This window comes from Phoxinus phoxinus, assembly GCF_949152265.1.
Source record: "Phoxinus phoxinus genome assembly, chromosome: 3".
Taxonomy (NCBI): Eukaryota; Metazoa; Chordata; class Actinopteri; order Cypriniformes; family Leuciscidae; genus Phoxinus; species Phoxinus phoxinus.
The window spans coordinates 3,975,406-4,036,353 of NC_136878.1; the positions used below are offsets into that span (position 1 = coordinate 3,975,406).

Sequence of the window (60,948 nt, forward strand, 5' to 3'; positions counted from 1 at the left end):
TGTCGGTCACCTACTCACCGACCAGGGTGTCAAACCTGATCCTGCCAAGACAGCTGTTGTCCGCTTGATTCCCCCCCCCAAAGGAAAAGCACAGCCTCCAGAGGTTCCTAGGTATGACCAACTACCTGGCCAAGTTCATACCGGGTTACAGTGAGCTCACTGCACCCCTGCGTGAGCTCTTGTGTCAGGATGCGGACTGGTGCTGGCTGGAGCCCCACACGGCGGCATTCACCAAACTAAAAGAGGTCATCGCCAGCCCCCCGGTGCTGAAATAATTTGATGTTCATCAACCCGTGGTACTGTCAGCTGATGCCTCGCAGCATGGACTGGGTGCGGTGTGCCTCCAAAACAACAGGCCAGTGGCTTTTGCCTCAAGGGCCCTCAGAGAGACTGAATCACACTACGCCCAAATTGAAAAGGAGCTCCTGGCCCTTGTCTATGCCTGCACCAAATTCCATCATTACATATACGGACGGGCTGTGACGGTTGAAACTGACCATCAGCCCCTCATCACCATACTGAAAAAGCCACTACACACCGCCTCCGCACGCATCCAAAGGATGATGCTGCGCCTACAGCGCTAAAACCTCAATGTCACCTACAAGAGGGGCAGGGAGCTCTACGTCGCTGACGCTCTTTCCCGTGCATATCTGCCCTCCACTGACCAGGCTGAGGAAATGGAGGACTACGAGGTCATGGTGGTGGACGTCCTCTCCTCGCTCAGGGTCGAGGAACTGAAGCGTGAGACGCTGGTTGATCCTGTTTGCCGGTGTCTCTCAGAAGTAGTCACCACTGGCTGGCCCACTACATTTAAGGAGGTGACACGTGACCTGAGGCCATTCTACGCTATGAGAGAGGAGCTCACAATTGTCGATGGCTTGCTCCTCCGTGGTCAGCGATTCATCATTCCACACTCGCTGCAGCGCTACTATGTGCAGCAGCTGCACCAAGGCCACCCAGGTCTCGAGGCCACCAGGCGCAGGGCCAGGGAGACCATGTTCTGGCCCACCATCTACAATGACATTGAAAACGAGGTGTGCAATGCTCTCAAGCCACACCAACCCAAAGAGCCCCTCCAATCACACGTCGTCCCTGACCTACCGTGGTCCCTCACAGCAGCGGACGTTTTTGAGTGGGAGGGAAAAGAGCATCTGGTGCTTGTTGACTCCTACTCGGGGTGGTTCGAGATAGACCGGCTCCCTGGAACTACAAGTGCCACACTGATAACCAAGTTTAAACGCCACTTTGCCATTTACGGAGTGCCACAGCAGCTCATGACAGACAATGCCGCCTACTTCACAAGTAGAGAGTTCCAGGAGTTTGCTTGCAAGTGGGATTTCTGCCATGTCACCAGCAGTCCCCAGTACCCTCAGTCAAATGGACTTGCTGAGAGGGCTGTGCGCTCTGCAAAGCACCTGCTGGAGAAATGTGCACGAAACGGAACAGACATAGATGCAGCCCTCCTCAGCCTGCGTAACATACCTAGAGATGGACTGCCGTCACCAGCTCAGCGCCCGCTTTCCCGGCGCACCAGGGCCTTCATTCCCACGACCAAGGCCATGTATTCACCTAAAGTGGAGGTACATGTTCAGACGGCCCTGACACAGGCGAGACAGAAAAGAAAAGCCGACTATGACAAATCTGCTAGGCCGCTGGCTCCTCTGCGACCTGGGCAGACAGTGAGAATGCAGACACAGAGAGGATACGACAGACTGGCGACAGTGATAGGAACGGCACCGCAACCCAACAGTTACCAGGTCAAGGCTGGAGATGCCACATATGTCAGGAACAGACGCCACCTACTTCAAACGCCTGAAACCTACGCCTCTGCCCCCTCAGCAGAGGACCCGCCTGCTGCCACTGAATTCGCACCTCCGCCAAGTCCACGACATGTTGCTGTGGAACCAGACACGTCACAGGGTCAACGACCTCTGACTGTTACTCGCTCAGGGAGAGTATCAAAACCCAGCTCTCTCTACGATGACTTTATCACAGACCAGCTCTGTGACATGCAGGCGCATTAACGTTTCACCCGTATTACAGCCTCTTCAGGTGGCTATGTGGACTGTGGACACTTTTTGTCTTGTTTAAAAAAAAAAAAAATGTATACAGTATAGGAAACGAAGTGTGAAGTGAATAGTGTGCTGCATGTTCTGCGCATACGTTTCATATGCGTTACCTGACGCATATGAACTGTTCATTCCACAGTTTATTGAAGTTTTCTCTCTGTGCAAGTTTGTGCCCTTGTTCACTATGTGTCACTACGTACATTCCTTGAGGGAGACACTTAACTTACGAAGGGGGATGTAGACTGTGTTGACAGTTGCCATGGTTATGGCTATGACGTGATCACGTCAGGGGCGCGGGAATTGTGGGATTACGTTAGGAGAGTCTGTATTGTGTTCTAGGCTGTCTGTGCGAAGCCACAATAAAGGCTAGTGTTTCCAACACGGAGATTGTTATTTCACACACGCACATCTACAACTTATAAGATCGATAATATCAGGGACAAAACTATGCAACCGTCTACTACAGTATCACATCAGGAAGTGCATTGTAGTCTCCCTGAGGGAAAATTAGATTCATTTGTTGCTATAGGAGAGGAAGAATTTTGCAAACTCGTCAAATCATCTAAATCGACAACTTGTATGTTAGACCCTATACCGACTAAGCTACTGAAAGAGATGCTTCCAGATGTCATAGATCCTCTTCTTAATATCATTAATTCATCTTTGTCTCTAGGATACGTACCAAAAACCTTTAATCTAGCTATGATTCACAAAATTAACGGAATGCATAGCTGATAAAAAAAATTGGATGACTAGAAATTTCCTACTACTAAATTCTGAAAAAACAGAGATTCTAATTATTGTACAAAAAACTTCCACACTTAATAACCTAGAATACTGTCTAACACTTCATGGCTGCTCTGTTAAGTCTTCGTCGTCGGTTAGGAACCTGGGTGTGCTCTTTGATACCAATCTTTCATTTGAAAGTCACGTGTCTAGTATCTGTAAAACCGCATTTTTCCATCTTAAAAATATATCTAAATTACGCCATATGCTCTCATTGACAAATGCAGAACAATTAGTTCATGCGTTTATGACCTCAAGGCTAGATTATTGTAATGCTCTACTGGGTGGTTGCCCTGCACGCTTAATAAACAAACTACAGCTAGTTCAAAATGCAGCAGCTCGAGTTCTTACCAGAACCAGGAAGTATGACCATATTAGCCCCGTTCTGTCAACACTGCATTGGCTGCCTATTAAACATCGTATACATTTTTAAATATTGCTGATTACTTACAAAGCACTAAATGGTTTAGCTCCGCAGTACTTGAGCGAGCTCTTAACGCATTATAGTCCTTCACGTCTACTGCGATCTCAAAATTCCGGCCAGTTAATAATACCTAGAATATCAAAATCGACTGCTGGCGGTAGATCCTTTTCCAATTTAGCACCAAAACTTTGGAACAGTCTTCCTACCATTGTCCGGGAAGCAGACACACTCAGTCAGTTCAAAGCTAGATAAAGACACATCTCTTTGACCTAGCATTCACATAATGTATTATAGACTTCTATAACGCAATGTTAGGCTGCATATATTAGGTCAGCCGGAACCGGGAACACTTCCCTTAAATCCTGATGTACTCGTTACATCATAAGAAGAATGGCATCTACGCTAATTTTAGTGTCTTTGTTTATCCCAAGGTTTTCCCGCAGCCTGCCGGATCCAGGCCGTATCCAGATCTGAAGAAGGACCTTCGCCTGGACCCGATGACAACGCAGCGCTGAAGTGCCAACTAGCCTCTCCCTATGGATGATCCCTTTACCACTCTACAGATAAAGCGTTGTGGAAAATTTGCGTATCTACCCCGTAGTGATAAAATAAAGATAAATTCTGTATGAAATTTATAGGCAGGACAAGTAGTTTGTTTAGGCTTGGTTTGTAGGGAATTACAAACATGCGCACATGTATTCAAACACACATAACAATAGAATTATTTCTTGATGCGCACGTGAGCGCCATCAGCGTTTCTCACATGTTCGCGTTTAAAGTCTGTGTAGAGAGAACGTATCGTCTTAGCGGCCCCTAATTTAATAACTAATTATCCTTTTGACGGAAGTGAATCAATCAAAACTAACTTTAGCTGGATAATAACATTATTCAAGAACCGCTATAAAGCCAAAACAATCTGTTACCTTAAATTATACGTTTATCTCTGTAAAGCAGCTTTGAAACAATCTACATTGTTAAAAGAGCTATATAAATGAAGATGACTTGACTTGACTTGATCCTTCCTTAACTTTTTTTTTTTTTGTGTGAGCTTGAGCTAGTTGTTCTTTCAATTGGAAGAGCTTTTTCCTCAATCTAAAATGTAGCTTTTTCAGTCATTTGCACCTGTTAGACAGCTTTTCTTTATTCTCTTTTGGGGTGGAAAATGCCAATGGTGGTTCTGGCAGAGACTGATGCTGTTGAGTGGGTTCTGCAGGACAGGATCTTTCAATATTTTCCTCAGGACGCTCTTCAAAGGAATCTTGTGTAAGATCCAGTACTGCACTTATACGTTTTGCTTCTGCCCTGTTTTTTCTTTGATTTTCCTGCCATTGCTTTCGCCTCTTCTCAGCTGCAGCATCTGATAAATTGTGGCATCTGATAAAGTGAAGCACGTGTATAATCAGTCCAATGGAAAGACGAGACGTCATAGGCGGGTGACGTCATCGACCAGGAAGCTATAAAGCAACCCTAAAAAACAGACCGCGACAGCTTCTGCGCCTTCAGCAAGCGATCTGTGTATTCTGTCCTTGTCATATTTATTGTTGTCTGTCAAGTTGCAATATCTGACAGCAGGGATTGAGACGGGTCCCGCCCAATCTCAGCTTTCACCTGCCAGATCCAGTGCCTTATCTCAGGGAGAAGCACTCTCTGTGGTTTCTCCTCCCCGGGATGAGGCACTCATGCTGCGATTTTCCAGTTCCGAGGAATTGGTATCGTTAGTGTTTTGTTAAGAAAGGGAGAACAAAACAATTAAAAATGTAATGAATAAGGCAGATGTTTATGAGTTTTCAATAAATAAATAAATAAGTCAGCTCATAACTCTGTTGAATAAAGAGGAGCTTATAAAGGAGGTTTTATCTAGTGCTGTTGCTAAGTTAAATATTTACTGGCCAGCCGAACATTATGAGAGTGAGAATATAAGGAAAACTCTATATCTCAGCCTCCTCGTCGGGGAATGCCGTTTTTTCTCTATCTCCACACTGAGGTGTCGAGATGGTGGAATAAACCGGTTTCTATTTTATGTGTTTAATCCCCAAACTTCCACTATAGTAATGTTATGGGTATTAAAGGGATAGTTCACTTTAAAATGTAAATTCTGTCATCATTTACTCACCCTCAAGTTGTTTCAAAGCTGTATTAATTTATTTCTTCTGCTGAACACAAAGAAAGATATTTTGAAGAACGTCAGTAACCAAACAGTAGTCTGTACCCATTGACTTCCATAGTAGGAAAAAAAAATACTATGGAAGTCAATGGGTACAGACTACTGTTTGGTTACTGACATTCTTCAAAATATCTTTCTTTGTGTTCAACAGAAGAAATAAATTAATACAGGTTTGAAACAACTTGAGGGTGAGTAAATGATGACAGAATTTTAATTTTAAAGTGAACTATCCCTTTAAGAATCATGGTATGACAGTGCCTCGGGTTAAAGAGACGCTTGCTAGCTATCTCTCTCCCGAGTCGGCGTCATCATAACCCCGACGTTACCCACCAGCCATCATAAATAATAGATAAATATTATAAGGCAGCATTGGTGGGTAAAGTATATAAGGACATGGATGAATGTGAGGATGTCAGCACTGACGCTATACGAGAATTGCGTCGAGCAACAGATAAACTGTACCGGGGAGGGACGGTTTAGAGAAATCGTTTCTCCTCGGCGTCCTCTGGGGGAGACTCTCTGAGGAGGGTCGCAGTGCTGCCAGTTCGGTTGTTTTCCTGCTGGTGGCCACGGAGTGATATATATATAGCAGTTTTTCTGATGTAAGAAAAATAAGGATAACTTATGTCTGTTCTTCTGGACACTCCGCTTTAAAATAACCTTGAAGAAATAAACTATTCAGCGGCGTTCCAGAGGTTTCTTCCTCACCGATCTAATGTTCCAGTCAGTTCGGGTTCCCTGCTGGCTCGCCGTTTCAGGGCACCGAGGTGTTCAGTTCGGTTCTCGTCTGCCCAGATTTCTTGGGGTCCTCCCCAGAGTGTTGGACCCCGAGCAGGCTCTGGTTATGGAGCAGGAAGTACTGACACTTCTGCAAAAGGAGCTATAGAAGGGGTTGCTGCTCCCAGCAGACAGTCAGGGTTTTACAGCTGTTACTTACGTAAGAGGATGAGGGGTTGCGTCCTATTCTAGACCTGCGTCAATTAAACAGCAGGTTTCAGAATCTCATGTTCATAGTATGCTTACGCTAATTCAGTCCGAGGACTGGTTTGTCACAATAGACTTGAAGGACGCTTACTTATCTATCCATCCTCATCACAGGAGGTTCCTGAGGTTTGCTTTCGGGGGCGAAGCATACCAGTATCGGGTTCTTCCATTTGGCCTTACATGGGGTAAAACTAGGCCAGTCACTCACTGTGGAACAGTTTCAAACTGTTGGGTCCCATGGCAGCTGCGTCCAACATAATTACTTTTGGCCTACTGTACATGAGACCCCTGCAGTGGTGGCACAGGACCAAGGGGTTTTCTCCGAGGGGAAATCCGTTTTCGCTTTATCAAGGTCTGCGTACCTCGGTCATGTGGAAGAACCTTGGTTCCTCGCCCAGGCCCAGTGTTGGGGGCTTCTTGTCGACGTATAATGCTATCGACAGATGCTTCCCTCACAAGTGGGGGGTGATCATGAGTGGTCTCTTGGCGAAGGGTCTTTGGCAGGACCATCTTCCTTTTTGCACATAATTGGCTAGAAGTGATGGTGGTATTCTGAGAATCTCAATACTTCCTGTCAGACCCGAGAGGTCACCATGTGCCTGTCCTTTCGGACAACACACTGATGGTCTCGTATATCAGAGCAGATATCCTGTTGAGGCAGGGGCTGAGGCCCGGGGAATGGAGACTTCACTCCAAGTTGGTGGAGCTACTTTGGGAGAACTTCGGTCAAAACTCAAGTCTAACTTTCGTATCGTTTTATACAACGTATTGTACTATGTGGTTCTCCCTGACGCATCCCGCTTGGACTGGATGCGATGTACTAGGTGTGGTTAAAAAATACATATGACATTATTATATTTTCATTTTATTTCTATGAATGATAATACTGTGTCGGTTTGTTTGATTTTTACATTGATGTGGTTACATGTGGTTCTCCCTGACGCATCCAGCTCCGCTTGGACTGGATGCGATGTATTAGGTGTGCAATGTATAACCCTGGTTCCCTGAGAGGGAACGAGACGCTGCGTCACCTTGCCATACTCCCTGCATGCCTGTGATCGACTTGCTTCGGCTTTTCAGAAGCTGTCGCGGTCTGTTTTCAGGGGTGATTTATAGCTTCCTGGTCGATGACGTCACCCGCCTATGACGTCTCATCTTTCCATTGGACTGATTATAAACGTGCTTCACGATGCAATCACGTAGGGCGTTCCCACCGTCATCTGAGGATTTTTTTACAGACAAAAAATACATAAATCTCTTGTCTCAGGGGGATATGAGGGAGGGAAGCACGGAATTTGAAAATACTACAGATTTTCTACTGATACAAAGCTTAATGCTAACTCCTGAAGGATCCATTTAAGATATGGCTTCTTGCATGCAACATTACCAGGTGGTGGTGCTGAATTTGTTGATATCGATGGCTAGAGAATAAATTATTCACTTGTGCAGGGGTTGCTTCACTGCGTTATGTGAGAAAGCGGCGTTCTTTAAAAAAAGGCATTAAGTTTGAACAAAGATGCACAAGCTGAGGTTTAATAAACATTGAAAAATGACAAAAAAAAAACATCCAAAAGGAATGCAATTAAACACAGATAATTGTGTTCATTGCACGGATGTTTGCAAAACAAAACACAAAAAAAGACAAAACAAAACTAAATTAAACCAAAACAACAAAATAAAACAAAACCATCAATAGATGATAAAACATAAAAAACGTGACATTTTGTGTTAGGTGTGTTAGGTTTTAAAATCTGAAATAATATATCTAGTGTTGAAAAATAAAAGTCATAAAGGATTTTGGACACTTTCTTGTTTTAGCAATAAAAGTTCAAGAAGATCACATCGCTATTTCTAATAAAGAAAAATCTATAGATCTGAAAACAATCTGAAAAGAATTTTACCTCTTTTATACCAATTTCCATATTAAATTCTAAAACAAAACAATTCATAAGATATATACACCATAAACCAAAGACATTTTATAATAATAATAGATGCGTATGAAAAGTATGACTTTAAATGCATATTTACCTCTTTCTCCTTTCTGTCACCAGTTCTCAGCGCGAGTGTGTGTGGGAGTGAGGGTGTGTGGGGGCGAGTGGAGGGGACTTTGGGGGTATTTATGGTTTAATTCCGTCCAGAGCAGCAGAAATGGGTTAGGCTTCGATTGTTGATGCAGCAAGTCTGTGTCCGTCGCATTTTTGTCCATCAGACTGCCTCTCAATAGGCCGTTAATTGTCAAGAATTGCAGGGAGCGAGTCAAGAGGATTAATACAGGATCAGCTGCTGTCATCAGTGCCGGGAAACAGTGGCGTGCACAGGGGTGGGGTGGATGGATTCTCAAAATGTATTGTGCCCCTCTCTAAATGAAAATGAAGTACAGGATTCAGCTCATTGCCAGATCTCCTCAGCATAACAGTGTCATTCAAATACATAGATGCTAATCCAATCAGCCTAACTATTCAACGGCTGGGCCAGGGGCCCAAATTTGTAATTTTTTTTACAAACTTTTGTAAAAACTTTTGCTTTATTGTTTGCGATGTTTTTTCCAGCGACCTCCATAAGATCAGTGATCATCTCAGCGCTGTAAGCACCTTGAAACGTGCAATATTTGTTCCTCCAGTCCTCAATTTTATCTGAAGAAACAATAACACACAAATCAGAACACAGTTGATATGTCAGATATTATTCAGGATATTGTAAGATCATAACTTGCCTCCACAGTTGACCACATTAAAGAGAGGGATGTGAATCACGGTTGGAACGTTTTGGCCTTTAAACATAGAAGTCCTTCGGTTTCTTTGAGTCCTCACTGGGAATGTTGACCTCAGGGAAAGGGATGTTTTGTTCTCTGCACATCTTGGCAGCGTCCTTCACTGTCTGCAGTGGAAAAGCATTGCAAATCACTTTATTAAAAGTGGAAGTACTTCGAGGGGTTCATGTGTCAGCCGAGAAACTGACACTCAGATGAATGGGAATGTTGACAGATAGCTCTCCATTAGATTTTCTTCATATATACCATGTATAGATGGTTAAATTAAAACATGTTTCAATTTTGTTGTTTTTTATTATTAAAATGATACACAGCATTTCAGTATTTGTCAGTGTTTTTTAAATTAATTTTTATTCTGTACATTTTAGGTTAGTGTGACATTGGTGGTCACTGTGTGTCATGAAGAAAAAAGCAAAATTCTTATTTTTTTTTACATTTTACATTTCTAGGGAAACTAATCCATTAACTTAGGTTATATGAGAGTATGTGTGCATTATTATATTAGAGAGAATTATATATAATACCGTGAAAGGATCACCATCACTGAAATCCAGGGAAATGATGAGGTCAATGTTTCTCTCTTTTCTCAGCACTGAGAAGTAGGGTGAGTTGAGCAACAGTCCAGCGTCTTCATAGTCTCTCGTCTCACTTTCCAGTAGAGCGACGGGCACTGGTTTAGCTGACAGTATTTGAGTGAGAGATCACGGCGAGACATTCGTTTTTTATTATTCACATTGAATTGCCAGTTATCAGCAAGTCTCTTCTCACCTGTCATGTTGTGGAGAAAGTCATATTTCCTGCCGCTATGGGGTTATTATTGTTGCATTATTCCAAATAAATAGATTATGATCCACAAATAAATGTAACGAGATTCACAAAAAAATATAAAATTCACAAATAAATAAAATGAGATTTGCAAATAAATAAAATATTTACAAATGTTTTATAATTTTACAAACACAACTCTGCCTGGCATTTATTTGTGAACCGATTTCTGTGCATTTGTAAATCGCTACACACATTTGTGAATCGGTTCCTGTGGATTTGTGAATCCCCTCACGCATTTGTGGATTTTGAAACACTTCTAGCGTTGATGTGCAGATAAATCCACAAATAAGTGGACTCCACCCACCGCCTACTCAAGCCAATCAGATAACGGCCACATCGAGCTGGCCAATCGTAGCACGTTCTCGCTTCAACCAATCACGTTTGGCTTTACACTCGGGGCGTTCTTGCTCTGAAATAACTGCTCATTTATCATTCATCTGCATGCATTCGCTCAAATAGGAAGTGTACGCATAAAGGTCCATAAAATTGCTACAGCAAAATATCTTTAAAGTTTGAATTTTGTTAGAATTACACCATTAGACTGATGGTCAAGCCAAGCCACAATTTTTATGAGCCTTGAAAAAAGCCAGAGAAACAGCACTGTACATCTCTGTTGGGAACAATGCGTTATGGACGCGTCACGTTGTTCAAGATAGAACAGAAAAGCATCAAGTAGCTGACTAATTAATAACTGGGTTCAACCCATGAATAGCTACACTATTTAGACTCTGACTGCTACACAGAGTTTTTAATTTGCTTTGCAAGATTTTATTTGCAGCATCGACCCTAGTAGCCTACTAGTTACACGCTGATGCTGAGGCTCGTACTGTTACATATTGGGTGGTCATTTGGGCTCATATTTGGTGTTCTACATGACATTTATTTATGTCCTATTGCTATTTGTCACCGCGATTGTGCTTTAAAAGGCAAAATGTTCTGTAATTTAATGATTGTGTCCTTAAATTACACGATGTCCTAATAATTGCATTAAGTAGCCGCTACATCTGAAGTGCGGGCATCCGTTTACTATCAATGAATGCCCCGCGTCCAGTAACGTTACACTATCACGAAGTATGATTTTTCAAATAACCAGCACTAGTCAATAAGTAGACGATCAGAGCCGTTAAGAGTACGATTATGCAGACATGTCTGCAGCTAAGCAGATAGGGAATATGTGTTAACATTTCAAACATGCTAGTTTTACATGATTTAAACTGCAGCGGCAGCAGTGAATAGACAGTGGCTATTTGCTTTTGACGCGCTGTGTTGCGCCGCTCGCCGGTGTAGAGACTGTTCATGATGCTCGGGATCTCTGATTATCATCATTCCCTGAGTGTATCCTGATGGAAATATAAAGAGGCCTTAAACTCCAACAATCTTTTGAAAACAGTGTTTTTACCACAAAAACAGTTCAGCGCTACTAACATTACTGCTCCAGTGCTCCTTTCAATGATGCAAGAATCAGTTCCCGCCCCGAGTGTAAAGCCAAACGTGATTGGTTGAAGCAATAACGTTCTACGATTGGCCAGCTTGATGTGGCCGTTATCTGATTGGCTTGAGTAGGCGGTGGGTGGAGTCCACTTATTTGTGGATTTATCTGCACATCAACGCTAGAAGTGTTTCAAAATCCACAAATGCGTGAGGGGATTCACAAATGCACAGGAACCGATTCACAAATGTGTGCCGCGATTTACAAATGCACAGAAATCGGTTCACAAATAAATGCCAGGCAGAGTTGTGTTTGTAAAATTATAAAACATTTGTAAATATTTTATTTATTTGTAAATCTCATTTTATTTATTTGTGAATCTTATAATTTTTTGTGAAACTCTTTACATTTATTTGTGGATCTTAATCTATTTATTTGTGAATTCGATACATTTTTGTGAATCTCTTTACATTTATTTGTGAATATGAATCTATTTATTTGGAATATTGCAACAATAATAACATCACTGATTCTTGAGAGTCGGGACAAAACATGTCCCACATAGAAAAGTCTAATTTATAGCAAAAATTAAGAAATTCATCATGATTGTCATACTTACAAAGTTAAATCTAAAGGATTTGTATATACCTATCTGATTTTTAGAATAAACTTTTTATCTTTTTGGGGAAAATTTGAAGGTTTTCTACAGGTCCATAGAAGGTCCATGTTATTGCACTTGTCCTCAGCAAGAGGTCACAACATTAACCATCACAAAAAACTTTAAAAAAGCTCTACAATTGTGAAAACATATATATCAAATACAAAATAAGGGGTATACATATAAAAAACAATGCATGAAGTGAACATCAAACAATATTTTCCATAGAAATCTGCCTATTAAAGTTGTGTCCTCAGTTTCTGTCAACTCCGTCAGATATTTTCATAAAGCTCTTTAAATCAGGAAATAGCATGGTCAGCTATATCCCTGAGGACCCCTTTTCATCTCTCTGCCTGTGGTGAATGCAGCAATACCACACATGCTCTAGTACGTTTTATATTTTTTTATATTTTAGACAAACAATGTCAATATTCCTATGGTCACAGCTGCACCATGTCAATACCATCTTTCTGTTAAGATACTTTTTTTAAACCATAGTGGATTGAATTTAAGCATTTTAGTGAGGTTATTGGGACAGCTAGCAACTGAGGAAAAACTACCTAGCTGCAGTGTACAATACATGTTTTTGTGGAAAATACATGCCCTTACGTCAACTCCGTCAGACGTCAACTCCGTCAGGTTCTATGTCTGACGGAGTTGACCTGTACGATGACGGAGTTGAAAAATCCACCAATAACCTCTTAATGTGCGAATATAATATTATTTGTGAATATAGTGAAGGGTTAAACTGTTATTTCAGGGTTTTATTTACACATAAATGCACATACATAGCATGCATTCCATTATTTAACCATACGCATCTGACTTGTAGAGAATGGGCAGGCAGTGGTCTGCTTATTATTGTGTAACGTGTAACTTTGCCAGCACTTTAATATATATATATTTATATATATATAGAGACAGATAGACAAATGAGAAGCCAGTGTAGGGCTGGGCGATATGGCCAAAAAAAATTATCACGGCAGAGGGTAGCCCCTGGTTTCCCTTATTGTTTTTTTTTCTTTTTTATAGTTGGAAACGATTTAATTTAAAATAGTTGGAAACGGTGTATGTGCAATATGTTTATTATAGTTTGCTTTACAGTAAGTTCAATACTCTAATAACAAGGAGTAGTTTTAGTAGTAGTGTTTAAAGAGCACATCTGTTCAATAATCAGCAATGCACACATTTTGTGTCAACACCGTCAGTTTTTCGTCAACACCGTAAGATCTTCGACGTTTGGATGTATGTTTTTGTTATTTTTTTTGGGAAAAAAAATATTCTTCCTTCAGTTGGTGTTGTTTTTGTAATAAAGGACCATCTGATCTACATCCTCTTAGGTTTTATTTATTTAAGGAATTTGTTTTTACAATATTGAAATTAAAATCAAAGTTTGAAAATGCAAATATTTAGAAATCTGAGTTTTCAGAATAGTGTGAAATCACAACTTAAGTTTATATATTGTATTTTGTTTACATATCAGAGTAACTAAACACTATTACAATATACTTCATAACTTTAGATTCTTGTTGGATTGGAAGAATTAAAATTGTTTACTTTTTAGTGTCTCTGACGGAGTTGACACAAATCCAGTTCTGAAGGGAAACATGTAAATTTGTTTAAAATGTGTTTTTATTTAGAACCTGTTCCTTTACATGGTTAAATAGCTAAGACTTTTCTCTGCAGAAACGTATAACTCTAATTGATATAGTGTGTATTTAAAAAAAAAGTTTTTTAAAACGCGTTTTGTCCCGACTCTCAAGAATCAGTGACCCCATACTGATCCACTGAACGATGCATCTACAGAAGCTGAAGAAAAAAATCTGTACAACAAATACACTCATATTGACAAATATGACGACATACACTCATATTGACAAATACACTCAATACATTTTCACATCTAGCTCCTAAACTCTGGAATAGCCTTCCTGATATTGTCCGAGGCTCAGACTCGCTCTCCCAGTTTAAAACTAGATTAAAGACGCATCTCTTTAGCCAAGCATTCACATGATGCATCTCATACCTTCTATACTACAGTTAAATCAGATCAAATGCATTCATATTATGAACAGCAGCTACGCTAATTATTTCCCATCTGCCTTTTTTGTTGTTATCTCGGGACGCCTGTCCCGAGATAACTCAAATAGAGTTCGTCAGCTCCAGTTATGTATCCAGCCTCTCATGGAGACTTCAGATGCCCCAACGCCTGTGATGAGACGACTCGACGCCTGTGAAGAGACGACCCAACGCCGGCGATATGTTATGCCCTAAATTTTATGATTAACTAACTGTATTTTTGTATGTATATTTTGAAATGCATTTTCTGTAAAGCTGCTTTGAAATAATATGTATTGTGAAAAGCGCTATACAAATAAACTTGAATTGAATTGAATACACTGAAAGTTTCTTCAGTGGTTTGACTGTTCTAAAGGGTTCTTAGGACCGTCTTTGACAGTCTTTGCCAGTAGGTATTGGGTTCTTGACTTGACTATAAGGCTCTTTGGAGATTCAAAAAAGTTCTTGATGTTTCATTATAAGTTCTTCGAATCAGTGTTTTCTAGGGCTGTAACGATTAATCGCGATTAATCAAAATTCAAAATAAAAGTTTGTGTTTACATAATATATGTTTGTGTATTGTGTATAATTATTTTGTATATATAAATACATACACATGCATGTATATATTTGAGAAATATTTGCATTTATATACTGCATATATATTTTTATATGATTTATATTATATATAAATAGAACTATTTTATATATAAATAACACATTTTTATTAAATATATACATGCATGTGTGTGTATTTATATATACAAAATAATTATACACAATACACACACATTTATTATGTAAACACAAACTTTTATTTTGAATTTTGATTAATCGCGATTAATCGTTACAGCCCTAGTGTTTTGTATTTGCTTTAGCTTTAAAGAACTAGTACATAGCTGGAGAACTTTTCTGAAGAACTACAAAAAAAGTTCTTGGAAATTCAAAATGTTTGTCTATAAATCCAACTCCTCATGGACTGCAAACACAACACAAATGCACAGCGTGACCTGAAGGCCTATAGTCCGATTCATGAACAAAAGACTCAAATTAACCATCAGCTGGTTCTTTTATTGTATTCAGACTCATGGTTTGAATCAGTCTGATGAGTCCTTTACTGATAAACATAGCAAAACACCAAGAAAGAAAATATGCTTTAAAATGAGTGTTTATGTAAGCGTTCTGTTAAGAGTGTTAACCCTTTAAGTGACCCACCAAGAAAATGGCATTTGAAAATGTTTTTGTTTGCATTTCATATCTCCTTATGTCGCTAATAACTACAATCAATGTATTTTTTTTCCCAAGACATCCCACAATTTAAAAAATATCGACCGCTACCAAATGGTTGATATGGCACTTAAAGGTAAAAAAACAAATAATACACATTTTCATATGAACTATGAAATATGAACTATAATACTAATTTATTTAAAAAGATAATTAAAAATTAAATAAAATATTTTTGTATATTGAATCTTCTTTATTTATTGAAGTATGCCATTAAATATGTCAGGTTTTCATTTTAACACAGGAAATATGTTTTCTTGTTTTTTTTAACAATAAACAAAAATAAATAACACAAATAACTAAAAGTAACAAAACCAAAGACATTACATCGTTCTGCATTCAAAAACTAAAAAAATAAATAGAAGATAATAATATAATGGCATTTTAGGCTTTTATGTTTCAAGAAGCACGCCATCAAGTATGCCCCATCATAATTTATGATCAAAACCTTTTTTAATCTTGACAAAACGTCTCAGGTTACGTATGTAACCATAGTTCCCTGAGAAAGGGAACGAGACGATGCGTCAATGACGCTTTGGGAACGCGCACAGCGTGAACGTGTCTGAAGCAGCTGTGTCAACTTAGTCCAAAGGAATGAATGAATGAGCGCCACGTGCGGGTGACGTCATGACCTGAGGCCTGTTGCACAAAACTAGGATAAGGGATTAAGCCAGGATATCTTGGTGATCCTGGCTCAATTGATCCGTAATCCGGTTGCACTAAAGCTGGATAGGGGGCAGGAGGATATGTTATGGTATAAATTACCATGGAGATTTATTCTGTGGAGCTAGCCTGCTCCAGACCAGGCTAAATTCCAGGATCTATTTAATCTCATCCCTAATATCAGTCAGCAGTCCCCACAAATGGAAACCAATAGTTATTTCACTGCTCACTATACATTGTTATCACATATAACTAGACCCACTGTCATTATTTAAATGTTTGTGATAATTAATTTCAATGATTTTGGCTAAATAATGATTTTTAGATGATGTTGCTATCATAAGATAATTTACAGTTTCCCATCAACTATAAGGCTATTTATAAAATGATAGAATATTAGGGCCACAGAGGGAAAAAAAGACAAGTCATAATATTGTAACCAGTTGTTTTAAAGGAGGGCAGTTGTTAAAATGACAGATGTGGGGCATTTCGTGAAATTGTACTTCAGTATGGTTTCATAAACAAAGACATGCGGATGTGCCAGAATATTAAGTATCACATTGTCATAAGTATCAAAACTGTAAAAAGAATATGTAGCTTTTCTGCAGAAAGAACCAGCCTCATAAATGTATGACTTTATCCTTTTTCTTCAATGTGGCCCTAGTACTCATATAAACAAATACACATTCCATATGAATATAAAAACACAATGTGTAACATTATGTTCCTTTATTGAATAAGGACAAAACAAAGCAGGTAAACCATCAGCTCCTTTCGAAACTGAAGTCACAGTGACTCTACAAGATGGAAAGCACAGAATCAAAGCATATTATACAAAATGATACATACACATTCAAAGGTCTGTATATAACACACCCTGCATGTCTGCACACTAAAATAAATGCAGGACAAATCCATACACATCAACTGAACAGACAAATGATAATGAAAAGACAAAAATACTAAGTAAGAAAGACATTTTTGCAGTGCAGTGAGCAACCGACCTTGGGTCCTTTGAAAGGCGCTATATAAATTAAAGTGATTATTATTATAGCTCATCTATTTATTAAATTAAATTTTATTTATATAGCACTTTTCACAATTGTTTCATTCTGTCAAAGCAGCTTTACATTAATAAAAGCAGGAGAAACACAAAAAAAACGGTGGACAACATAAGCAGAGTACAACGGCTAAGATTAAACCGTACTGAGCGTAGTAACGTTAAATAATAATGTAAGGCTTTAATAATAATTTATCATAGCTTTATACAGTGTGATTGAGTTACTTTACACAATTTCACTCATATCTGCAGTGCATTTCAATAAAAAAATTGAACCGTTTCATAATTACAGTACAAATGCGTTTTTGGAGATGTGAATTAAATATTTGAATTGTAATTGTGATGTTTCAGCGGAGCGGTGAGTGTGTAATTGTGCACTACTTGCCACGCTTTTTCTCTTTGCTTTATCACTGTGGCGGTGTTGCCTTTCTTCTTAATTATATCCTTTACCTCATCGTATGCCTCCATGAGGATTTGTGCTTCCGACGGGGAAAAGTACGCGGCTCTAGTTGCCATGATAAATCAGTTAATCTGTGATCTGTGGCGGGGTCTATTTGAGTGAGCCGTGAGCGCGCACCTATCCAGGATTGGTTTCACCTGGCTTAATGAATCCGTGTCTGCTCATCCTGGCTTGGTCTATGTGCAACCAATTAAGCCTGGACGCACATGTTTTGGCTTCATTGAGCTCAGCTGAGTCATTTATCCCGGATGTCTTAATTCTACTTTTGTGCAACAGGCCCCAGGATACAAAAGCGCACCCGGTGAAACCGGCACTTCAGCATAAAATTGCCGAAGCAAGACAATCCCAGGAATGCAGGAAGTATGGCAGGGCGACGCATCGTCTCGTTCCCTTTCTCAGGGAACTATGGTTACATACGTAACCTGAGACGTTCCCTTTCGAGGGAACTCGCGATGCGTCGATGACGCTTTGGGAACGAGAATACCCAAACCGCCATAGTTCCAAATGCCTGAGTGTAATACTGTCATCCAGAAAACACTAAGCACTAAGAACATGGGACCCTGGGGCAGCATCCAGGTCCAGGCTATAAAATCTGACGAATGTAAGCGGGGAGGAAAGCCCCCCGCATCACAAACGTCTTGGAGAGAAACTCCAGAAATTAAGGCTTTAGAGGCCGCCATACTTCTAGTAGAATGAGCCCTGACCAACAAGGGGCACTAAAGAGCTCCGACTCTCTTAAGGGACGAAATGGCTAGGAGGAAAATAGTCTTAAAGTAAGAAATCTTTCTGAGACCGAATCTAGGGGCTCAACGGAGCCCCAGATAGGCCTTCTAACCAAAGCCAAATCCCAAGCCGGCATCCTAGTGCAAGTTGCAGGCCTAGCCTTAGGGTGCCACGAAGGAAATGAATAATCAGGGGGTCTCGACCCAAAGATGTACCACCCACCAGGGTGTGGAAAGCCGCAATAGCCGCCACAAAACCTACAAGGTGGACGGACATAAACCTGACGCAAAGCGCTCCTGCAGGAACTACAGTACTGTGTTTACTGAACAGGAAACCGGATCCCACTGACGCTGGTGACACCAAGAAGTGAAAAATCTCCACTTAAAAGTGTACATAATTCCTTGTAGCGGGAGCTCTGGAGCTTAAAATGGTCTCAACAACCTCGGTTGAGAGACCACTCTCTACGAATTGGGCCCCCTCAGAGGCCAAACCCATAGTTTCCAAATCTCTGGTCGGGGGTGAAATATTGTGCCCCCGGCCTGAGACAGAAGGTCTCTCCTGATCGGGATCTCCAAGGGAGAACCATCTAGGAGATGAATCAGGTCCGCAAACCAGATTCCTCCAGAACTCCTGGGAGCAGAGCAACAGGGGGAAAGGCGTACAGCCGTAGCCTCAGTCACGTCTGTACCATAGCATCCAGCCACAGGGGGGCTGGGTGAGTAAGGGAGAACCAAAGTGGACAGTGCGTCGTGTGATGAGACGCAAACAGGTCCACTTGAGCCTGGCCATAAAACTCTCATATCTTCTCCACCGCCTAGGGTGGAGACCCCTGGCCTCAGCTCCTGCCTCGACAGGACGTCTGCTCCGATATTATGTACCCCCGGAATATACACTGCCCTCAGAGAGCGTAATTCCGGCAAGCACAAGGTCCTCAGGTCTGGGAGGAAGTGCCTCAACGCATTGAAAACGGCCATCATCCCCAGGCAATTTATGTGCCAAGAGAGATGATGACTCCTCCACAGACCCTGAGCTAAGCGGCCTTCCATTACCGCTCCCCAGCCAGTGAGGGAAGCATCTGTCGAGATACAACTCGATGACAAAGAGCTCCCAACACCGACCCCGGGACAGGAACCAATGTTTCCTCCACATAACCAAGGCGCGGAGAACCGCCGCGTGATCTTGATTACCCGAAGTGGGTTTCCCCTCGGGGAGAACCCTCTGGTCCTGGGCCACCACTGCAAAAGGTCTCATGTACAGCAGGCCAAAGGGTATCACATTGGACGCCGCTGCCATGAGGCCCAACAGTCTCTCGAACTGTTTTACAGTGCGTGACTGGCCTAGCTTTAGCTCTTTCGTGGCTGTAAGGATAGCAGCTACACAAGCGGGCGATAGAACGGCCCGCATCGTGACTGAATCCCATACCACACCAAGAAAAGTGGTCCTCTGAAATGGAGACAGCACACTCTTCTTGGCGTTTGAGCCCCAACCCCACCACATATAAGCGAGAACAACACCTCGGTGCCGAACTGCTAACTGCTCTGATTCCGCTAGAATCAGCCAGTCGTCTATGTAGTTCAGAATACGTACCCTGCAGCCCGGCGAGGCCAGAGCTGCATCTACGCATTTCGTGAACTTGCGGGATGATAGTGCTAGACCGAACGGAAGTACCCGATACTGGTATACTTTGCCCCCGAAAGAAAACCTCAGGAACTTCCTGTGCTGAGGGAGGATGGAGATATGGAAGTAAGCGTCTTTCAGATCTATTGTAACAAACCAGTCCTCGGATCTGATTTGAGTCACAAATCTAAAAATGGGACGCAACCCCCAATCCTTTTCGGAACAATGAAATAGCGGCTGTAAAAACCCGATTCCCTGTCGGGTGGATACACCTGCTCTATAGCCTCCCTGGCTAACAGAGCTTTCACCTCTTGCTCTATCACCAGAGCCTGCTCGGGACGCACTAACGTGAGCAACACCCCGTTGTAGCGAGAAGGACGAGAACCGATTTCACTGAATTCTATATCCTTTCTCTACTATATGCAGGACCCATTGAGAAATATTTGGCAGGATCTTTCACTCTGACAGAAATTCTACTAAGGGAACCAGCCCCTCGGGTCTGGTCTCTGGTGTAACGGAGACACTCAACTCGGGGACCTGAAACATACCGGCAGGAACTACCCGAACTGACTTTTTTTTTTTTTTTTTTTTTACCCCCCTCAGAAGGTTCATGTCCGACCCAATGTCGGGTCGACATTGCGCCAGACATTCGCTGGGAACCACTGCGCCCCGAAGCACCAAGGGTGGCGGGGTTGGCAGACTGGTCCCCTGAGGACACCGAGGTGGAACGGACACCGTATACCGAGGTGTGACCCGCTGCACCCCCGGGTGGGGCTGCCCTCACTGGTCTGACGCCATTGGCATCAAGACCGTTTCTTTTGAGCCTTCTTAGCCTGAAGAACGGTCCTCAGATCCGGTTTCGGCTTCGAAGACTTCGACTGAGAGTGTTGCGTCTGCTTCCAGTATTTTTGCGGAGGTGCACGAGACGCAACACTCTCCTTTTGCTGACCTCTATATGAGGAGCCTGACGGCTGGGACTGCTCACGCACAGCAGCCCCAGGGGGTTGGACTCGGCGAGGGAGAAATTTTTTAAACGCCTCTGACTGCTTCTTAGCCTCCTGGAATCTATCGACGACCGAATTGACGGAGTCGCCGAAGAGACCAGAAGGCTCGACAGGAGCATCAAGCAGAAAAGCACGGTATTTGTCTTCTAAATCTGCCAGATTCAGCCAGAGGTGCCTCTCAGTGGCTACAAGGGCTGCCATAGACCGCCCAATTGCTCTGGCGGTCTCCTTAGTAGCCCTGAGAGATAAATCTGTGGCCCGACGAAGTTCTCGAACCTCCTCGGGACCAACTCCCTCACTTTTATCCAAATCCCCCAGCAGATCAGCCTGATATGCCTGGAGCAGTGCCATAGTGTGCAGACACGCTCCAGCCTGACCTGCTGCCGTATATGCTTTGCCCACTAATGTAGATGTCGTTTTTAATGGCTTAGTGGGCAAAGCCGAGGTCTCCAGAGACGATGCTGAACCGGGTGACAGATAACTCGCGAGCGTCTGTTCAGCCCGAGGCATCGACTCGTAACCATGCTCTCTCAGCCCTCTAATCCCCGAATAAATATGAACTTGAGGACTAAAGAGCCGAGAAGAATACGGTTTATCCCAAGATCTAGACAGCTCACTGTGAAGATCAGGAAAAAATGGAAGACCTCGTGGTGGAAGCGAAATATTAGAAGATAAGAAACGCTCGTCTAATTTGCTTTTCGGACGAGCGCCCCTTTTCTCGGCTGGCCATTCAATATGTAATATATCCACAGCACGAGTTATCACTTCCACCAGCTCCTCATATGCTGGAGAAGAGGATGGCGAGTCCCCTTCTCCAGTGATTGTGTCACTGCCAATGCTTAGTACATCTACCTCCTCGGAGCTAGAGCACTGAAGCATGGGGCTCTCTACCCGGGCAGAAGAAGCCGCAGAGCGGGCTTCCGACACCGGAGAGAGAGCGCTGGATCTCCCAGGACAGGAAGGAGATAAGGTCCTCGGACCCGTCTCCAACCCTTCTGAGAGATCCTTTTGCGATCCCCAGGAATGCATTCTCCGTGCTGCCTCGGCAACAGCGGGTCCTGCACCCTGAGGATCGCGAGCCTGACCACTCTCCTCGAAGAGTGACAGACGGGAGCGGAGCATGCGAAGCGGAAGCATCTCACAATGCTGGCAATCAGCCCCCTCGAAGGCTGACACCGCATGCTCCACTCCCAAACACATTACACACAGCTCGTGTGTGTCCCCACCCGTTAAATAACGCGGGCAGGGAGAAGCACACAGCCTGTATAATTGTTTCGCCATATTCCTAAGATATATATATATATATATATATATATATATATATATATATAAATAAATCACAGACAACAGTAAATAGACAGACAGTCAGTACACAGATTTGTTTGCTGAGGCAAAAAAGCTGAAGTGCCGGTTTCACCGGGTGCGCTTTTGTATCCTGGTCATGACGTCACCCGCACGTGGCGCTCATTCATTCATTCCTTTGGACTAAGTTGACACAGCTGCTTCAGACACGTTCACGCTGTACGCGTTCCCAAAGCGTCATCGACGCATCGCGAGTTCCCTCGAAAGGGAACACATTGTCAGAAAGGTCTGAGTCTCAAGGTTCCAAAATTTGTGACAGAATTGATATTTGGCAGAATGTATACAAATAAATTCAATGGAATTCAATATCACCAATATCAGTATATATGAAATGTGTAAAACAATGTTCATTACTGCATCCTGCTATCGGAATTCGACTCCGTTAGATTTAGAGAATTACAACGATATCAAACACTTCAGATTAAAGATTATAGGGATACAGAGTTACATAAGATATACACATTAGGAGCATTTAGAGTTTGGTTAATCCATACTGATATTGTAAATTAAATCCCAAACCTGTCATGACATATAAATGGCAACACAGAATACATTTGGTAATGTTTTAAATATGATTTGTTTAAGGAAACGTTGGTGTGTCTCTTTGTGTTTGTGCGTTTCTTTATGGAGGACGTTGGGTGTCATATTACGTGTGTGCATAACTGCGGAATGTCTTTAAGGCATGTCGTTTTTACAGAGAGGGGGTTTTCTAACAACAGGGGTCCCAGGGGTCATGTGTGAGATCCACAGAGACCGTTTCCACAGACTTAGACACGCCAGTGGGGGGGTGTTTAACCAAAGTCTCTTTGGAGGAGTTACAAAGATGTCTTGTCTTTTCAGACAAAGAAGTATGTGTTCTTAATTCACTAATTTGCTAAACAGCTGGCCGGATGTCATTGTCGCTACAATGGCCAGAAGCAGAAGATCAGAGAGTCGTTCTTGTCCACACACATTACGAAGTTTAGTTTTCAGCAGCTTCAACTTCGAGAATGAGCGTTCAACAGTGGCTGCTGTTGAGACAGGTAGTGTTGCTAAGATTTTCAGCAGCTTAAAAAGTGTTGGAAACACAACATGAGGATCAAACTCCTTATTGCTTAGGATCCTTAGGATCAAATTGCATGGGCACTTTTTTGTAAACATGTGAATAATTAGGAGTGGAAAATTCTAAGCTCAATTTGTCTATGACAACAACAGAAAATTTTGTTATTTGTATTAGATCTGATCGAGAGTACAATAATTTGATTAGACAAGCAGCTACGTAATTTAACGTGCACGTTAAATTACGTAGCTGCTTGTCTAATCAAATTGTTGGAAACACAACATATCCATGGATATGTTGTAAAAGTTGTTAGCACTAGTAGCCTAGAAGACCAAGAGCAAAACATTACCAACATAAATACAAAAAAAAGAAAGAATAGACTCGCGCTTTCGTGAACTGACGTGTTCTTTCAAAAGAGCACCGCAGACACATACTGTGAGTGATGCTGCTGAGTGAGCGGGAAAACCTGGAGCGGATTTGCAGAATCAGCAAAATGCTTTGAGTGGAGCGGTGGGGGTGGGAAGAGGGGCACCTCAATCGATGAGCCAGTGGCTCTAGCCACCGGACCACCCCCCTGTGCGCGGCCCTGTCTGTGTGTGTGTGTGTGTGTATACACACAAATGTATGGCCACCATCTCCACCCCTAATGATGCAGTTTAGTTTCAGAGACTTATAAAAGGCCCATCTTCTGCCTTGTCAGAGAGAAAACGGCTGTTGTGTTGCTGGTGAATTCTCAGGATTTGTAAGACTATGCAAGAATAGTGAGTATTGGAAAGTTGGGGCTCAGTGCATCTAAGTCTATTACTGATTGTACCCGTTTTGATCAGCAGACAATCCTTGTTAATCATAGTATTCATTTTCGAGGCAGTTTGGTGTTTGTCCGCTGTGGGTAGTCAGAATGAACAGTGTGAGGAGAATGTGTTTACGCTGTGTTTACAAAATAATATCGCGGTTGAGGATATCTTCAGCATGTTCCGTACCGGTTTATTCATGTTACTATAATATTATACTTAATTCTTTGTCAGGTTCATTTGGGGAGTTCTGTATAGTGTGCCGTGTGTGATACACATTGTCAATATGGACACTTTCGGTTTCAACGTGCCGATTATTACTTAAACAATGACAGCATCAAATTGCATTGTATTGGTCCACGGAAAGTTGAGTTATGTATATTATAACATTGTATAGTGCAATGCTATGTGATGTATAATGTGCTTTATTTTGATATAACAGTCAAATCATGTTATGTTGATTATTTCTTTATTTATGTTTTATTGTAGAACCACACACATATACCTCACACAGACCACAATAAACCCCTTTGATCGCATCAAACTGTCCTGATCCATTCCTGTGTTCTGATCGACACACCAAGAGGAAGGCTATTAGAACCACCTCAGAACACAATCCTATTTAACTATTCAACAGTGAGTATATCATTATATATATATCACTATATCAAGCTTTATTTAGCTGATGTCTTTTCAGCAATAGTGGGGCAATTAAAAGGCTTAATGTCATTATAATTGGAATGTGACAGCAATAGATTAAATTAATCCAGCCTTTTTAAATTAAATAACATAATGATCTGGGCCCGGTTCCCCAAAACGTTCTTATCGCTAAGTAGTTCTCAACCTATTCCTTAACCTCTCTCTTAACGCACGATTCCTGACACGTTCGTACGCTATATCTTCTGTAAGTCACACTTTCGTAAGGTTGGTCGGTCTGGGCCATTCGTAAGCTCTCTGTTAGCGTTGTTTGAGCTCAAGACGCTAGTTGCCGCCGCTGTGCGGCAGTCTTTAGAAATCAGCGCAGCACAGTACAAGTCAAAATATGATATGTTGACAATGTTGTGGCTCAACAATGATTTTATGTTATGGACATTTTAAGACTAATAATAAAATATGTTCGCAATGGATACAGGCCTATTTATGAAGTTAACTTTATTTGGTATCAGAACCAATATGGTGGTAATTAGCCTAGGCTATTTCGTAATGTCATTAAAGCGTTTAAATGGGCAATCACTTTTGATAATTAAAATCTGGCAAACAATTTGGCTCGAAATGGCTAAAACCTATAAATGGGTAAGCATGGTGGTGTCCAGTGAGCGACCAACTATGGCAGCGATCCAACGTGTCCTTGTATTGAATCAAAGACGGCGCCGCCCACGGAGTCGTTTAGCCTGGATGTCAATTTTTGTATTCTGCAAAACTTTTTTGACATTTTGCCTGACCTGGCTATATTAAAAAAAAATTGCCTCCCAAGACAACTCATTATGGAGCTGCTGGACCTTCTTAGACCTTCTCTTACCATTGATATAAAAGTGTATTACATAATTTTTAGAAGTCGTTAAACCCATGTCAAGAAGCGGCACAACAGGATAAGGAGGGTGGATGATTAGCGAGGGATACCCGGTTCGTCACCCGTCACAACATCGTGTGAACATATTACTGACAATTTGATAATTTAATTAATAGTCTATAATTTACTTATAACTTAAACTATGTTAAAATAAATGTTACTGGAATAATTTGAGGAATGTTTCATTTGCATAGAATGTGTTGTCTTTCTTAACGCCTGAATGCACCTTCGCGTGAAATGGAAAATCGATTCCTGAGCAATCGATGCCAACTAATTCAGCGCCTTTACTTGGGACATCGCCTTTGTAACGTTGAACGTAAGAGGCTTTCTTTAGGGACTCTTTGGGGAACACACTTAGGAACATAAACCACTCTGGTAAGATATATCTTTCGAGTCTTCTTAGTGCGCTAAGAGTGAGCGCTATCGGGGAACCGGGCCCTGATCTTTCCATACATCAACATCTGTACCATTCAAATAATTTTTCAAATGGAGGAGTTTAACTGGCAATAGCTGTATTGTGGCCATTAAATATTATTTAAAATAATATTATTATTTAAAAGTCACCTTAATTATTATTAAAAGAAACTAAACTATTTCATATGTTTATATTTCAATAACAGCAATTAAAAGATTCAATTGTTTAATAGCTTTTAACTTTTGAGGTGAAACACTTATATTTAGCTTAACGTCGCTTTTTAAAAAACTTTTGCCCATTAGTCCAGGTTTAGTCTAGGTTTCTATTCACTTGTCCTTGACGTTTATAATGGTGGCGTTTTTTCACATTTACTCAGTTTTTCACCTGTGAAATTTTTTGTTTTGCTATTTTGATTAACTGATTAACTCTACTGTTTTATAGATGAGTTCATCCAAACTCAAGGAAAGGTATGTAATCCTGCTCAGATTCCAATGATTGAAGCAGTGCACTTCATTACATATACTGCTGCATTACTTATAAAATAAAGTATATGACAATATGGATAAATCTGAGAATAACAGTTCAAAATGAACATTAGACTAAATTGTATGCAAATCAAGAATATATGAAATCCAAATATATTGAATAGCAGTGTGCGATGTTCATGGTCTGTCTGTCTGTCGCTGCAACAGTGAGGTGAGAATCGAACACTCTCTGAATAAAAACGAGGAGAAGTTTAGAGTCGACAGGAAAAAAACTATTCAACAAAGCCTGAAGAAACTTGAGATACACTGCAGTGTGGTAAAAACCATCTTATACTTCATATCTGCCTGGCTATACCTTCTTGAAATAACCTACTAAATGCTTTTTGTAGCTGCTTATCATCAAATGTTTGCAAAATTTAACGATGTGTGTTTCAGGATGAAGTGCCAAACATTGCATTACTGGGTTCTGGAGGAGGAGAAAGAGCCATGGTGGGTTTGTTGGCATCCCTGGTCCAGCTCCAGAAAACCCCCAGTCTTCTGGAATGTTTCCTTTATCTAAGTGGCATCTCTGGATCTACCTGGTACAAACCCTGAGAAAGAACAAAGACACACGCACACACACACACACAGTGAATGTCAAAAATGAGAGCATATGCATATGTTGTTCCTCTGAAGGTGCATGGCCTCCTTATACAAGGAACCAGACTGGTCCACCAAACTAGACGATGTGAAAGTCCAGATCATCCGGAGACTCGGCGGTCCTGCAGTCAGCTGGGGAGATGCATTTGCCAAACTGAAGAAATATTACTATGAGAAAGACATCTTCAGCTTGACTGACTTCTGGGCAGCGATGGTCGTCACAACATATGTGAAAGAGGTCTGTAACTATTCATAACACAGCCTTCATGACTTACATGACTTATTTATTAGGTGGTCACATTCAGGTAAACAAGTTATGTGTTAAATATATTTAATAGATTGTAATATAAGTATTTAATAGCAACAATATTGTAACATTGTTTAGATTACAGTTCTACAAATCTACCTGCTCTGGTATAGGAAACTTACATGCAAAAAATCTAAATATGGGATCTATAATCTAATTTTATAATATAAGATTATACATTTTAGATTGTACACTTATAGATCGCTAAACAAATAAGTAAGTGAACTGTAAAAGAATACCTGAATGAAATTGTGGTGAAATTTACTCAAACATGTTCTCTCTTTGTAAAGTCCATACCATTTTTGGTTCTGGCAGAACCCATAATATCCCAGCCCGATCTCATCCCAAGGCGTCATATACTGACGCTTTTGACAAATCGTCTACATCCAACGCACATGGCACCCTTTAGCGTCAATATGAGACGCAGATAGATATGGGCCAGAAGGCGCCTCCTAGCGGTCTAACCCTAACCCTACCCCAGACCTAAACCCAACCATAACCGAACATTTACATTTACATTTAGTCATTTAGCAGACGCCTTTATCCAAAGCGACTTACAACTGAGGACTACAGCAAGCGAGTCATCGTGAAGAGGCAAAAAATAACGCAAGAAGTGCTCAAAATACAAAGTTCTGGTATTGCTCAGAGTAGCATAAGCCAAAACAAGGGAGGTTAAAGGAGAGGGTTTTTTTTTTTTTTTTTTTTATGTCAAGTGCTCACGGAAGAGATGCGTTTTCAGTTGTCCTTTGAATGTGGTCAGGGATTCTGCATTCCGGATGAGGGTAGGGAGATCATTCCACCAGCAAGGAACCGTGAATGAGAATGTTCTGGAGAGTGATTTTGTCGCTCTCTGTGATGGTACCACGAGCCGTCGCTCATTGACCGATCGCAGGCTTCTGGTAGGGATGTAGACTCGTAGGAGCGAGTGAAAGTAGGAGGGAGCTGAGCCTGTGGTCGATTAAAGCTCTGTGCGTCTCCATATTGACGCTAAAGGGTGCCATGTGCGTTGGATGTAGACGATTTGTCAAAAGCGTCAGTATATGACGCCCTAGGATGAGAATGAACTCAAGGAACCTCAGTATATTTCAAGTGTCTCAAAGCCTTTTCTTTATGATGAGGTCACTGGAGGAACTGTTGACAGTCTTTAGAGTTCTTGCAGGAACATATGGACATTTTATAAGTTCTTCAGAGACATTCCTCTTCAGAGGGTTCCACCAGTGTGGCGATCTAAAGAACCCAAAATGTTTTTTTGTTTTTTTTCTTTTTACAGTGAAAGCCTTTACTATACATACTTTTCTTAATAATATTCTAATTGTCTCGGTCTCCACTACAATAACGTTCTTTATAGATAGATGAACACACACTCACAGAAGATTTGGATCAGCACAGTAAAGACCCGTTTCCCATCTACTCAGTGATCGACAAGCAATGTAAACAGCAGAAGGAAGGAGGTCTGTGTGTTTGTGTGAAAGAAAGACAGAGTTATTGTGCTTGTGTCGGCTGTTATATGGTCGTGTTTCTGTCTGCAGACCCCTGGTTCGAGATCACTCCACATGAAGCCGGTTATTCTCTCATTGGAGCGTTTGTGGGAGTCTCCAACTTTGGGAGTACGTTTAAAGAAGGGTCCATGATCAAGAAGCAGCCTGAAATTGACATGCTCTACCTGCAAGGTAACAAACTAATAGATTCATCGTTTCTGTGACCAGCCGGTGATCAGGTCTCTAGTAGTTGCTCATTTCCAAGTCAAAATAATAACATTATGAGTATAAATTGTTTAGACATCAATTTCAGCTGCACATTGAGTATTTAGAGAGGAGTTTTCTCATGTCCAATATATTTTTGGGGGCGGGGGGGGGGGGGGGGGGGTGATGGGGGTGATGGGGGGGTGATGTGTGTGTGTGTGTGGGGGGGGGGGTGATGTGGAATGAAAACATTTGCTAATTTAGTAATTGCTCAAAATTGAACATCTCAAAACAGGACCATATTGCCTCACTAGTAGGGAAAACTTACATCCTACCTATAGGGCAAGAAGCCACCTGGGGTAAACTTGTCCCCATCATCTGATTTTTGTAGAAAATCTGAAATACATGTGATACTTTTAATTTTATTTCTTTAAATGTATGTCATTCATGTAAAATACTAAATCAAATATTCCATGTAAATGTATATATTTTGACAAAAAAGTGAAATAGTCAAATAATGTCAGACCAATTAAATAGCTAACGGAATAGCCTCTTACACCAAATAATATTTGTTACCTGTTGCGGGGTGGTGCCAGGTTTCAGAGAAGTGTTCATTTAAATTTCCAAAAAAATTCAGCACACATGAGGGAAATAAATAGGGCAACAAATTCAGAGGGCAATAAGAGATAACTGGTGAGGCAAGGAAACTAATGAAAAGGAAACGAGGGGGTGGGGTAAAGACATGACAAACTAAAGAGCACATATGGTGAACATAACAAACAGAAGCACACAACCACAAAACACAAACAGAAAAGACCGAACCGGGCTGATCAGTCCGGAGTCCTGAGTCTAGCATCTGGTTATGGTTGCTGTTGAAGTGTTGCTCACATTATTTAACTGCAATTATAGTCTAACTATCTATTATCTAAAGATAAATGTCACGGGGTGACAAAAACCTGAACAGGACTAAGTTCCTGGGGAAGGCACTGCAAATTGGTTGCCATGGCAGCGAGGCCAATTGCCTGAGTGACAGCAGGTGTGGGGCAATTACAGGGAACGCTGTGAGAGGGACACATATTCAGATGGGGCTTTAAAAGCAGAGAGAAAACAGACTGTGGGGTGGTTCTCCTCCCGTGTAGTACTGTGTTTGTCAGCGGGTCGTTCTTTTTATTATAGCTGGGCTGTGGAGTGCTGGAGATCGAAGCTAAGGAAGAGAAAGGAAGTAGTGAAGGATTTGTCCGCGAAAACCTAAGGAATATCGTCAGCAGTGGGAAAGACGCAAGTGATGAGTATTGGATCCGTTGTTTATGTGCACTAACACTGAAGTGGTGTTGCAAGTTTGGAAGTGTGTGGCACGAGTGAATTATTACACCGAGTGAATTGTTGATCTGTCTCCAACTTCAGTCTTCTCTTTGCCGAATGTAACGACAGCTGCAACATTCTTCTGCTTTTCCTGGAGCGAAGTCGAGCCCTGGCCAAGGACTAGATTCGATCTGGTGGGAGAAAGATCAGTGGGTGAGTGCTGGCCCTAATGCACCGTGTGTGAGGTGAATTACAGTGCCTGAAGTGACGATTCACCCGGTTTGTGCTGTGAAGTGAAATTGTTGTGTGGAGAAATATTAGAAGTCTGCCGTGCACTCTTCCCATTCAGTCTTCCACCCGCTGTCTCCAGGGGAAGGTGTCGACAAATCAAGAGCCCCACTTCCTCCGTGAGAAGATCCGGCCCTGTAAAGCTGAGTGTTTTATATATCGCTGGACTGTTAAAACCGTGTTGTGTTTGTTCCAGTGTCCAACGAAGTGGAGCGTGTCGCTCAAGTGTTCTCCCAGCCTGGTGGTCTCCACACGCCCCTATTGGAAGCCTTTGCCCTGTTCAGACGAAGAGAAAGGTATATCAGTTGAAGTTTCATGTACTATTGGAACCGTTAAGACCTTCCTGCACTGTTTCAGTGTTCAACGAAGCGGAGCGTTTCCGTCCAAGTGCCCTCCCAGCCTGGTGGTCTCCACACGCCCCTATTGGAAACCCTTGCCCTGTTCAGACGAAGAGAGAGGTATATCAGTTGAAGTTTCATGTACTATTGGAACCGTTAAGACCTTCCTGTACTGTTTCAGTGTTCAACGACGCGGAGTGTTTTTCGTCCAAAGTGTTCTCCCAGCCTGGTGGTCCCCACACGCCCCTATTGGAAGCCGGCTGCCCCGTTCAGAAGAAGAGAGAGGTATATCAGGAGAGAGCTTCATGTACTGTTGAACAGCGAACCTTACTGTCTCGTTCCAGTGCCCAACCAAGTGGAGCGTTTCATTTCAAGTGTCCCCCCCCGTCTGGTGGTCCCCACACGTCCTCCATTGGAAGCATCTGTCGAAACGGGAGAAGGTAACTCAGCTGAGTGTTCACATACCGACGAACGGTTAAACCCCGTCCTATCGTTCCAGTGACTCGCTCGCCCCCACACTTGTATACTTACCTGGTGACCTACCTGGACGGTGTGAGGATTTCTCCGGATCCCCATCCAACGAGCCCCGGCCCGCTACGATCGTTCCTCCCCTCCCATCCCAGGAGGTCCAGAGACGCGTGAACTGCCCTGGCGGCAAGAAGAAGTTTTAATTAGTGCTTATTCAATTGTCCAATTTTAATATAATAAAGTACTGTCATTATTTTTATCCCTTTGTCTGTCTGGTCCTTGACCCGTTCCTCGAGGTGGTTCCCGGTTTTCAGGGGTGGGTGCAGTCTGGCTTGGCCCGCCCCGACCTGTGACATAAACATTAACTATAAAGTGCTACATAAATACCACTACTGGCTAGATTACTGAGAGGTCAACTAATGTGTTAAAATGTCAAAAAATGCAGTAATTTCATCAATCAGAGCAGTGCTCAGATAAACAATCTATTGATATACAATTTAAACTCACTCATACTGCCAAAAACGGACAAATAATCAGTTTTATTGCCCCTAATAATGAACATTATGCAGAGAAAACTGTAAATATGAACTGCAGCAGTGTTGAACTGGTCATTGCATCATATAACTAACATGGGTAACACTTATGAGGAGGCCCACTAATAGGGGTAGGTGCACTAATATGCATGCATTGATGATTCATTGATACATATTAGTAATAGTGCACCCATTTTGTTTTTGTGCTTTGTGTTACCATGAATCGAACTCACTGAGACTGCTAACAGTTTCTGTTCCATGAATCATTTTATGATATTTATGCATATGTTTACAAACAGATCATATAGAACCATGAAATTGTTCCAGAAATGCCTGCTCTTGAGAAGTAATGTGAACGTAATATAAATGCGTTAAGTATACCCAATTAACAAACTAACATAAAAACCTTTAATTTTCAAGATTAAATCAATTCCCAGATCAATGATAGTGTCATGTTTCCCTGTTTTGTTCATGTCTGAGTTTCACCTGTTCCTTTGTTCAGTTTCCCGCCTTTGTTCATTTTCCATGGTTACCGTCATTATTAGTTTATTGGTTTGAGCTGTGTGTCATTTTATTAGCTCGTTTCAGTTTGTTATTTAAGCCTCACCCTTGCCTTCACTCTTTGTCCAGTCTCTGTTATGTTTAGATGTGTTTGCACTGCCTGTTTGCTTGCCTAGTAAGAATTAAACTTATTAGTGTTTTGTGAGAACCTGAGTCTTCTGTTTTCAGCTTCCCTGCATACATCGTTACAGATAGGCCTATCCAATGACAAAATAAATAATAATAATACAAAATTATCCTTTAACCTCAAAACTCTTCAGATGAAATAAATGTCACAAATGTTCAGATGAAAAGTCAAGCATAATTATTCAATAAATATTTAGAAATGAGATTTCTTACTCCACCTTACCTAATCTGATCACAGCAAACTGTTATATATACACTGTATATACATATTTTATCTAAAAAACAATTATAGTCTTTTGTTCTATTTATTTTAATCTTCCTGTTTGTTGCTGATATTGTGTGTTTTCTGCAGGTCTGTGCGGCAGCGCTTTAGCTGATGGAGACGAGAACTGGAAATTCATCTGGCAAAAGATAAAAGGTGCAGCTGCATTTGTTCTGAAGAATCAGTTCTGCCTAAAACTGACAGTCAAATCATTGTCATATGAACTCTGTTTTCTTTTTCTTCAGATTTCATTAATCATTTAAGATCCCTTGAGGAAACGGGGAAAGGTAAAACATTTCTTGTTGTATTTATTTATTGATAATTAAATGTGGTAAAATATTTGATAAAACATTTCTCAGTGTTTTCATGTTTGTTCACTGTGTGTTTTCTTCAGAAGATCCAGACTCCCACAAGTGTTTACAGGTGCTCTTGGACCTTGTGGACATGAATCTCTGTGTTTTGGAGGGCAAAGATCCTTCTGCTCTTGAGGACTCCATCAGAACAACAGTGGCCAGTAAACCTTTTTAAAGCTAGAATTTATATGTAAGGGTTACATTTTTTGAGGAGACACAAACAAACAAAAAAAGGTTATTGAACATTTCAACTGTTATTGCCCAACAAATATATTTAATATTGATGCCAATGAAATGAAAATGGGGGACAGACGTACAATCTGTTCAGTGGTTATACTGTCAGATCCAGTCTAATATCCACAGTGCATGTTTTCAAGAGTTTTTGTCCTCTTGTTTTATCGGCTGAATGACTGACACAGAGTGCACAACAATACAACCCATTGACTGGACAGTATGTCTCTCACAGCAAGTTCAAGTCAAATTAAATATGTAATCTACTGTAGGTAATTCACAACAGGAACCTGTTGTTTATTGACACTTATTTAAGAAGAATACATTTTTATTTTTGAAAGCTATATGTTTAAAATTAATTGTAGATATTATTATGAGACAGATATTTAATGGCTTTTCAGCTAAATTTAAAAAGTAAAAATGTTATGAAAAACAAACAATTTAACAGCGGAAATTGAAATGGCAACATGCAGAAATATATGAGGTTTTAATTTGTGCAATAAATTAAAATTCGGGTTGATTCGAACCCCTGCAGACAGTTGGTCAGAACTGTGTAAAGACATCAAGTTGAGAAAATACACTCTCCAGAATCCAGAATCTCTTTCAGTGAGCTTACTGATGATAATTCAAATGCAAATATGTGTGGTTTATATATGCACACACACTATATCAGTGAGCTCAGGATGCTGCCAACAAACATGATGAAGCTGATTAATCTGGAAAACGTACTCGGTTACTAACGTAACCTCGGTTCTCTCTAGGAGAGGGAACGAGTACTGCGTCGAATCGACGCTGCGGGAAAGATATTTCTTTGTCGAGATTGAAGCCTAAAAATTAATCCTTAATTTTGTAATATGTAAAACGCTTTTCTGTAGCATACAACCCTAGGCGGAGCAATACCGCTCGCCCATTGGCTGCTCCGCCAGAAAAGCACAGCCTATGCGAGGCCAGTGACGCTGACCAATGAGGGCGCTTCGCGCCCTTCTGCGTCATCTCCCGCCGAAACAGGCGTGGCCTAGGTCTATAAATACCAAGCATAGCTGCTTCCACTCCGATTTTTGTCACAGAAGCGACACAGCGTGGGCACGCACGGCATGAGACGCAGTACTCGTTCCCTCTCCTAGAGAGAACCGAGGTTACGTTAGTAACCGAGTACGTTCTCTTACGTAGAGTTCTCTCCTACTGCGTCGAATCGACGCTGCGGGAACCCCTGTAAGACGCCGTGCGTGCTCTTGGACCGACACAGACACCCGAGGGCGCGCGCACGCGCCCCGGCATGCCAGAGCCTACACCAAGAGTATACAGGGAGAGCGGCTAGGATAGCATCATCCCTTTATAATAGGGCCCCTAAGGGCATAATAACATATATATGTAAATATAGATATATATGGGGGGGGGTAATAGCATGCTCATGGGACACATTGTCAGTGAGTGATGCTTAAACATTTAGTGACCTGGGCCGCCGTGCGGGGCAGGAACACTATACCTGGTCTTAGACCGAGAGCAGTTTAGCCTGCAACGCAGGAACCTCTAGGTTATAGAACCTTATAAATGTAGACGGGGAGGCCCAGCCTGCCGCCATACAAATATCATGCAAAGAGATTCCGCTATACCAAGCCCACGACGAGGCCATGCCTCTCGTAGAATGTGCTCTGATGCCCAGGGGGCATTCCAAACCTCTAGATGCGTAGGCTAGCGCAATGGCATCCACTACCCATCGAGATAGGCTCTGTTTCGTCGCAGCACGTCCTTTAGAGCGCCCACTGAACGAAACGAAGAGCTGCTCCGTCTGTCGAAAAACAGCGGAGCGGGACACGTAAGCTCTTAATGCCCTGACCGGGCAAAGGAAGCTATTTCCGTCCTCAGAGGCCGGCAGAGCCGACAGGGAGATGACCTGAGCCCTGAACGGTGTGTTGAGGGACTTAGGTACATACCCGTGCCTCGGTTTCAACACGACTATAGAGTCGTTGGGCCCGAACTCCATACAAGAGGCTCTTACTGAGAGCGCTTGCAGATCCCCAATACGCTTCACTGAAGCGAGAGCCAAAAGAAACATGGTCTTGAGAGACAGATGTTTCATGTCAACTGAGTGAATAGGCTCGAAAGGGGCCCCTTTCATAGCGTTTAACACTGTAGAAAGGTCCCAAACGGGGACTGAAGGAGGCCTTGGAGGATTTAACCTTCTGGCTCCTCTAAGGAAACGTACCACCAGGTCGTTTCTGCCCAGTGCATGGCCAAGCGTCGGATTGACGAACGCTGATATGGCTGCCACATAGACTTTGAGCGTGGATGGGGTCCTACCCTTATCCAACAGCTCCTGCAGGAAGGAGAGAACCTCCGTTTCACCGCACTGAAGAGGTGATAGACCTTGGTCTGAACACCAGTCAGAGAACACCGACCATTTGGAAGCGTAGAGCCGTCTAGTAGACGGGGCCCTAGCCTGCTCGATCGTGTCTAACACTCCTCTTGGGAGTTTAGCGGGTACCCGTTTATGGCCCACACATGAAGGGACCATAGCTCTGGGTGAGGATGCAAAATCGAGCCCCTGGCCTGCGAGAGAAGGTCCCTCCTCACTGGGATCGGCCACGGAGCAGTACTCTTGAGCTGCATCAAGACTGGGAACCAGGGTTGATTCGTCCAGTATGGTGCGACAAGAAGCACTGAGCATCCGCTTTTCCTGATTCGCTCGAGCACTTGGGGCAGGAGCGAGACAGGGGGAAAAGCATAGAGCGGACGGCGGGGCCAGACTTTGGCCAGCGCGTTCGTGCTCTTTGAAAAGAATTCTGGGCAGTGAGCGTTTTCCTGGTTTGCAAACAGGTCTATCTCCGCTCTGCCGAACTTTTTCCACAGCAGACGCACTGTCTGTGTGTGTAGGGACCATTCTCCTGTCGGAACATTGTTCCGTGAGAGTCTGTCTGGTCCTACATTCAGGCGACCAGGCACATGGATCGCTCTCAGCGAGCGCAGGTTGTGCTGGGCCCATACCAGTATGCGTTCCGTCAACCTGTAAAGGTTTCGGGATCTCACGCCACCCTGGCGGTTTATATAGGCTACTACCGACGTGTTGTCCGAACGGACTAGGACGTGGTGTCCCTTTATCCGAGGACAGAAGCGCCTCAGCGCTAAGTCCACTGCCATCATTTCTAGGCAGTTTATGTGCGGTAGTTCGACTCGTTCTGCCATTGGCCAAGAACGGTCTGCCTTCGAGCAGTGCTCCCCAGCCTGAGGTGGACGCGTCCGTGGACACCACCTTCAGGCTCGAGGAAGTCCCCAGGCTTACACCTGACCGGTACCAGTCTGACGCTCTCCATGGTGTCAGGGCTGAAACGCATTCCTGATTGACCTTGAGGCGATAACGACCGTGAACCCATGCTCGGCGCGGTACACGCGCTTTTAGCCAGAACTGCAGTGGGCGCATGCGCAGCAGGCCCAACTGTAGAGCTGTCGATGCTGCGGCCATGAGGCCTAGCATTTTCTGAAATCTCTTGAGCGGCACTATGTGGCCGCTGCGGAAGGATTTCGCCATCCGCAGGGAATTTCGCCTGCGTTGTGATGACAGTCGAGCTGTCATAGACAGCGAGTTCAGCTCCAGTCCTAAAAAGGAGATCCTTTGACTGGGAAACAGTGAACTTTTCTCCCAATTGACTCTCAGACCTAAGCACTCGAGGTGATCGAGAATTAGGGTCTTGTGGCGGATGAGTTCTGAAGGTGATTGAGCTAGAATCAGCCAATCGTCCAAATAATTCAGAATTCGGATGCCGCGGAGTCTCAGGGGTGCCAGCGCCGCGTCCATGCACACTGTAAATGTACGAGGTGCTAGAGACAGGCCGAATGGCAGGACTGTGTACTGATATGCCTGGCCCTCGAAGGCGAATCTCAAAAATCGCCTGTGACGTGACGCAATTTGTATGTGAAAATACGCGTCTTTCAGATCTATTGCCATAAACCAGTCTCCTCGGCGAATCTGCGCGAGGATAGCTCTGGTCGTGAGCATTCTGAACTTTCGCTTTGTCAGCGCTTTGTTCAGATGCCTGAGATCTAAAATGGGTCTGAGACCCCCGTCTTTTTTCGGTACCAGAAAAAATCTGCTGTACAGACCCCCTTCGCTCTGAGCTTGAGATAAAGGCTCTATGGCCCCTTTGCTCAATAGCTTCGCTATTTCGGCTCGAAGTAGATGTGCTACTTCTGTTTTCACCGTGGTTTCGACTTTCTCCGTGAAACGGGGAGGGCGTCGATGAAACTGTAGCGAATAGCCTCTTTTTATAGTCTCTAGCACCCATTCTGAGACCCCGGGAAGTCTTTCCCATGCATCTGCACGTGTGACTAGGGGTTGAATGTAATCTGGGCCCTGGTCGCGAAATGGCGGCGACACGAGAGCAACTGTGTGCTGTGACATGGACGCCGTGGCGTGTGAGGCGGGGGGCATGTTTAACACAGTATGCATCCCGCGCGCGCTCGGCTCTCTGTGTCGAGAGAGAGCGCGCGGGACGAGTCCCGTAGGGCTCGTTATGCTTGTGAATAAACGTGGGCGCTTGGTGGCGGGCACATTTATAACACCGGGGACACTGTGTTTGTGTACTGACTGACCGTTCGTTAGTTTCGTTTTTACAGAAACCTCGGAACGTGCAGTGTGTAGTGGTTGTGGGCACTTGGCAGTGGGCACGCTTACTACATGTAAAGCACAATCGATCTGAGTCGATTTTAATTGTGCAAACCCTGTGTTGAACGGGGCTGCCCGTAGGGCTCGTATATTTGTGAATAAATGTGGGCGCGTGGTAGCGGGCACATTTATAACACCGGGAATACTGTGTTTGTGAACTGACTGACCGTCCGTTGGTTTCGTTTTTACAGAAAAACCGCGGAACGTGCAGTGTGTAGTGGTTGTGGGCACTGGACAGTGGGCACGCTCACTACATGTAAAGTACAATCGACCTGAGTCGATTTTATGTGTGCAGACCCTGTGTTGTACGGGGCTGTGCTTGCACGGGTTGAAAAACCGGGCTCTGGTCGCGAAATGGCGGCGACACGAGAGCAGTCGTGTGCTGTGACATGGCGTGATGCGGGGGCGCGCTTATCGAGCGGGCAGCCCGCGCGCGCGCTCAGCTCTCTCAGCTGAGAGAGAGAGAGAGCACGCGGTCTCCGTAGAAACCATGTTGACATGTAGCTTGTAGTGATTGTGGGCACTTGAAAGCGGGCACGCTCACTACATATAATGCACAATCGACATTGAGTCGATTTTATGTGTGCAAGCCCTGTATTGTGTGGGGCTGTGCTTGTGTGTATGAATGGGCACTGGGTCGTGGGCATACAGTTACACACATTACATCATCGGCTGTGGCCGGGACACCGTGTAGCACAGAGAGTACTGTCTATCAGAACCGACTGACCGTGCATTCGTTTCGTTTTTACAGAAACCACGGGACATGCAGTGTGTAGTGATTGTGGGCACTGAAAAGCGGGCACGTTCACTAACTTGCATGTATTGCACAATCGACGAGTCGATTTTATGTGTGCAAGCCCTGTATTGTGTAGGGCTGTGCTTGTGTGTACGAATGGGCACAGGGTCGTGGGCATTACGGATACACACATCACACCATCGGCCGTGGCCGGGACACCAGAAAATACATTTTCAGATTTACCTGGGGCGTCGTGAAAACGGCGTTTGTGTGCAGGCAAACGAGCATTGATGCCGATTTGGTGACTGCAAAATACACTGGCACGGTCGCGTATGTTGGGACTGTGCGAGCGAGACATTTTAGTGAAATCCGGCCGCGGCGGGATTTTAACACTGTAGCTTCCCTCGAAGCAGATGTGCGCATCCTGGCTGAAGACGGGTCTTTCCGAGACTCCGCGATTTCTTCGTGAATTCAGGAAGAAAAGGGCGCGGGTCGTGAGGACGGTAACGTACGTTCCTCTGCAGAAAAACAGCCATCCAGCCGGTAAGCGCATCGATGCTGGTCTTTCTCCGTCGACGCTCATGAGCGGCGGGGGAGGGGAGATCCTCGGAACTCGCCCATCCGAAGCGGGAGAGAAAAGCAGTCGTCCTCCACAGGCGCGGCTTCACCTTCCTCGTTCATGACGGACGCGGCGGCACACAGCGGCCCTTGTCCGTCGATCAGAGAGTCCAGCGAAGCGGGCGGAGAAGCTGGCGGCAGCAGCGGCGAGCACCTCGTGGTGGGGGGAGGTTCCGGGCTCCGCTAAGCACGGCGCTTTTCACGGCGCGGCACTACAGCGGGCGGAAAAGATGCAGCTTCAGTAAATGAACGCCAGGCGAGTCCGCAGAGTCACCGTAGGCATCAAATCACAGTGGTGGCAGCCGCCATCGACGAGAGCTGAAGCTGCGTGATACTCACAGGCAGGAAACACAAGCACGTGGTCCCCGACGCTGAGTGGGGCTCAACACGAGCCACAGGAGGTGCGAGACATCTTGAAAAAGACGCTCGGCTCTTTTAGTGTGGAAAAACTGTGTGACGCGACGGCGAACACACACACAAAACACACACACATAATGTAAAGGATATTCCACGCCGGAGAAGCGCAGCAGGGAACGGCGGCTGAAGGCGGCGATGACCAGCGGCTTCAGGTAAGGGCTCGTCCTGCTGAGGTGCTGTATCAGACGGCTGTGGTGGCTCGAATCCGGTCCTACGATGCGTGTAGCTTCGTGAAGTAAAGAAAATCGGAGTGGAAGCAGCTATGCTTGGTATTTATAGACCTAGGCCACGCCTGTTTCGGCGGGAGATGACGCAGAAGGGCGCGAAGCGCCCTCATTGGTCAGCGTCACTGGCCTCGCATAGGCTGTGCTTTTCTGGCGGAGCAGCCAATGGGCGAGCGGTATTGCTCCGCCTAGGGTTGTATGCTACAGAAAAGCGTTTTACATATTACAAAATTAAGGATTAATTTTTAGGCTTCAATCTCGACAAAGAAATATCTTTCCCGCAGCGTCGATTCGACGCAGTAGGAGAGAACTCTACGTAAGAGAACTATAATTATATGTTGTCAGATAAGAATAACTCAGTTATGTTCTCCTCTTTTTACAGACCTCTCTCCAGACAAAAGTAAGCTGATTTTTCCAGGGGGGAAACTGGATGTCACTGATAAAGAAGCTGCAAAACTGTATATGAAGCAGTTCACCTTGGACGTATGCAACAATTTGAGTGTTTGGTTCGGTTTCTGGCCGTACGGTAGGTTGAACTGATATATACAATGCACTTCACTTTTGATTTTCAAGCCAGATTAATGAATAAGCCACTTTACCCAACAAAACATTTTCATATTTTAAATAGCCGTAACTGAGCTTCCAGTTTGAGCCAGTGTGATTTAATGCCTAAACTTTCTCATACTAGGACCCTAGAGTGGTAATTATATATAATTTATCTTGAGAACCGCTAAACACATTGTAGTGAAGAAAAAACCTGCATTTGTTCTTTCTTTTGGTTAACATTTTTATTTTCCTTGCCATATTATTAGATAGAGCGAGGGCTACTTATTAGTTTCATTGCATTAGCATAAGGATTGTTGTGGCAAGCTATAAAAACAAGTGTGTGATGAATACAGGTAAAGAGAGAATACATATATTCTTTCTTGGTGCTTTACATGTTTATCAGTAAAATAATTATCGGACTGATTCAAAAGGGAGTCTGAATAATGCAATAAAAGAACCAGCTCATAGTTAAAGGTGGGGTATGTAAGTTGCAAAACGGCCGGCAGATTTTGAAAATACACAACTCACAAGGTCCTACCTTCTTTCCTCAAACGCTGGCCCTGATCCACCCATTCCAAGGGGTAACGCGCGCTAGGGGGAGGGGGGTGTGGTACTACCGTTTGATTGACGAACTTACTGTCCAATGGTTCTAGGTGGTCTTGGAAATGATTGGCTGGAGTTTTTCGAGTCCTGCCCTTTCCACAGATGATTAAATTGCTTAATTTTTATTTCAGTGCTTCTAACTCAGTGGCTGTAAATGGGTTAGAAATAGGATTTCAAGTGATTTTGAATAATTGGACAAAAAAGAGAATCACATACCCCACCTTTAATTTGATTTGTTCATGAATCGGACTATACGGGTCACGCTGTACATTTGTTTTGTGTCCACGAGGAGTCTAGGGTTGATATGCGAAACACTTGTTGTGTGTCATATCTGAAATATGTAAATACGGTGATGCTTTTTGATATTCTTAAAATATTTTTCCTATTTCTGGTATGGCACAAACGCACCAACATTCACACATTTTGTGATATCCCCGTTTTGAAAACCGTTGCTATAAACAAATCTTTTGAATTTCCAATAACTTTTTATTCTCTTTACAAAACCATCCATGTACTAGTTATTTAAAGCTAAAACAAAAACAAAACAATAAATAAATGATACATGATATAATAACTATTCAATAACTTCTTGAATCTCCAAAGAACCTTATAGGCTAGTCAAGTCAAGAAAGTCACAAAGACTGTCCAAAGAACCACTGAAGAAACTTTATTTTAAAAAGTGTATTTGTTGTACAGATCTTTGCCTCAGCATTTGTAGATCCATGGCTCAGTGGATCTGGGGCAGGAAATATGACTTTCTCCACAACATGACAGGTGAGAAGAGACTTAAACATGACTCAGTGTGACTCATTTGTGATCTCTCACTCATAAACTGTCAGCTAAAGCAGTGCCCGTCGCTCTACTGGAAAGTGAGACGAGAGACTATGAAGACGCTGGACTGTTGCTCAACTCACCCTACTTCTCAGTGCTGAGAAAAGAGAGAAACATTGACCTCATCATTTCCCTGGATTTCAGTGATGGTGATCCTTTCACGGTATTATATATAATTCTCTCTAATATAATAATGCACACTTACTCTCATATCAGCTCATTTAAAGAAATAGTTCTCCGAGAAATGTAAATTCAATCATCATTCTCTCACCCTCATGTTCCAAACCCGTATGACTTTCTTCACAAAATAAGTTTTTTTTTTTTTTTGAAGAATCTTGCTGACACAATGACCATCAGAGGTCACACTAACCTAAAATAAAAAATGCTTTGTATCATTTTAACTGGGAAAAAAAAAAGAAAAGAAAGAAAACTTCTATGTGTTCAAAGGCAAAAACGTTCCAACCGTGATTCACATCCCTCTCTTTAATGTGGTCAACTGTGGAGGCAAGTTATGATCTTACAATATCCTGAATAATATCTGACATATCAACTGTGTTCTGATTTAAGTGTGTTATTGTTTCTTCAGATAAAATTGAGGACTGGAGGAAGAGATATGCCACGTTTCAAGGTCCTTACAGCGCTGAGATGATCACTGATCTTATGGAGGTCGCTGGAAAAAACATCGCAAACAATAAAGCAAAAGTGGTGGAAGAGATTCGTGAGATAATTGAGCAACAAAGATCCAGGCGCTAACATGACTAAATGTAACACTGTGCTACTTAATACACAACTTATAACAATCTAAATACAGACTAAACTGAACTACATAGATGATTTAACAATAAATTTTGTTTCCTTTCTTTTCATTTCTCTCTTTAATAATCACTTAAAATTCATAGGCATCATTACTTTTTCTAAAAAATGTGATTTGTGTGAAATGTGATAATCAGAGGTTGGTAAAGTTTGTGCTTCATTTCTGTTTAATGTTAAAAATGTTTCTGCATGTTTCAATCCGTTTCTTCATGATTGACCTTTATTAATAGCTGATCATTAATAAGAAAATCAGCAAAATATTGTATTAGCTACTTTGACATATTCCTGTCAGTTATTGTTTCTGTTCCAATGAATTAATAAAGTGCTCTTGAAAAATAAGGTTTTGTCCTGTTCATTTGGTATCATAGCAAACAGCACAAATGCTCATTATTACTAAGCTGATAGTTGTGGTCCTGGATGCTGATTGGTCAATCCAGAGCTCCAGCCATACTAAAACACATTAGCTACTATAATAAATTAATAACCCTTTATCGCTTAATGATTTTAGACACATTTGAAATGGGTGGTCAATTAGAAATGTCTGACATTGGCTGCATTTACACTTGGCATTAACATGCGACCTGTATCTGGTGGGAATGTTGGGAATGTTCTGATGGGAATGTTATCCAATCAGCGTGTCCAGTTTGGCTGCGTTTACACTTGGCATTAACATGCGACCTGTATCTGGTGGGAATGTTGGGAATGTTCTGATGGGAATGTTATCCGATCAGTTTGGCTGCGTTTACACTTGGCATTAACATGCGATCACCATGATCCGATCAAGCAGATCAGATCTTTAGCCAATCAGGACACTGTGCGTTTACATTTGTTCATATTAAGTAGCCTCTGTATCTGGATAACTGATCGGATTTCTGTTTCCTGCTTAATATTTAAATTAGGTCTGTTGCACGACACCAATAAGAGATTATACAAATTAAGTAATGTCCCAATTGCTTTCACTCACTCACTTTACTTTCCTGTGCAATCTCCATCCTTAAATCAAATTACGTTTTTTAAATGAAGGAATATTTCCAGAGTTGATCATACAAAATAACGTCTCGGTTACGTATGTAACCCTCGTTCCCTGAAGGAGGGAACGGAGACGTAGGTCGTGACCGACCAATAGGAATCTCGCTAGAGAGCCGATCTACTTCGAGTGAAACTAAACGAGCCAATGCACATTGGCGTGCAATCATTTGCATCAGCTGCGCAGCCTCGCAGCGCGGGTATATAACGAGCAGCTGGTGATTGCACTGTAGTTTTTTGCTGAGGAGCCAAGCCGATAAGCTGGCTGCCCCGGCGGGCGGCAGCAGATGTGGCGACGGGACCTACGTCTCCGTTCCCTCCTTCAGGGAACGAGGGTTACATACGTAACCGAGACGTTCCCTATCAGTCGGTCACTACTACGTAGGTCGTGACCGACCAATAGGAATCCCTACCAAAGCGCCACAGCTGCTGCACCCCATCCAGCGCCCTGTGCAAGCCTCTACACCTTCTTGCCTGGAAGGACGATAGGAGGCGGCTTACACAGAGTGAACCTGTCACTGTTGTTCCGTGATAACCCATACAGTGAGATTATTGGATAACACTGGGAAAGCGTGCCCGAACTGAAGGAGGGGAACGCTGCGGAAGCCACATTCTCAAGGAGTTAAGTGGAGATAACATATGGACTAACCCGAGGGTTGTACAGCATATGAGTAATGGGTGACTTAGCCCAAGGGAAAGACACAGGCTTCCGTTTAGGAGCAGCCGTGGAGAATATACACATATGGGATCCCCGTAGGGTCACACATATGGGACCCAGCCTATATCCGGTTCTCAAGGATTCAGCGGATACAGGCCTGGCACCGGACGCTCCGCCATGTCCGGCCCGAGGGTGTTTGGAGGACTCACAGGTTTTTCACACTGGAGAATAAGGGTGCACAGTAGGGTGCAGCAAGCCGACAGAGCCGGGCCTCTCAGTGCTTCTACCCGTCTAGGGTGAGAACACGGGAGGAGACCGGCTCTACACGTAGGCTATAGTATCTAGCGAACATGTTAGGTGTCGCCCAGCCCGCAGCTCTACAGATATCTGTTAGCGAGGAGCCACGTGCCAGCGCCCAGGAGGATGCAACGCCTCTCGTGGAGTGTGCATGCAACCTAAGCGGGCAGGGCACGCCTTGAGCTTGGTAAGCCAAGGCGATGGCATCCACTATCCAGTGGGCCATCCTCTGCTTGGAGACAGCCTTCCCTTCTGCTGGCCTCCGTAACAGACAAAGAGCTGGTCTGAGGTCCTGACGCTTTGAGTTCTGTCCACGTACATACGCAGAGCGCGAACGGGACAGAGCAAAGCCAGGGCTGGGTCTGCCTCCTCCAGGGGCAGCGCTTGCAGGTTCACTACCTGGTCCCTGAAGGGAGTGGTAGGAACCTTGGGCACATAGCCAGGCCGGGGTCTCAGTACAACATGGTTGTCACCCGGCCTGAACTCTAGGCACGATTCGTCGACCGAAAATGCCTGCAGGTCCCCTACCCTCTTGACAGAGGCCAGTGCAACCAGCAGCAAAGTCTTCATGGAGAGAAGCTTTAAGTCTGCTGATTGCAATGGCTCAAAGGGAGCATCCTGAAGTGCTCGAAGCACCAGGGAAAGGTCCCAAGAGGGTATGGAGGGGGGTCGAGGAGGATTTAATCGTCTCGCCCCCCTAAGGAACCTGACGACCAGGTCGTGCTCCCCAACTGTTTTGCCATCTATGTGGTCGTGATAAGCTGAAATAGCGGCAGCATGTACTTTGAGGGTGGAGGGAGACAGCCTTCGCTCCAACCCTTGCTGCAAGAAGGAAGCACGGACCCTATCGAACATCTTCGGGGGTCTTCTCGGCGAGAAGAGCACCACTCGACGAACAGGTTCCACTTCAAGGCGTACACACGTCTCGTGGACGGTGCCCTTGCAGAAGTGATGGTGTTAAGTACCTCTGGGGGTAAGTCACCTAGAACCTCCGCATCCCGTCCAGGGACCAGACATGGAGTTTCCAGAGGTCTGGACGCGGGTGCCACAGGGTGCCCCGTCTCTGAGTCAGAAGATCCTTCCTCAGAGGAATGGGCCAGGGAGGGACTGTCACGAGGAGCATGAGTTCTGGGAACCAAGTCCGGGTGGGCCATTAGGGAGCCACCAGAAGGACCTGCTCCTCGTCCTCCCTGACTTTGCACAAGGTCTGTGCAAGTAGGCTCACTGGGGGAACGCATATTTGCGGAGGCCCCGGGGCCAGCTGTGTGCCAGTGCATCCGTGCCGAGTGTTCCCTCGGTCGGAGTAAAACAGCTGGCAGTGGGTGGTTTCTGAGGAGGCAAACAGGTCTACCTGAGCCTCTCCGAACTCTCTCCAAATCAGCTGAACCGCCTGGGGGTGGAGTCGCCATTCTCCCGGGAGCACAGCTCGTGATAGCTCGTCGGCCACACGGTTGAGCACACCGGGGACATACATGGCTCGAAGCGACCTCAGATGCTTCTGACTCCAGAGGAGGAGATGGCGGGCAAGTTGCGACATGCGACGGGAGCGTAGACCACCTTGTCGGTTGATGTACGCAACGGTCGCTGTGTTGTCCGTACGGACCAGCACGTCTCTGCCCTGTAGCGGTCTCTTTAGGCGGCTCAGAGTGAGATGTACTGCTAGCAACTCGAGGCAGTTGATATGCCAATGCAGTTGGGGAGCCGTCCACACCCCTGACACTGCATGCCCGTTGTACGTGGCGCCCCAGCCGGTGGCAGAGGCATCTGTGAATACCACAGCATGCCTGGACACCTGTTCCAAGGGCACTCCTGCCCGTAGGAACGAGGGATCTGACCACGGGCTGAAGGTCTGACGGCACGCCGGTGTGATTGCCACCCGGTGAGTGCCATGATGCCACACCCATCTCGGGACTCGGCCGTGAAGCCAGTGCTGAAGCGGTCTCATATGTAGCAGCCCGAGCGGGGTTACCGCTGCTGCCACTGCCATATGCCCCAGGAGCCTCTGAAAAAGTTTCAGTGGGACCGCCGTCCTGCCTTTGAACATGTTCAAGCAGTTCAGCACCGACTGGGCACGCTGCTCTGTGAGGCGCGCTGTCTGTGCGACCGAATCCAACTCCATACCGAGAAAAGAGATCCTCTGCACAGGGGCGAGTTTGCTCTTTTCCCAGTTGACCTGAAGGCCCAACTGGCTGAGGTGCCTGAGCACGAGGTCCCTGTGTTCGCATAACTTATCTCGAGAGTGTGCTAGTATGAGCCAGTCGTCGAGATAGTTGAGGAGGCGAACGCCCTGTTCTCTCATGGGAACAAGGGCCCCCTCCTTGACTTTCGTGAAGACACGGGGAGACAGGGACAGCCCGAAGGGCAGGACCTTGTACTGGTATGCTCGACCCTCGAACGCAAAGCGCAGAAACGGCCTGTGTCGAGGAAGAATCGAGACATGAAAGTACGCGTCCTTCAGGTCGATCGCTGCAAACCAATCTTGGGGACGGATGCATCTGAAAATGCGTCTCTGCGTGAGCATTTTGAACGGTAGCTTGTGGAGGCTCCGATTCAAAACTCACAGATCCAAGATCGGTCGTAACCCACCACCTTTCTTGGGTACAATGAAGTAGGGACTGTAGTGTCCTGACCTCATATCGGCTGGAGGGACCGGCTCTATCGCGTCCTTCGCCAGTAGGACTGCGATCTCCGCACGCAAGACATGGGCATCGGCTGCTCTCACTGTAGTGGAGTGGATGGCCCGAAACTTGGGGGGATGCCGGGCGAACTGAATCGCATAGCCGAGCCTGATGGTCCGAATGAGCCAGCGAGACGGACTGGGGAGCGCTAACCAGGCTCGCAGAGACCGTACAAGCGGGACCAAAGGGACCGAGGCGTACCCGGAGTGGGGCAGCGAGGTGGAACACAGGGACGGGGCCCGGGAGGCTCTCTTGGGGAGGCGGTCCGTAGCGTGGTCTAAGTGTGCTGTGCAGCACTTACCTGGTTCCACGAGGCAGGAGGTGCAGGAGGCGGCTTGGTTGCGTTCTCGAACCACACACTGCGCTGCCCGCTGGCGACAGAAGAGGCGGATGAGGGTGGTGAGGATTTTCTCCTCCCACTACTCTCCAGACCCTCTTCAGACCCAGAGATAGAGGATCTGCTCTTGTTTTTTTTTTTTTTTTTTTGAGAATTTGGGAACCACTGTGACTCCAGTGGTGGAACATAATTTTGACTCAAAAGATTAGTTTCCCAGCCCTCTACTGGGAGAGAGCAGCTCCACCCATCTCCGGGTCACCCGTCTCCAGTGATTGTTTCACCGACACTTAAACAGTGGTTGAGACGGGTGGTGTCATCCTCCTGCAGCGGACACAGTAGAGCAGGCTGTGCCGGAGTTTTCTCTTCTTTGCAGGGGATGACACCCTTGGCGACGAGTAGACTGAGGGGCAGCCCACGAGGTACTCTGGTGGTACGTCAGGGGAAGCGCTTCAGTCTGCTGCTGACTGTGGAGAACTGCTGGGCCAGTTCTCAACAGTGTCGCTGAAAAGGCCACCTTATGAGATGGAGCATCGAGAAAGCGTACTTTGACGAGCTCTCACACCTCTACAAGGACAGCCAGGGGGGCTTCTGGACCACCAAGGTGGACATCGTCTGATCGAGGGCCAGCACTGTGACTTGAACACGGTCAGTCGACAAGCGCAGCTCAACCCCGGCTCAGAACTACCCTCGTGCAATAAGAGTGCCTTGGCCTCGCATGCAGGGTAGAGGTGGCCTGCCAGAGGCACGGCCACCCCACTATCGAGGGTAGTGAGAGAGGTGAAAACTTTATGCAGAATTTGGCACTTTTGGCGTTCCATATTTTTGGCACCAATATAGCTCCATACTGTTAAGTTTTCAATGCACGTCCGAGAAAGACCCGGGAAAGCATGGCTGTCCGCTCTGAATCTGATTCAGCATAAGCACACACACTATTACAGTGGGAACTTAACATCATCCTCATTTCCAGAACGAAACAGCCCCTCTCTCCGATGTAGCAATCGACATCTGCCCTCAGCTGGAGCCTTGAATGAAACGCTAGGTTCCTCCATTTTTTTTTTATTTTTTTTTTTTATGAAGGACCAGCAATCTCATCTAGAAGCTGCACAGCTTGTGATGCTCTAGAGAGGGAGGGGCCCTAGGGGGTTGGTTCCCCGAAGGAGAAGCCCTCAGCTCTCAGGATCACCCAAGCTATTCTACTGAAGTAGACCTCTCCTGGTGGCCACCAGGGAGGGCGCTACAACGGAGAATAGACATGGGGACCGCGCACCTAGAGCGCCGAGCGAGCGCTGGGTCGCCGTGACAACCCGCGCTGCAGCCCGGCAGCTCGACGGCACACGACACGCTGGTGTCCCAGAGTGTCGAGCAGACCTGCAGCTGTGCTTTCACACACAAGCAGCGGCTGGCCAACAACAGAGGGGACTCAAGCTTTCCGGAGAAAGCAGAGTCAACCGGCGTGCCGACGTGGTCATGTTCCCGTGCGAAAACATGAACCACCCACGAACACAGTCTCACATGTTTCCCAGGCATGCGAGACAGTGATCGTGGCCGTCAGAGAGGACAGGAAACGACTGCATCCAGAACACACGGGTGGAATGTCATCTTTAGAAAGACGCAACTCACACCCATGTAAGCTCTTTCAGGTGAATGCTCTTCTTGGTACTGAAGCACGCAGGGGAACGGTCGCAGCGGACACAGACAGAAATGTGTAACCTGTCGTGCGCTGTCTCTCTTCACGGCGGTCTTACCAGCCGTAAGAACGGCTATTGGCGCACCGTTACCAGCTGTGAAAACAGCTTTTTTTTTTTTTTTTGCTCAGAAACACAAAAACAAAAGAGAAAAGAAAGTCGACCCCACTGCCGCGCTGTATCGCCCGCACCAGACACGAGAGATCTTCCTGAAGAGCTTGCTCGTTGTTTGATCACTCAATATTAGATAGATTAAACAGCATCGGTTGGCTCCGAAGCAAAAAGCTACAGTGCAATCACCAGCTGCTCGTTATATACCCGCGCTGCGAGGCTGCGCAGCTGATGCAAATGATTGCACGCCAATGTGCATTGGCTCGTTTAGTTTCACTCGAAGTAGATCGGCTCTCTAGCGAGATTCCTATTGGTCGGTCACGACCTACGTAGTAGTGACCGACTGATAGGGAACGATGGTTAAGTCACACTTATCGATCATCTGGGTTTAAGGTTATAGCATGCAATGAGTAACCTAGGCTATATTAACAGAAATGGGAGATTAATAAACATGCTGAAACAATAAAAATATTCAACATTTAAAACATACATTTTTTAAAGTTTATTCCTAGTATTCCTCTGGCAAAGCAGCGCACGCTCTTCATTAAGATCTCATGACTCACAGCTGTGATTGTACAGGCGATCGCCTCCTTCAGATAATGTTGCACAATTAAAATGAAAAAGGACACACACAGTGTCATGTAAGTCTAAATAAACTGTTTTAAATATTGACGTTTATTTTAAGGTTCAAATAAATTTTATTTATTGTCTAAACTGCGTCTGGCCATTATTGTCTGACAGCCACGTGGGAGACTGGGCGGGGATTTATATGACGTCCACCTGTGAATGCAGACACGATGTCTGGATTGCGTTTACATTACACTGAGATCCGATCACAATGCGTCCTCGACTACCTCCGAAACTGGACACGCTGATCGGATAACATTCCGATCAGAAGCGCGTTTACACTCGTCTTTTCAATGTGTATGTGGACAACATCCAGATACAGGTCGCATGTTAATGGCAAGTGTAAACGCAATCTGGATAACCGATCGGATTTCTGTTTCCTGCATAATATTTAAATTAGGTCTGTAGTAGGCTACGACATCATAAGAGATTAATTAAGCAATGTCCCAATTGCTTTCACTCACTCACTTTACTTTCCTGTGCAATCTCCATCCTTAAATCAAATTACGTTTTTTGAATGAAGGAATATATATAGAGTTGATCATACAAAAATAACCATGGTTAAGTATCATCGATCGTCGGGGTTTAAGGTTATATCATGCAATGACTATATTAACAGAAATGGGAGATTAAAGATACAATATGTAACAATTTTGTAATAAAAGATCCAAAAATCACTTGGACAGTGTGATATATTTCCTGCAGTTATGTACTTACAATATCCCAAAAGTCTCCAAAGATTTTTTTTTGATTTCAGAGAAATTCCAATTTTAAATAATTGTCCGTCCCGGAAAAAAATGTCGCCTGTCAGTGACGCAATATCCGCACTATCCTTGGTTTCCGCAATATCACGTGGACAAATGCGTTAGTAAAAAAAAAAGTTCCTCTAGCTGGGACACGAACTCATGTCTCCCACGTTATGTGATCACACTTGCCCACGACACTATCGTGATGCGATAGCTTATATCAACATTATAAATTATACAAAATTGTCGGCCACGTCCCCGCACCCACGCATGTAATAGTCTATTATGATTTCCGTCATTATTTTATATTCTGTACAAGGTAGTCCGTGACCGAGATTATGGCAGTGCAATTAAATACAATCGGATATCTGTTGTTAAAAAATATTAAGTCATTACTTGCAAATGTCCGTTCAAATTTAATTTTACTACGACTGGTTTGAACACGTAAAACAACACTTCATTAACTATAAACATCCTAAAACTACGCAGCATTAAAGGGCACCTATTATGACATTTAAAATGTTCCTAATGTTGTTTTGGGAGTCCCCAACAACAGTTTTACATGCATGCAATGACAAAAAACACTTTTGTTGTCGTATAATATGCATTTATTTTTACCTGATTTGCTTACCGACTCCCAAATGATCTGTCAACGACTCATTTTTCCAAACCCCTCCTTTGCGCGAAACTAATCTGCGATTGGTCAGATGACCCAGCAGTGTTTACAGAGATAATACTTATTGTTTAACACGGAGTACAATGATGCTTTTATCAATTAAATTGTGTTATAATAATGATTATAGTCCACTGCTTTGTAGTTTGTAGAGAAAACTAAAAATAAGATAAAGAATTTAATGTTATGTTAGCGAGCATAGCCCATAGTTCATATTGTAAAAGCACAACCAGTCTTTGTTTGCGTTAGCCCGATGCATAAACATAACGTTTTTACAAAAAAAAAAATGCAGTTACGTTACTACGAGGTATTACTCTATTCTTTAAGACAACTCCGAAAACAGTGACAAACACTTCACATATTTCAATACAATTGTCATTGAAGACCTAGAAGCTAAACGGTTCTTACACAACAAACAAAATAATTATTAAGCATGCTACATAAAAGCAACAATTATTAATAACACTTACACGTTGTCAAGTCAAGTCAAGTCAAGTCATCTTTATTTATATAGCGCTTTTTACAATACAGATTGTATCAAAGCAGCTTCACAGTGATAACATGAAAATAATACAAAAAACAATTTCATCATCGTCCACCTTTAAGGCAGATCTATAATATTGTTGAATATTAAATGTCCCCAACTAAGCAAGCCAGAAGGCAAGGCAATTTGAGTATTTGTCCAGTTCCGGTTGGTTGAAGTCGGAGTGGAGAGGAGGAGAGACTGGTTGACACTTCAGGTCAGCGGCGTCGTCGTCGTGTCCTGGCGCTGGTCCTTCATCAGATCTGGATACGGCCTGGTTCCGGTGGACAGCAGTAAACCTCAGGATAGACAGAGAGACTAATATTAGCGTAGACGCCATCCTTCTTATGATGTACCAAGTACATCAGGATTACGGGAAGTGTTCCCGGTCCCGGCTGTTCTAAACTATGCAGCCTAATTATATAAGTCTATAATGTGTTATGTGTATGCTAGGCCGAAGAGATGTGTTTTTAGTCTAGATTTGAACTGACAGAGTGTGTCTGCTTCCCGGACAATGGTAGGACGACTGTTCCAAAGTTTTGGTGCTAAGTAGGAAAAGGATCTACCGCCAGCAGTCGATTTTGATATTCTAGGTATTATTAACTGGCCGGAATTTTGAGATCGCAGTAGACGTGAAGGACTATAATGTGTTAAGAACTCGCTCAAGTACTGCGGAGCTAAACCATTTAGTGCTTTGTAAGTGATCAGCAATATTTTAAAATTTATACGATGTTTAAAGGACAAGTTCGGTATTTTACACTTAAAGCCCTGTTTACAGATCGTATCTGATGAAATAGAACGGTTAAGATTAAAATCTGGACACATGCTCCTGTCCCGAGAATTTTAGTTTTATTTAGCGTTTGTGGACCTATTTTGCCAAACGCGTCACACCCAGATTCTTCCGTTGAGAGCTTGAATAATAGACACCAGTTGGTGGCGATAATGCACCTTTGCCAATTGCAAGCAAACCGCTGGCATTTCATTTAATACACAGAAGAAGCAGAAGAAGAAGCGGCGGAGGAATAACGTACCTCACACAGCACATTCAATACAATCAATGGAGTTGGACAAACACTACGATAAAACCTGTTGGAATGCATCTTTTTCAGCGTTTTTTTTTTGGGCCCGTATCAGTGAACACCCCTGACCACTCGGTGAGTTTCACGTCTTTGTAAACGAAAGTTTAATGTGTTTTAGGAAGGAATCTTCCAGTGGCCATAGACAACCATTGTGTGGGGGTGGGGGGGAAGCGAAATAAACCCAAAATTCTCGGGACTGGAACATGTGTCCAAATTTTAAACTTAACCGTTCTATTTCATCAGATACGATCTGTAAATAGGGCTTTAAGTGTAAAATACCGAACTTGTCCTTTAATAGGCAGCCAATGCAGTGTTGACAGAACAGGGCTAATATGGTCATACTTCCTGGTTCTAGTAAGAACTCGAGCTGCTGCGTTTTGAACTAGCTGTAGTTTGTTTATTAAGCGTGCAGGGCAACCACCCAGTAGAGCATTACAATAATCTAGCCTTGAGGTCATAAACGCATGAACTAATTGTTCTGCATTATTCATTGAGAGCATATGACGTAATTTAGATATATTTTTAAGATGGAAGAAAGCGGTTTTACAGATACTAGACACATGACTTTCAAATGAAAGATTGGTCTCAAAGAGCACACCCAGGTTCCTAACCGACGACGAAGACTTAACAGAGCAGCCATCGAGTGTTAGACAGTACTCTAGGTTATTTCGTGTGGAAGTTTTTTGTCCAATAATTAGAATCTCTGTTTTTTCTGAATTTAGTAGTAGGAAATTACTAGTCATCCAATTTTTTATATCAGCTATGCATTCCGTTAATTTTGTGAATTGGTAGGTTTCGTTAGGTTTTGAAGAAATATAGAGCTGAGTATCGTCGGCATAACAGTGAAAGCTAATTCCATGTTTCCTAATGATATCTCTTAATGGTAGCATATACAGAGTGAACAGCAGCGGTCCTAGTACTGAGCCTTGTGGTACGCCATACTGAACTTGTGATTGATAAGACATCTCTTCAATTACTGCTACAAACTGATAACGGTCAGATAAGTATGATTTAAACCATGCTAGTGCAATTCCACTAATGCCAACATAATGTTCGAGCCTATTTAAAAGGATGTTGTGGTCAATGGTGTCAAATGCAGCACTAAGATCCAGTAATACTAATAGAGAGATACAACCACGATCGGATGATAAGAGCAAATCATTTGTGACTCTAACGAGAGCTGTCTCGGTACTATGGTACGGTCTAAATCCGGACTGAAAATCCTCGCAGATATCATTTCATTCAAGAAAGGAACACAGTTGTGAGGATACTGCTTTTTCTAATATCTTTGACAGAAATGGCAGATTAGAGATCGGCCTGTAATTGACTAGTTTTGTAGGATCAAGTTGCTGTTTTTTAACAAGCGGTTTAATCATAGCTAGCTTAAAGGTTTTTGGTACGTATCCTAGAGACAAAGATGAATAAATGATATTAAGAAGAGGATCTATGACATCTGGAAGCATCTCTTTCAGCAGCTTAGTCGGTATAGGGTCTAACATGCACGTTGTCGATTTAGATGATTTGACGAGTTTGCAAAATTCTTCCTCTCCTATAGCAATGAATGAATAAAATTTTCCCTCAGGAAGACTACAATGCACTTCCTGATGCGATACTGTATTAGACGGTTGCATAGTTATAATTTTGTCCCTGATATTATCGATCTCATAAGTGAAGAAGTTCATAAAGTCATTACTGCTGTGTTGCTTGGAAACTTCTAGGCCTGAAGCTTTCTTTTTCGTTAGTTCAGCCACTGTTTCAAATAAATACCTAGGATTATGTTTATTTTCTTCTAATAGGGTTGAAAAATAAGCAGATCTAGCAGCTTTTAAAGCCTCTCTGTAAGCAATCGAGCTCTCCTTCCATGAAATCCGAAACACCTCTAGTTTTGTTTTCTTCCAGTTTTGCTCCATTTTTCTGGCTGCTCTCTTAAGGGCCTGAGTGTGCTCGTTGTGCCACGGCGTTGGACTATGTTCTTTAATCTTCTTTAAGCGCAGCGGAGCAACTGTGTGTAAAGTGCTGGAAAAGAGAGAGTTAAAAGTTTCTGTTGCAATATCAAGTTCTTCTAAGCTATCCGGGATGCTGAGATGATGAAACTGATTAGGAAGATTATTGATAAAGCAATCTTTAGTGGCAGAAGTGATCGGTCTAACATATTTATAACACGGAGACGGCTTTGCAGCCTTGGCTAAATGTAATTTACACGAGACCTGAGATGTCATCGCTCTGCTGCAGTATTTCAACGGCATCAACATCTATTCCATGTGATAGTATTAGATCTAGAGTATGATTACGACAATGAGTCGGTCCTGACACGTGTTGTCTAACTCCAATTGAGTTTTTAATGTCTTTAAATGCCAATCCCAATGCATCTTTTTCATTATCAATGTGTATATTAAAATCACCAACAATTAGAACTTTATCTGCAGCCAATACTAATTCTGATAGAAAGTCAGCAAATTCTTTGATAAAGTCTGTATGGTGCCCTGGTGGCCTCTATACAGTAGCCAGCAAACGTGATTTATCGTTTACACTATATATTTTTACATTAAGCACCAACACTTCAAAATAATTATATTTACAACTAGATTTCTTAGTGGTTTTGAAAATATTACTATAAATTACAGCAACACCTCCTCCTTTGCGTTTCATACGAGGTTCATGTTTATAATCGTAATCTTGTGGGGTTGACTCATTTAAAGCAATGTAATCGTTTGGTTTTAGCCAGGTTTCTGTCAAACACAGCACATCTAGGTTATAATCTGTAATCATATCATTAAAGGGGTCATGACATGAGAAACCAAATTTGCCTTGATCTTTTGGTATATAAGAGGTCTTTGTACCGTTAAAACGTCCTGCAAGTTTCATAGCTTAAGACTTCCTCCCCATTATAAACGAATCATTTATTTAATCAAGCTCTAAATACAGCTCGTTCTGGATCCATGGTAAGAAGTGACGTCACGGTACGAAGTGACGTACCAGCGTTTGCATACGACCGCCTCCAGGCACAAGACAACTACGCTTTAAGCGCAAGACATTTACGCTCATTTCGTATCATTGTCGCGCCCGCGCGCCTCACTAGTGTTCAGTCGACGGACAGCGAGTGGGTCTGTGTACAGGGAAATTATGATGCCACAGATGTGCTGTTCCTGGCTGTGGACAAACAACATCTTTGAATACGCTGCGAAAGATCCAGTCGTCAGGGGAAAATGGATGCACTTAATTTTTTGCGGACGTCCCAGTCACGGCAGTGTTAATGTAAGTGTTTGCTCTATACATTATAAGGATGACTGTTTTGAGAACAAATCCCAAAATGATGCTGGCTTTGCTAGAAAACTGTTGCTCAAAGATAAGTCCATGCCGACTATTCTGGGCTCAAAACGACGTTGCAAACTTACTTTTTATCACTGGCTAATATAAACACATTTGTATAAGATAATCTTGAAAATATGTCGCCTGTCTAGTACGTTAGGCCTACATGTGATAGAAAATTAAAAATGTTGCCTTTATCAATGCTGCATCTTCAAAGATGGCCTGTCTGTGCATGCATTTTTGTCTGTGGTACACCCTATCATGTCATTGAAATTAGTTAAATAATGTTAAACTGTTAGCAAATTAAGCTATAGGATAATTAGGCAACAATAATCCGTTTTCAAGTGTCTCGGGTTACAATTTTTTTATTAATTCAAAATAGTTTCACTTTCCATGTGGACACGGGCTGATCCAGTCTTCGTTGTTGTGGTCATGGTTCATTTTCCTCTGATTCCTCATCTGATTCCGGCTCAAACATAATAAGGTTTTATCATTGCAAGAGCCATCGCTTCGCATGCATCATCCGCTACTAAACAGTTGCGCCGAATCCGCAAACGTTCTGGCTGGGGGCGTTAATAATTGATGCATAGGCACTGACGTTAGCCAATCATAACAGTGGGCGTTAACACTGAACTCTTAAAGGGGAAACACCCCCAAAACAGACTGTTTGAATCAGAGGATGAGAAACAGGGTGGGAAAAGGTCATAAATCACTACATTTTAAAAGTTTTTTGTAAAAAAACTATAGTAATACTATAATTACACCTAAGGGAACATAATAATAAAATAAAAAAACCCATGTCATGACCCCTTTAACTATTAGCGCTTTTGAGGTAAGAGATCGAATATTCAGCAACCCAAGCTTTATCATTTGCTCATCCGTATTATGTATTATTATTATTATTATTATTATTAACCTTAGATGGGTTTGAACGTTTTTGGGATTTCCAAGTCCGGGGAACAGACACAGTCTCTATATGATGATATCTAGGTGAAAGAGGCTCTATGTGATGGGATTTATCTGACCTTGGTGACGTGAGGCCGCTAGCAGACGGTCGGTTAAGCCAGTCTGTCTGCTTCCTGACCTGAGGCCCAGATTGTCATGTTTTAGCTCTAAGACTATGAGCCAAATTACTAGAGAGAAGAGCAGCACCATCCCAGGAGGGATGAATACCATCTCTTTTCAACAGGTCAGGTTTGCCCCAAAAACTTGGATTTTTGGAACCCCAAAGGTTGTGATACGGAGGAGGAAGCTGATGCAAATACACTTGGAACTGAACCTTCCTTCAATATCATCCGGCTCGCGAATCCAAGTTTGATTGCATTTAAGTTGGTAAAGCAATCGTCTTCAAAATGGCGCGAACAAAGCACAAGGCTCGGACTATACTTCTGTGGTATAGTTGTATATATGAATTGTAGCCACTTAGTCTTCAAATGCTCCTCCTTGGGCAGATGAAAAAAGTTGGCTTTTGAGTCGCACTTCAGAACACAGCGTCTCGTCGCCATGACGTTTTCAAGTTTTCCCTGGCCTTGGAGCGCAATAAGTGGGCGTATCGTATTCAAATAACTTGACAAGTTGACGTCATCTAGTCAGAGAAAAAGCTTCGGTCTTCTAACGATTCATAAAAATGACTCCGAGTCGACTCTTACTTTTGAAAGACAATAACTTTATATACGGTGCACTTTCATATTTCAAACTTTGCAGGATGTTTTTGTTCACTTAGATCTATGTTACACACTACATAAAAGGTAAATTTAAAAATTCCATAATAGGTGCCCTTTAACCTAACAAATCATTTGACAAATAGCTGTAACAGGATAATATAGCATAACATTTTGCGTTTCTTGTAGTTAATTCATTATCATGACATCAAATTTCGCGTTCAGACGTACAGGTAATACAAAAACTAATAAATTACCTCATCCGTGATCATGATTCATTAATTCCATACGTCTCTGGATGTTGAAAACAACATCTCCTTCATAGCGTCATCTAGCTTCGCCTTTGTTATTGTTGGAAACAGTGCCCTCTTGTGGCTCAAAATCTTACATACTGTAGCTTTAATAAACATGCTGAAACAATAAAAACATTCAAAATTTAAAAAATAAAAAAGTTTATTCCTATTATTCCTCTGGCAAAGCAGCGCACGCTCTTCATTAAGATCTCATGACTCACAGCTGTGATTGTACAGGCGATCGCCTCCTTCAGATAATGTTGCACAATTAAAATAAAAAAGGACAAACACAGTATCATGTAAGCCTAAATAAACTGTTTTACATATTGACGTTTATTGTAAGGTTCAAATAAATTTTATTTATTGTCTAAACTGCGTCTGGCCATTATTGTCTGACAGCCACGTGGGAGACTGGGCGGGGATTTATATGACGTCCACCTCTGAATGCAACACGATGGCTGGATTGCGTTTACATTACACTGAGATCCGATCACAATGCGTCCTCGACTACCTCCGAAACTGGACACGCTGATCGGATAACATTCCGATCAGAAGCGCGTTTACACTCGTCTTTTCAATGTGTATGTGGACAACATCCAGATACAGGTCGCATGTTAATGCCAAGAGTAAACGCAGCTACGTTCCCTGGATTTCCCTGGTTTATCGATTCTTGCCTTCCTGGGGCCTCATTTATAACCGTTGCGTCGCACAAAACAGGCCCTGAAAGAGGCGTACGCCACATCTGACGCATAAGTTGTGATTTATAAAAACAAACTTGACGGGAAAATGTGCGCACCTGCACGCAAACTCTGACCCATGCGTACGAACGTTTTGGAGACGGAGCAGTTTGGCGACACCGATGGTGAGCTGAGGGATTGATGGCAGATGGATGAAATTAAACATCTTGAACTTGAAAAGTTGCGCATATAGCCTATCCATATTACCATAAACATACAAATCACTTTCAATCCTCATTATGCTTCCTAATAATAAATGCATGCATGTTCATAATACCAATTTAAATAAATAAATTGCAATAAATTATCAAATCAAAGTGCATCAATTGAATTTCCTTAACTTTCATTTTGTAATGATCTAAGTGTGGGCATATGGGTTTACCAGTCATTGTCTGATTGGTATGACAAGGTGTGAAGGATTTAATGTGATCGGTGTTTACATAAATACTACGGTGACACTACTGCATGTAGTAGCCTATTGCATGATGGATGCGCTGGCATTGCTGGAGGACTATGCCAATGGCAGACTTAGGAGAGAAAGAGTGTTTAGAGACCATGAAGATTTCCTGGCCCACGATGATGACTGGCTAATAAGCCGATTTAGGTTCCCTAGAGCCATGCTCTTGGATCTGTGTGCTGAATTGGGGTCAACATTACAAAGGCCAACTACACGAAACCACGCCATCTCGGTACCAACCCAAGTCCTTTCAGTTTTAGGATTTTTGGCAACCGGGAATTACAAACGGGAGTTGGCCGATAGGCAAGTTTACAAATATGATGCTATAATTTTTCTGCATAAAGCTTCTTGTGGAAACTTATAATTCTGTTTATTTGACATAGGTCTGGGATTTCACAACCATCCATGAGCGCCTTAATGCCTGCTGTTTTGAAAGGGATTATTACAATGACAAATCGATACATACAGTTTCCTTACACTATTTGGGAACAGGCCAATATCAAAAGGCAATTTGCAGCAATGTCCGGATTCCCAAATGTAATCGGCGCAATTGACTGCACTCATATTGCTATAAGGGCTCCACATGAGAACCAGTTCATTTTTGTGAATCGAAAACATGTCCATTCCATAAATGTGCAAGTTATCTGTGAGGCCAACATGATTCTTACAAACGTTGTGGCGCGATGGCCTGGTTCAACACATGACTCTTTTGTTGTAGTGCACAGCAGTGTAGGGAATAGACTTGAGGCAGGTGCCGTGCGCGATGGGTGGCTTCTTGGTAAGTGAAAATGACATATAATGGTCTATTTTCTAACAGTTCAAGCCTACTGTAAAATGAATCTGTTATACTGGCAGGTGACAGTG

At 43.4% G+C, this 60,948-nt stretch overlaps 1 protein-coding gene across 1 annotated transcript; it reads left to right on the forward strand.

Moving 5' to 3' along the window:
• Nucleotides 1-26,605: 26,605 nt before the first annotated feature.
• LOC306994758 (cytosolic phospholipase A2 gamma-like) lies at nucleotides 26,606-43,231 on the forward strand (the record flags this gene model as incomplete). Its single annotated transcript, XM_079605552.1, has 19 exons — nucleotides 26,606-26,631; nucleotides 26,857-26,965; nucleotides 27,085-27,230; nucleotides 27,325-27,526; nucleotides 28,944-29,046; nucleotides 29,125-29,265; nucleotides 31,064-31,163; nucleotides 31,225-31,325; nucleotides 31,387-31,490; nucleotides 32,837-32,882; nucleotides 33,246-33,311; nucleotides 33,401-33,442; nucleotides 33,550-33,669; nucleotides 40,777-40,920; nucleotides 42,240-42,317; nucleotides 42,383-42,606; nucleotides 42,706-42,733; nucleotides 42,792-42,878; nucleotides 42,961-43,231. 19 exons carry the CDS (start codon nucleotides 26,606-26,608, stop codon nucleotides 43,125-43,127), a joined length of 2,034 nt encoding a protein of 677 aa, XP_079461678.1. The 3' UTR covers nucleotides 43,128-43,231.
• Nucleotides 43,232-60,948: the final 17,717 nt, after the last annotated feature.